The sequence below is a fragment of the Magnolia sinica genome, chromosome 3, assembly GCF_029962835.1.
Source record: "Magnolia sinica isolate HGM2019 chromosome 3, MsV1, whole genome shotgun sequence".
Taxonomy (NCBI): Eukaryota; Viridiplantae; Streptophyta; class Magnoliopsida; order Magnoliales; family Magnoliaceae; genus Magnolia; species Magnolia sinica.
In genome coordinates this window covers 122,335,873-122,407,961 of record NC_080575.1, presented here as the reverse complement: position 1 = coordinate 122,407,961, position 72,089 = coordinate 122,335,873, and the positions used below count along the sequence as shown (strand labels likewise).

At 38.9% G+C, this 72,089-nt stretch overlaps 3 protein-coding genes across 6 annotated transcripts; all 3 read left to right on the top strand.

Moving 5' to 3' along the window:
• The first annotated feature begins 15,822 nt into the window (after window positions 1-15,822).
• LOC131241066 (pyruvate decarboxylase 1) lies at window positions 15,823-24,907 on the top strand. The gene is made up of 7 exons (XM_058239699.1): window positions 15,823-16,506; window positions 17,952-18,111; window positions 22,113-22,674; window positions 23,309-23,397; window positions 23,518-23,635; window positions 24,190-24,378; window positions 24,461-24,907. Exons 1-7 carry the CDS (start codon window positions 16,026-16,028, stop codon window positions 24,629-24,631), a joined length of 1,770 nt encoding a protein of 589 aa, XP_058095682.1. The 5' UTR covers window positions 15,823-16,025; the 3' UTR covers window positions 24,632-24,907.
• A 7,964-nt stretch (window positions 24,908-32,871) lies between these two features.
• Window positions 32,872-42,552, top strand: LOC131241065 (malate dehydrogenase, mitochondrial-like). Its single transcript, XM_058239698.1, has 7 exons — window positions 32,872-33,440; window positions 33,538-33,711; window positions 33,807-33,975; window positions 34,080-34,141; window positions 34,248-34,372; window positions 35,913-36,030; window positions 42,247-42,552. The coding sequence occupies exons 1-7, from the start codon at window positions 33,165-33,167 to the stop codon at window positions 42,385-42,387; spliced, it is 1,065 nt and encodes a 354-aa protein (XP_058095681.1). The 5' UTR covers window positions 32,872-33,164; the 3' UTR covers window positions 42,388-42,552.
• Window positions 42,553-43,694: 1,142 nt separating this feature from the next.
• On the top strand, window positions 43,695-50,764 carry LOC131241064 (protein FAR1-RELATED SEQUENCE 3-like). Of its 4 annotated transcripts, none has more exons than XR_009168933.1 (5): window positions 43,695-44,392; window positions 48,403-48,697; window positions 48,811-48,882; window positions 49,050-49,139; window positions 50,439-50,764. XR_009168933.1 is itself a non-coding variant. In XM_058239697.1 (4 exons), the coding sequence occupies exons 1-3, from the start codon at window positions 48,144-48,146 to the stop codon at window positions 49,102-49,104; spliced, it is 681 nt and encodes a 226-aa protein (XP_058095680.1). In that variant the 5' UTR covers window positions 48,071-48,143; the 3' UTR covers window positions 49,105-49,139; window positions 50,439-50,764. The 4 variants fall into 4 exon arrangements, 2 of the variants coding, with proteins under 2 accessions (XP_058095680.1, XP_058095679.1); XR_009168932.1 differs by having other exon boundaries at window positions 43,696-44,392; window positions 48,332-48,697; XM_058239697.1 differs by lacking the exon at window positions 43,695-44,392 and having other exon boundaries at window positions 48,071-48,697.
• The last annotated feature ends 21,325 nt before the right edge of the window (window positions 50,765-72,089 follow it).

Genomic DNA, 72,089 nt, shown 5'->3' with positions numbered 1-72,089 from the left:
CCATTATCGTTCATGTGGACCTTCTTAAGTTGTAACACCCTTTGTTCCAAAGTATCCCGGATCCAGTGATACCGAATCTCTATGTGCTTGGACTTGGAATGCTGACTTGGATTTTTGTTCAAGTGTATAACATTCTGACTATCGCAATAGGTCACATGCTGCTCCTGCTTCAGGCTAAGTTCCTGTAGGAACCTCTTCATCCAAAGCATCTCTTTACATGCATCTGTGACAGCAATGTACTCTACCTCTGTCGTCGATAATGCTACGACTTTCTATAGCTTACTCTATCAAGAGATCGCTCCTCCTGCAAACATGAACATGAACCCCTATGTAAACTTCCTGGAGTCTATGTCACCTGCCATATTTGCATCTGTGTAGCCTTCTAACACAGGTTTTCCGTCACTATAGCATAGGCTCAACTTGGATGAGCCTCTTAGATACCGCAATATCCATTTCACCGCTACCCAATGTTCTTTGCCAGGATTGGCAAGATACCGGTTGACAACACGAACCGCATATGCTATGTCGGGGCGTTTACACACCATAGCATACATTAAACTTCCTAAAGCTGACGCGTAAGGTATCTCCTGCATCTCTTCCACCTCTGCCTTTGTCTTGGGACACTGTCTGTCGCTCAATCTAAAATGACCATCCAGTGGAGTACTAAGGTATCTTCTGCATCTCTTCCACCTCTACCTTTGTCTTGGGACACTGTCTGTCGCTCAATCTGAAATGACCATCCAGTGGAGTACTATCTGGCTTCGCTGCATTCATATTGAACTACTATAGGACTTTTTCAATATACCGCTCTTATGACAACCAAAGCTTCTTGCTGCTTCTGTCATGGGTTATCTTCATTCTTAGGATCTATTTAGTCGGGCCCAAGTCTTTCATCGCAAACGATTTACCCAACTCCTGTTTCAGCCTGTCGATTTTCTTAATGTCTTTTCCCATTATGAGCATGTCATCAACGTATAACAACAGAACTAAGAAATCACCATCTGAAAACTTACGCGTGAACACACAGTGATCCGACTCCGTTTTGTCATACCCATGTTATAATATGAATGAGTTGAACTTCTTGTACCATTACCGTGAAGCTTTTTTCAGCCGATACAAGCTCTTCCTCAGCCTACACACCATATGCTCTTTGCCTTTGACTTCGAACCCCGTTGGTTGGTGCATGTAGATCTCTTCTTTCAGATCACCATGGAGGAAGGCAGTTTTAACATCTAACTGTTCTATCTCTAGATCCACGCTAGCCCCCAACCCAAGCAACACCCATATGGATGTCATCTTCACCACTGGTGAGAATATCTCCTCGAAGTCTATACCTTTCATCTAACCGAACCCTTTCACCACAAGTCTGACTTTAAATCTCGTCTGTGAATTCTTGTGCTCAACTTTCTTTTTGAATACTCACTTGTTGCTCAAAGCTTTCTTGCCCTTAGGCAGTTTCACCATGTTATAGGTGTGGTGCTTATGTAAGGATTACATCTCCTCTTGCATAGCTTTAAACCACTCCCCTTTATGCTTGTCGGCTAAGGCCTCAGAATAATCTTCTAGATCTCCCCAATCAGTTAGCATAATGTACTCATACGACGAGTACCTCTTGGACGACTGTCTTTCCCTAGATGACCTCCTCACCTGTGGCTCAACAGGTGGATCAAGTGGGGGCTACTCCCCTGATCCATCTTTTGAAGGAACACTCTCATCCTCTACACCTTGCTGTACTCCCCCGTCATCAGGCACCACGGGAGGAATAATCGGATCCATGTCTTCTAGTTCACCTGAATTAAGCTGGTTCTTCTCTGGCTTACCAATATCTTTTATACACTGATCTTCAAAGAATACCACATCTCTGCTCTTGACAAGCTTCTTCTCGGTCGGATCCGGTAACCTGTAATCGAACTTTTCATCACCGTACCCTAAGAACACATATTGTCTGATCTTCATATCGAGTTTGGACCTCTCGTCCTTTGGTACGTGAACGGATGCCCTGCATCCAAACACCCTGAGATGACCGTACGATGGATTCTGTCAAGTCCACACCTTCTTAGGTACTTCTCCATTCAATGGGGCTGATGGAGACTTGTTTATCAAATACACCGCCGTGTGCATTGCTTCTCCCCAGAACGTCTTGGGCAATTTCGCATGGGATAACATGCATTTAATTCTCTCAATAATGGTGCGATTCATTCGCTCTGCTACACCATTATATTGGGGGGTCCTGAAAACCGTCTATTCATGCCGTATACCCAGGGACTTACTCGTGAAAGTCGCCAATGTATTCACCACCATTGTCAGTACGAATACACTTCAATGATCTACTTGTCTCTCTCTCGACTATAGCATGAAACAATTTAAACACACCAAAGACCTCGTCCTTGGATTTTAAAGTATAAACCTAAACCCTCTTAGATGCATCATCTATAAAAGTAACAAAATAAAATGCCCCACCCAAGGTTTTTATCCTCATAGGACCACAAACATTAAAATAAACCAAATCTAATGCATGCACTTTATTAACATGAAAAGCAGATTTAATAAATGAAACTCTATGCTGTTTTTCTGATAAACAATCAAAACAGATTTTGAGAGGTGTACCTGTCACATTTGGAATGAGCCGGTTCCTTGCTAGTAGCTGAAGCCCTTTTTCGCTCATGTGGCTTAGACGCCTGTGCCACATGTCAATAGTTGAATCTTTCGCTGCGTTCAACCCACCCTTACACATACTGGTACTTGCCTTGTAAAGGGTGCAACACTTCTTTCCTCTGGCCATGATCAACGAACCCTTGGTGAGCTTCCATTGCCCACTAGCAAACTGGCTTTCATAGCCATCATCATCCAACCTTCTCGTTGACATCAAGTTGAGGCGAAGGTCTGGGATACGCCTCACATCCCTAAGAACCAATGTGCAGCTCACATTGGTCTTCACACAAATATCACCGACCCCTACAATCTTCGATATGCTAGAATTTTCCATCTTTACGGTCCCATAGTCATCTGATCTATAGCTTGTAAAGAAATCCCTACGTGGAGTCGTATGAAACGAGCCTCCCGAGTCTATCACTCAGTCGATGTCCTAACTCATAGCCGTAAGACATACATCGTGATCTGCTGAAAGAATAATTACAATGTCGTCATCTGAAGCGACCGCAGTGGAATCTGATTCATTTTCCTTCTCTTTTCCTTTTCCTTTCTTGTCGTTCTTCTTACCATAACATTCATGCTTGTAGTGGCCCTTTTTGTCACAATTCGATCAATCAACATCCTTTCTGTTACTCGACTTGCCTCTTGATTTATTTCGGGCCTTCCCGCCCTTCCTATTCTTTCCTCTCCCATATTCCTGAGTCACAAGGGCCTCTTAATGAGTAGACCCCTGAGACTTTTTCCTTGTTTCCTCATTGAAGAGACAGGTAGTTACCTGTTCCATGGATATCGTTCTGTCTGGCGCAGAGTTACTTAGAAACACCACCAATGTCTCCCAACTGTCAGGCAACAAATTAAGTAATAGTAAAGCCTACAATTCATCATCTAGGACCATCTTCATAAAGGAGAGTTGTTTCACTATATTGCTGACCTCATTCATGTGCTCGGCCACAGAACCACCATTTTTGAACTTGAGATTCACAAGTCGCCTCATCAGAAAAATTTTATTACTGGCTGTCTTCCTCTCATACAGCCCTTCTAATTTTAGCCATAGGCTAGCGGTTAAGGTCTCTGTAGATAAATGGTGGAACACAGAATCATCCAGCCATTGTTTAATAAACCCTATCGCCTTTCGGTCCATCTTCTTCCAATCATCATCAGACATATCCTTAGATTTTGCTGATATGCCTAAAATTGGAGAATATAGGTCCTTGCAATAAAGCAAGTCTTCCATCTAAACTTTCCATATGGTCTAGTTAGAACCATTAAGACTGATCATCCTTAATGAGCCACCTCCCATAATTCAAAACCTATCCTACCCGTTTAATAAACTTAGCTCTGATACCACTTTGTTGGGGGCCTTGCACAAAACCTTAGGATCTAGCCCTCTAGAACAAACTAGAATTATGGAATAACAAAGCAATGAAATAAATCAAAGCATCAACCACACACCAAACAAGAGATTTTTACGTGAAAAACCCTCAAAGAGGTAAAAACCACGGGACCTCGGCTAGATCAACGATCCACTATGAAGTAAAACGTTACAACCGATCACAAGCACACCTTGCTATGATCAAACCTTTATCACTCACGTAGGAGTGGATAAACAGTAAGAGAAACAAAAGGAAAAACAGAGAGATCTCACCGATTACAAGGACGTAGAAATGCTGAGATATGGTAGATTACCTCTACGAACATAGTCTCCCTTCCACAAGGTTCCTTTCTCTCTTTCCCTCTCTCTCTCTCTCACCCCTTTGATAGCCCTCTTGTATTTTTTCAGTCACTAGAAAAATCCTAGGAACCCCTATTTAGAGTTTTAGGAAACTCCTTTCCACATCCTAGTTGTGGAAGCACTTGCGAAACGAAATCTGCGCAAAATCGCGGAACGAAAATGCATAACTACGACTGGTCGTGTCGAGTCCACGACCGGTCGAGCACACCCACGACTAGTTGAGCACCTCCTACGACTGGTCGAGCACTCCGGAGAAAAATTACCCAAAGTCGCTGGACTTTGAGTCGTGTCAGGGCTCGACTTCACGACCAGTCGAGCACCACCCACGACCTGTCGTGCAGCGCGGTGAACCACTCCGAATTTTTCACCCGCTCCCCTATCTCTTCTCTGAACTGAGGATGAAAACTCCATCACTTGTTTGATACGAACAATAGCGTATGAAGGCCCAGATGTGAAGTTTATTCAGATCTAATATAACTCATAGTCAAGACATCCACACTTAAACCTCGCGGGGGGATAAAAAGAGAAGCTGATAATTATACTTATATCGTTCATAACCCCTCATGCAACATGCTCATATCCTCATATGCTGATCACCAGCGGGTTTGAATTTCGTTTACAATAACTCAGTATAGTTCTGGGTTGTACACCACCTTTCACAAGATTGATATAAGAGCTCGACTGAGCACTATTTTGGAGTTACCACTAGTCAAAATAGAGGCATTAAAATCCATGGTAAGTTAGAACACACGGAATTGCATTGATATTGGAAAAATTGAAGAACTCTTGACTCGAGTGACTCCTGGTTTGATCTGCGCCATAGATTTTATGTAAGGGCCTCCATTATAGAAAAGGAAGATATTAGACATCCTTTTACCACCGTCTCCACTCTACCAGGCATTTGCTTTTAAAGATGATTTAGATGACTTGCAGTTATTAAGTTCTAGATGTTTAAACTATAATAGATAAGCAAAAAATGAAATGATAACAGTAGAAAAGGGATTTTCTAATATAGCATGAAAAAGAAAAAGAACACAGTTTTTTTTTTTTTTACTCCTTTGAGTGACATATTTTGATATAGAAGATCCTGAAGAGAAGCAAACAACTGTAGAGCATACTTTACATGATGTTAGATCATAGCCTAATACCTCATGTGTTCAAAGCAATGGTGTTGGAATATATAGACTGGAAAAGGATATATCGAGAATAAAACATTAGCTTTGAAATTGAAATAGAAGAGATTGAGAGAATGGAAGAGATTAAGAGAGCAGGAGCCTCTGTCTCAAATTCTCTGAGTGTCCTCCTTCATTTATGTCTCCTTTTCCCCTTTTATAGGCATTTGGAGAGGAACATGTAAGGCTGGATGGTAAGGTTTGGTCACTCCAAGCAAGAGCTTTAGCATCAATGCCAAGGTCGGGCAAACCGAACCGCTGCTGAGACACAATAATCATTTTTATATTTGTTATGGAAAGTAACTTCCAAATTAAAGTCTTTTATAAATTAAGTTGAAACTATCAAGTTTAGTAGATAATAGTCAACTTGTATCTTATGTCAGAAAAATGATATTATGAAAATTTATAATAACTATTTGGTGAAATAATTATTTTTTATCTTTCCAAATAACCCTAGTGGTCTTGTCAAGAAAAAAAATCCCATGAATTCCACATGTCTAAACATGCACAAGCAAATTATAACATTTATACATAAATTCTTATATTTCAACCCATATGTAAAAAGTGTGCATTTCAATATTGGGGTCTTGGGTTGGCTCTTGACTTATAAACATGAGAGACAGTAAGGGTAATTGATGGCACACATTTTAGCACAAGAGTTGGGTACGGGACGACTCGACTCGCCCGACTCGTTTAGACCTGACTTGATTCGAACTGAGTAGGTTTCATCCAATCCGAACTCAAACTGAGTCGAGTTCGTGTCACCCAATAACTTGCGTCGACCCAAAATCCAACTCAGTACTAACTCATCTTGATTCAAAACCCAACTCGTGTGTGTGTGTGTACCCCAAATTTGACGTTTTAGATCTAAGATGCCATGTAGTTGATGGAAAGGTTGCAATTCGAGTATGTGCATGTAGGTTTTGAGTTGTGATTCCGGCCCGTGAATACCTGCTGCACTCGACCCAACTCGGTGCCGACTTATTACTTGTGACTAGGTCGGAGGTAGTTTGGATTAGTCCAGGCTAGACCCGGACTTGGATTGGGTCAGGCATGCCGGACCCGGTAACAAGTCGAGTCGAGTTTGGGGCAGGTTAATTTCAAAACCGAATCGAGTCATGTCATCCCTAACTCGGTTTGGCTCGATGCCCAGCTCTACTTAGCACATTTATGTACTGAATGGCAACACGCATGTCAACTTACCCACATTGATATTAGGGATGTCAACGGCCAGGCTTGGGGATGGTCTTGAGCTAGATTTTGAATTGTTTTGGGCTGGGCCATTGGGCCACCCGTATTCAAATTCTGATTTTGCAAGCCCGAGCCCAGCCCATTGACACCCCTAATTAACATATAATACCTAGTGTAGAAATATTTCTCCCAATACCAAATTTAAAGATTTGCAAATTTACAACACTATTAATCGTATAGCGAATTTTCTTTTGGATGCATTGTTTTGATTTCTTTCATTAAAATTAAAAAAAAAAAAAATACGTTCACGTCTTTAGCTGGCAGCTTCCTGGACTGTTTTTCTCAAAATAGGAGGCTGACCCTTTTAGGAACACATGTCACGAATGCCCCCCAACAATGAATTTGTGCATGTGAGAACATGCTTCAATTATTCAACCCTTTTCTTCTGACGGACCTTGCAGTGGATGCAGGATTCCCAAGACAATTTTTTTTTGCTTTGATATGTTTTAAGAGCCGCGTCAGCGTACCTTGCCATGGGTACCCTGCGCACCTAGAGCCACGTGGCTGGAGCTCTCGTGAGATCCACCCCATCCATCAGGCACACTGCCTCATGTTCACCTTTAAAACCAAAGACCATCACCATCTGGAGCTCATTTTTGGGCCACACTCTAAGAAAAAAGTTGATATGTGATGCTCCCCATTAGTTTTTGCGTAGCACCCACTGTGCTAATTACGTTCCATCTGATTCATCCATCCGAACATCACAGTATTTCAAATTTTAGGTGACTCATATCATGGGATAGAGGTTTTCAAGTCTCTCTCTCACGTAAGGTTTGAATGGGCCTGAGTCTCTTGGACGTGGATTGCGCTCTACCCTGCCCGTATATAGCCCCGAACAGGCAGATCCGTGGGAACCAACCATAATGTATTTGTTTAGCCCTACTCTTTTCTCAAATCATTTTAACGTGTGACCCCAAAAATGAGACAGACCTAACGCTATGCTACACCACATGTTATTCTTGCATTTAATGCTTTGTACATTTAATATTTGGTGTGGTCCACTTGAGCGTTGGCTCTGCCTCATTTTAAAGGGTCGTACCTTTAGCATAATATGAGAAAAGGGATGGACAGCGTGGATAAACAGATACATTAATGAAATAATGACTAGAAGTGTCTATCTTCCCCGTGAATCATTTGTTGAAGAACGGAATCAATGAAATAAAAACTAAAATCTCGAAGTTCCTGATGCTATTTGTACTGTGGACCCACAAGTGTACACAGAATTTAGATCGTTGGATCGAGTTCGATTAACCATTCATGTAATTTGTACTTGTGGTCAATGTGATTACCAGATCAGCCTTAAATTTGTGACATGGCATCAGAACAGCATCAATCGATCCAATCTTTCACATTTGGCGGTCTCCTGTACACTTGCAATCCCCTATTGCTAATTTGCATATACACTTCACGGATGTAGATTAGCAGTGAGGGATTAACCACCACCTGCAGTGGTGCGGTGACACAGTGATATGTGATTGGTGAGCCATTTGATGTTATAGATGATCCAAGTGAAGCCCGTGGTTACATATGATTGAGCCACGTGCCAATGTATGAAATAAGGCGCATGCAAAGGATGTTTGAAAGTGATTTGGTCCAGTGGGTACATGGCCTTTGTCATCGGAACATAATCACGCCCAATTTATGTTTTCATGTAAACGCCTTATCGTGTGGAGTGAGGTCATGTCTCGTCGAATCCACTCCTTACATACTTGGCCCAAATCATTAAAGAGCCTTGGGTCCATCTCTAAAAAAGTATAGCCCTCCTATAATGCTGTATTTTTTATTAAGAAAATAAATTTAATTTAAAATTTTTTAAATTGAATTTTGAGTGAGAGAGATTTGCCGATCTCATCTTATCTTTCTTTATCCAAACTCTCCCTTGTATCCTGTAATCTTTCAATGAATCATTTCCCTTAAAGTGGGAGCACGTGACAACGAGAGTCATATTAAAACTCAAAGAAATAAGGAAAGAAATTTTTAGAAAAAAAAAAAAGAAGAGAGAAAGTGGGAGAAATATTTTTAAAATTCGTATATTCAGGTTAATATAATTATTTTTTTTTATTTTCTTTCTTCAATAGTTTAATTCTGCATAGATCTACACATTGGATGGAATGAATCAATTAAGCATCAATTGTGTACATCTAACTCATTCATGTAGAAAGGTATACTGATACGCATGTCTTTATGGTTGTTATGCATAAGGTGGGATTTTTCCATGATGGATAACGATCGATGTGATCTGTACAGTTCACGGGTTTTCTAAGACTCAATCATGCAATAATTTTAAAAATAAGACCTATTCGACACTTCAATGGACCGTACCGATCATAGATTTATCAAGGTTCTTACTTAATTTAAAAAAATTAATTCTCGTAAGCTACAACTTAGTATAGAGAATTATATGATCTAATCTTAAACGTGTGATTAAATGATTATTGTTCTTCAGATTCTTAAGAACAAAATAAATTAAAATCCTAAATTCCATACTGATCGGACCATTGGATGGGTCGCATCGATATAAAAAAAAGTATACAATGAATCATATGTTAATTTATTATGTGGAACTATTGGATGGTTGAGATCTAACTCAACTTGGACGACTATCAAAATCCGGATATCAAATGATGATGACATATAAATTTAATGATCGATCTAACCATCTAGTAGGCTTTATTGACTAATTAATGTGATCATTAGGAATTGTAATTAATTAAGGTATGAATGGTCAAATCAACATAATCATCGATTGTCCCTTGAAATTGATCAAGTGACTATCAATGCGTGGCCTTGATTCGTCTATCAAATGTGATTTGAACATTAAATTGTTAAAGTAGATAAATCCTCAAAAAATTTCGTGTAAATCATCAAAAAATGTGTAAAAATTTAAAATTTTAAGAATAAATTATAATTTTTCTTATAGTCAGGGGTTTCTGATATAAAATTTAAGAATATGACAGAATACCGCCTGAGCTTTCAGAAAAATCAACTTTTATGACTGTTATTAAAAATAGCCCGAATCTGTAGAAATTCTAGGCGGCTAATTCTAATAGCACCTTAATGTGTGCAATATTATTTTCTAATTTATAAATTCATTTAAATGAGACATCTTATTATTTAAATGGATTTAGATAATCAAATGTGGGCCCCACCATGTGAATTAGTTAAATTTAAAAATAATTTTCATTTATATGATTTAGAAAATTCTAATTCAAATTAAATCATTGGTTTATAGAATCATTTCAACTGCATCAAGGTGAGTGATCTTAATGTATTTTTCCTCCATTACGTTAAAATAGATAGATTGTTTGATATATTATATACTTACCCTGATGTAGTGGCCATGCACTCTTATTTGATTTGGATGAACGTGTGATTTCTATATTAATATATTAATAATTATATGATTTAATTAATGTGTTAGTATAATCAATTATCTGATTTATTGTATTAATGCAACTTATATGTTGAATTACTAATTAAACATAAATTGAATGATATATTAATATTACTGGATAGTATGAGATTGTGTTAATTCAAATATGAAAATCAGAATGATCTATACAGTGCATGATTCACTGCTACTTGATATGCTTGACATCTATCACTTGCATGCACAACACGTGCTGAATTCTTGAAGGACCTCCCTTGATGGTATACATAGTAGAATCATTACCAGAAGTCCACAATACTAGTAGAAGTCTACTCAAGGAATATATGCAGGCCTTATCTATGCCTACTAAATGGTAGAAGTCTGTCAAAGGAAAAATGCGGGTTAACAGGTTTCCAATTCAAGCAAGTGGATGAATTTTCACTCGATTCATTTATGTATTCATGCATTGCATAACATTTGCATTTTCTTTCTGAACTTATATTGTGTATGATTATTGTTATTTTATTCTAATTTGATGTAAAGAATCATGTCGGAACTTCTCATTAAGCCTGACCAGCTTATCTCGTATTGATGTAAAACTGCATAAATGTTATGGGGGGTAAGCTAGTGGCTCAAGAACATAAGTACGTGATTGAGCCAGAAAATGACTTAAGAGACACCTGACCCTATTTGACAGAAGAAAAGGTTATTGTCCTAAATGATTATCATTTTAATTCAATTTGATGTTCTTGGATCATTAATTATTTCTTTTAAGTTGTTTGACAAAATTTATTTTATTGCATAAGACCTCTAATGGGAGGGTCCTTAGCTATATTAATAACTAATGATTGAGATTAATAGTTGATTTCTTCGACATGGCTGAGTATGAATGGAATTTAGATCTATATTAGTACCACTAATTATGTGAATTTGTGTAAATATATCAAATAGTTTAAATACACTTAGCGTACAAGTCATGATATGGATCTCGGGTCCGAAGTATATGCTAAGTATCCGAAATTTAGGTCATGAAATCACCAATCATATCTCGCCTTATCACCACACCGCCATAGAACATAGACGGACCTGTTATCTAATTTGTGTCCACATTGGTCATCTCAGACAAAGAACTAGATTAGTCGATGGCCCAACGCCAAACGGGGCATGACTTCAGTGGATCCCTAACCATGGGGTCCATTGTGATGTATGAGCATTACATCCATGTTGTCCATCCGTTTGGAAAACTCATTTTAAAGCATGATCTAGAAAATGAAGTAGATCCAAATCTCAGGTGGACCACACCACAGAAATAGTGGTGATTGACCATTAAAAACTTTTCGTGGGCCACTAAAGTTTTGCATCAATCTTACATTTGTGTGGTCTCTTCATCAAGGTCTTTGTGACCTTGGCCCCAAGAAATTTTAAATGGTGGGTATTCAATCACCACTATTTCCTGTGGTGTGGTCCACCTAAGATTTAGATCGGCTTCAATTTTGAGGCCATGCCCTAAAGTGAGCTTTCAAAACAGAAGAACGAGGATATAAGGAAAATACATCACCGTGGGTGCCTCAGTCAGGGTTCCACCAAAGCCGGGCCCACCAACATATCCCCAGTGACTTGACTCGATGGGGCCCACTATGATGTATATGTTTAATCCATGATGTTGCTCATTTTCAGGCATAGCCTAAAATTGAAGCATATAAAAAGCTTAAGTGAAATAGAATACATGAAACCATGGGACAGCCATGTTCACAGTTGAAACCTTTTAAGGCACACCCTAATGTTTATTTGACATCCTAACCTATTCATAATGTCACATGGACTTTAAATGAGAAAATATAAATATCAGCTTTAGCAAAATAGCCTACACTTAGCCTTAGCACATAGCTTGAAATGAGCAGTCAAAATAGATTGATGGGGGCGTGGGAATCGGATTTGGCTGGTGTACAACGCACCACTAATGTGGCTGTGTGCTGATGTCACCAAGTTCCATGGGTCCCATCATGAAGTATGTCTTATATCCAAGCCGGCAATTCTTTTGGCTAGCTTGTCGTAATGCTTGAGATGAAAAATAAGACAGACCTAAATATCAAGTGGACTACACTGCAAAACATAATGGGAATTAAACGTCTACCATTGAAATCATTTTGGGGTCACGTTAGTTTTGGAGCAATATGATATTTGTTGTTCCTCTTCATTCAGGCATGTGCGACCTTATGAATATATTAGGTCGAGTGGGCCCTACAAATATTTTAACCTTGAGAATCATGATGATCTCACTGCTATTTGTGGTGCAGTCCTCTTGAGCGTTGGATCTTACTCGTTTTTGGCTCATTAAGGGGGCGTTTGGTGCATGGTATTGGAAGGGATTAGGCTGGTGGAATTGCATTTGGTCCTGTGCCAATTTTACTCTATGTTTGGGAAGAATGGACAAGCTTGGAATAAATTTCACTCCATGTTTGGGAAGAATGGAAAAGCTTGGAATTAGATAAGATAGAATTGCATTGGGTCCTGTGCCAATTTCACTCCATGTTAGCAAGTTGTGTAGCTTCTACTAAGATGTGTGGGCTATATCCACACTCTCCACCCATTTTTTGAGATCATTTTAGAGCATGGGCCAAAAAATAGGTAGATCTAAAGCTCGAGTGGACCCCCACCATAGAAAGCAGCGGGAATTGAATACCTAACAGTGAAAACTTCTTTGGGGCCACATAAGTTTTGAATCTGTCTCATTTTTAAGCCCATGCCATAAAATGAGGTTACAAAACAAATGAATGGTTTAGATATAACACATGTGTTATTCTCAATAATTTCAAATGATGGTGGGTATATCCATTCAATATACCACCACATTATAAATGGGAGATGGAATTAAGCTTATCCCGTGATAACAGGGACAATCCCTACCATGTGTAATAATTATGTTTTTTGAATCCCTTCCCAAATAATCCTTTCCAATGCCATGCGCCAAACACCCCTTAGCTAAAATGATGTCTTTAAATAGATGAATGGGTGGATATGGTAATTACATCATTGTATGGCCATGTAACTTTGATCTTCTTTAAACAGTTGTTGGTGTAACTCGGAGCTCAAGGAGTGTCAGTGCTCGGCTTCCCACGGCACGTACCCCAACCACCACTGTGTGGCATATATTGGTGGTGTGTTTTACACCAGCCATCTGCTTATGTGGATGAAGCACACGTCCAGATGGGCTGGTGTAAGGTACATGATGTTGGATAGGGTTGAAAGTCAGGCGGGTTGATGCTCAACCCTAGCCCAACCCAAGCTTCCTGTACCTTAACCTTAACCTAACCCAATCCAACCTAATCCAACCCAACCTCGGGTTGGAAATTCTCAACCCAAGCCCAACCCAAGCGGGCTCAGTTGGGTTAATCGGGTTGGTCAGGTGGATACATGCTAATATTTTTGTTATTACGTTCGTTTATTATATTTCAATACATACATATTTTTTTGTATATATGATTTTATTAATTATATATGTAGTTATTTATTGTAAAGAATTTTATTTTTTTCTAAACAAACAAGCTAAAATATAAGACAACTACTTTAAAAGACGTGTAGTGTGGCACGCAATCTATATGTACCAATGAAACTTGACGGCACTAGAATTTCTTATGCCTTCAACACTGATGATCCATACTCAATTATAATTTATAAGTAACTTACATATTGATCGAGGTCGGGTTGAGTCGGGCAACCCGTGACCCCAACCCAAGCCTGACCCAAGTTTTATTAGGTTGGTGTTTGTATAGCTTAAGCTTGAGATCGGACTTGATACATCCTGCCCGAGCCCAACCCAATGATGGGTCGGTCACGAGTCGATTGGGTTGAGCCTGCCCGACTTTCATCCCTAATGTTGGAAGACGAGGGCTGACGCTCGTTAAGCTCCTGGTTGTACAAACAGTTCAAAGGAGGTTAAAGTAATATGGCCTCATAATGATGTATTTATTATATATGCACCATTCATCTATTTTTCAAGGTCATTTTAGAGTACTATTCAAAAAATTAAATAATATTTAAAGATTAACCGGACCATACCACAAATAGTAGCTGAGATGATACTTTTCGCTGTCTAGCATAACGTTTGTTTTCCATCCAATCTGTTAATGACGTTATGAAAACGGGATGAATAGGAATAACAAATTTCATATTGATCCAAAACTTAAGTGAACTCCAAAAGTGGTCGACTCGATCGTTAAATCTATTTTATTTTTACGGCGAGCTCGTGAAATGCATGGACGGTTTGGATATAACACAAACCTCGTGATGGGACCCACGGAACTTGCTGACCTCAATGCATCACCTGTGTGTGGTACACCAGCCAATCCGCTTCCCATCATGATGGCGCCACATAATCCGGTCACCAGCGATGTCAGTAGTGCTGGGTCATCACCGTATCTGGTTCCCTCGGACAGACGCGGATTTCCTGCGAAAACCTTTAAGCAGGAAGTTCCTGCTCAAGGATTCCAGTTGGGGCCCACTGTAATGTTTGTTAGAAATCAAACCTGTCCATCCGTTTTTATATTTTATTTTAGAGCATGCAACAAAAAATAAAGTAGATTCAAAAGTCAAATGGGCCACACGAGAGGAAACAGTGGGAATTTAGTAACCACAGTTGCAATATTTACATGGCCACAAAAGTTTTGTATAGGTCTAAGTTTTTTGTGTTTTTCATTTCATCGCAATATAAATGAACTTATAAACGGTTTGGATGGCATGTAAACATCAAGGTGGAGCCTTGGAAGTTTTCAACACTGCTGTTTTATCTTGTATGGTCCAGTTGAGTTTTGGATCCTCTCAGTTTTAGTCACGTGTCCTAGAAAAATGGATGGACGGTTTGGATTTCATCCCACAGCAGAAACTTCCCGTGAAAGGCTATCGCAGGAAATCCGCGTCCCTCGAGGACAACGAAACTAAAATGAGCCCCACATGCCGCGTAAACCAACCAAGAAAAGCAGATGGTGGGCTACAGCCCAAACCATTTCTTTTCCTAACCAAACAGCGGCGAATTGTCCGAATTTCATATGTAGAACGTTCCACGAGCTTGACCGACGCCCCCTCCTTTCGAACGGAAACGGATTGGCTACTTCCCCGGCCACCAGTGCTCTGTGGGCCCCACCATGATTTATGTGTTTCATCCATGCTGTTCATATATATTTATATATCATTTCATGGTATCAAAAAAAAAATGAAGTAGATCCCAATCTCAAGTGGACCACATTATAGGAAACAGTGTTGAATGAACATTAACCTTAAAAAAATTTTGGGGGCCATAAAAGTATTAGATCAAGCTGATCTTTGTTTTTTCCCTTAATCTGGGCCTTTATGACCTAATAAACATATTGGATGTCAAATAAACAGTACAGTGGGCCTTAGGAGGATTTAAATGATGGATATCCAATGACTATTATTTTCCTGTGGTGTGATCTACCTGAGATTTATATCCCTCTAATTTTTGGTATCAAGCCATAAAATGATCTTTAAAAATGGATTAACGGAATGGATGAAATATACACATTATAATGGGGCCCACAGAACACCGACCATCAGCCACAAGGCTCGTGTCAGGGGAGTAGCCAATCCGTTTCCCCAAAATTCAAAGACCTGTTCCACGCTTTAACCAAAAACGATTTTATAATCCAAACACCTCAAAAACCAGCATCCAATCTGATTCTGGTTTTATAATCGTCCTGAATTATCAAATCCAAAACCGCCCATAGCTTCCTATAACCGCCTACTCAACCCCTCCCTATAGCATCATGAATCCCTATTGACCCATCAAAAACCCCAAACACTTCACAAATTCCAACTCAAAAGCTGAAAGGAAATGGAAAACGGTATCGGTGCCGCTCCTCAACCACTCGGCGCGCCCCTGCCGACCCCACTACCGCCTTGCAAATCGGCCGGCACGCTCGGCCGTCACCTGGCCCGTCGCCTCGTCCAGCTCGGCATCCGCGACGTCTTCTCCGTCCCCGGCGATTTTAACCTGACACTCCTCGACCACCTCATCGCCGAGCCGGAGCTCAACCTCGTTGGCTGCTGCAACGAGCTCAACGCCGGGTATGCCGCCGACGGCTATGCTCGTGCCAAGGGTGTTGGCGCCTGTGTCGTTACGTTCACTGTCGGTGGCCTCAGCGTTCTCAATGCCATTGCTGGCGCCAACAGCGAGAATCTACCAGTCATCTGCATCGTCGGTGGGCCCAATTCAAATGATTACGGCACCAATCGGATCCTCCATCATACCATCGGATTGCCGGATTTCTCACAAGAGCTCAGATGCTTCCAGACCGTCACTTGTTATCAGGCAAGTTACTGTTCTACCGTCTTCTCTTCCTGAATTACTGAAAATGCCCTCAGTGAACTGTAGAACAGAATTTTATGAGCCCTGTCAAAGGGGCTCACCCACATGACAACATGGCATGCTTTTGTGAGGTCCAAGACACTCATCAGGTGGGCCGCACCATGTTCATGCACTGTCCTAAAATTCTGGCTGATCCACTCGGGTGGTGGACGATGCGTGTTTGGAAGAAATGAACAGTTAAAACTGGACCAACTGTTCACATTCATTATTAATGTGTGGTCCACAAGATGAGCAGTCTGGCCTGATCCTGTGATCATGGGCATCTAATACACAGAGGGTTATCTTGATGGGTGGTTTGGATTGCACGACGGAGGGAAGGACGTGTTGAGGTTGAGCACCGTCTTCCTCAAGGGATAGTTACTTCGAATCCACAGAGCTTCTCTGGAATCGATAAGAGAGAAAAAATAATTCTAATAAAATTAAAAATAAATTGACCGTGACTTACTATAAATAACCTCATGGTTTTCCGCCAAAAATAGTAAGTGTCCTATTTGGGTCAACCATGCTATTCACCTAATTTTTCTAAGCACTTTTCATGTTGGACAACTCTTAAAGCCCAACGGATGAAGAGTTACAGTCAAACTAAAACTTACTATAAATAGTAAAAAAGAAATTAAAATTGATTTTCGACCGTCAATCTAATGGAATCTTGCAAATTTGGCATGGGCAACCCAGCAGGGTTGGGTGGCTAAAGTAGCTTCTCCTACCCCAAAATCATATATGGCATGTCGGATAACTCGTTCAGTTTGCGAGATATGCCCGTTTTAAGTTTCTGACGGTCCAGATTGCTTCCACCACAGATCGGGCCTTCTCTGGTCCATCTTGGCCATGAAATTATCCGTGACCCACTCTACATCATGGTGGCATCATGGTTGGAAAACCCAAAAACTTGACCCAACCTGATATTCAACCAGGTCGGGTTGAATCTTAGACTCGACCTGAGTGGACTCAATGTTTAGTAATATGAATTTTAAAAAACATTATGGATTATAGTATGTACTTAACATAGTTAATATAGGTAATATGAAATTCACATTATCGTCAAATCATTAAATGGTGTGCTGGTCAGATTCATATTTCCTTTTGTAGAGACTGACCATTTGGCTCAGTTTGGGCTACTACGAGTCCTGTTGAGTTGACTGAATGGTCGAGTCAACTTGACGAGTTGTCTTGAGTTGGGATCGAGTCAGAACCCAGACCAAGTTTTGCAGTGACTTGGTTCATAATCTCACCGAGTCAAATTGACTTGGCCAAGTTTTGAGTTAACCCAGCGAATTTTAGAACCGTGGCTGGCATCTGTCCAGGAGTGCCCGCTTGTGTTGTGTTCATTTATCTCAAATTGTATAAAGGTCGGAGTTGTTTGAATTATGTAATCTGTAACGAAACAGGCAGTGGTGAATAATTTGGAAGATGCGCATGAGCTGATTGACACTGCTATCTCGACGGCACTGAAGGAAAGCAAGCCGGTATATATAAGCATCAGTTGTAACTTGCCAGCAATCCCTCATCCAACTTTCAGTCTGGATCCCATTCCTTTCTTTCTCCCACCAAGGTTGGTTGTCTTCTTTCTTGCTCTCTCTTATTCTTCTCTATTTCATGTAGAAGTCGGTAATATGCTGTTGATAAAGTCAATATTCTGTGGACTTGGATATTTTGTTGCTTGTTTTTCCTGAATTTTGTTACTTTGGAACCATGACTTTATGTATGCCAAGTAGAATTTTTTTGAAAGTTTAATTGGATGAAAGTAGGGAGACCATGTGAGTTGTTTGCTCTGCTATGGCTACTCTCAAGTGTTGGATCTTAATCCTACTCTTTTGCACATGAGCTGTGGCTTACCTGATGACCAGACTAGCCAATTTTTTTCACATACATGGTGGGGCCCACCTGGTGCATTTTCTGGATCTTGGATGCACATACCCACATTGGCACGTTTGGAGAGGTAGGACATGGGATCCTACTGTTAAGAGTGGCTGTCACATATCACAAGTTGCATTTGGTCATGATCATAACATGCATTCAGTAGAAGGAGAATTCTGCAACTGTACATCTTGATTCTACTCAAAGTCAACTAGCATTGTCGTAAGAAGATTCCCTACTTTCTCTCTCTTATCGACTCTGGTGAATTTGTTGATCTGGCAGTTTTTTAGTGATGTAGGACTTGACACCGATACATTCCTAGCATGGTTGGACCAAACGAAGGTAGGCCGTAAATTGATTATAACTTTTGATCCGGGTATCGTTACGGGGCACATAACCTATCAATATTTTTGAAACGGGCCATCCAAGGTGAATTGACCCACAAAGTGGGTCGCGTCTATCCGTTTCGTCCAAAAACGCGCACTTTTAGTTCAAAAACGAAAATTTGAGGAAAAATTACTATTTTTAGTAATTCCGATTTTTAAATTTTTTTATTTTTAGAGTCTTAGATTTTTTTCTTTTTTAGAAATAACTTGTAATCATGCTAGGACTCTTCTAGCAAAAATTTATTTGGAATTTTTATTTTTAGAAATTAGGTTTTAGAAGAGTTTTATTAGAATTGAGATTTTATTAGAGTTAGAATTTTACTATTTTTGGTGATTACGAATTTTGTTTTTTTTTTTTTTTTTTTTTTTTTCTATATTAATGGTGTAACAGGGTCACATTAGACAATTATCAATCAATTTATTACGAATTTCTAAAAATTATTCTATTTTCTTATTTTCTTCGTGGATTCGAGGTATCTCTGTGATGAGTCCAGAGAAGCTCCGTGGATTCGGAGTAGTTATCCCTCTGAGGAAGATGGTGCTCAACCTCAACACGTCTTCCCCTGCATCAATTTAAAAATGTCGTAATATTGATGTTACGCATAAAGGCCGGGATAATGTATTTATACTTATTAAAGACGGTAAAAAGATTATCGCCGTCCCTATGGGAAGGGAAAACCAACCCAAGACTTTTAAAGTGGAGGGACAATCTCTCATAACCGAATAGAATTTTGTTAAACAATCTGAGGAAATGAGAGATGTGGATGCATTAGTTGAAAAAGAAAAAATATATAGAGCCTATGAATATCACAGAGGATTTGAAACTAGTGTTGCAAGAGTTTAAGGCAATTATGCTCGATGAACTCCTTCCATACGAGACATACAAAACCACATTGATGTTGTCTCAGAGGCAAGTCTACCCAATTGGCCACATTATCAGAAAGGATGCGAGATTTTGTAGACACAAGTAAAGGAACTGATCCATACTAGTCAAGTCAAAGAGAGTATGAGTACATGTATTATGTCAGCTCAAGAGCCAATTGCAAAGTACAAGGAAAATGCTAAAAAATATCGGCGCAATAAATTATTTAAATACCATGAGCGAAGTCCCTTGAGTAACTCAACGATGAGTTTTTTCCAAGTGGAGGGGTCTGATGTAGGACATAACACCGATACATGCTCGATGAACTCCCTAATAAAGTGTCTCCCATACGAGGTATACAAAACCACATTGATGTTGTCTCAGAGGCAAGTCTACCTAATTGGCCACATTATCAGAAAGGATGCGAGATTTTGCAGGCACAAGTAAAGGAATTGATCCATACTAGTCAAGTCAAAGAGAGTATGAGTACATGTATTATGTCAACTCAAGAGCCTATTGCAAAGTACAAGGAAATTGCTAAAAAATATCGGCGCAATAAATTATTTAAATACCATGAGCGAAGTCCCTTGAGTAACTCAACGACGAGTTTTTTTCAAGTGAAGGGGTCTGCTGTAGGACGTGGCACCGATACATTCCTAGCATGTTTGGACCAAAAAAAGGTGAACCGTAAATTGGCCATAACTTTTGATCTGGGTATCGTTATGGGGCACACAAGTAAATTGGCCATAACGTTTGATCTGGGTATCATTATGGGGAGCACAATCTATCAGTGACAAAAGATTTTCGAGGTAGGCAATCAAGTTATGATCCATCAACTCAAGGAGAGATTTCCGACTACGACTTACAACAAGTTGAAGAACAAGCAGATTGGACAGGTATTGATCTTTTGAAAGATTAGTGACAACGCTTACGTTGTTGATATTTCAGATGACATGGAGATTTTGCGTACTTTCAACGTCGCAAACCTGACCAAGTATCAAGACCCGAAACATGACGAGAACTCGAGGACGAGTTCTTTTGAAGTGGAAGGGACTAATGTAGAGCGGGTCGTGGACACCTTCATGTCCAAGATGGACCAAAGAAGGCCTGATCGGAGGCAGAGGTGATCCGGACCGTTAGAACCTTACAACAGGCGTATCTCGCAAACAAGAATGAGTTACTTGACGTACAATATATGACTTTGCGGTAGGAGAAGCTACTTTAGCCAACCAACCCGTCTATGCCGTGTTGCCCATGGGTGCGGAGACACACTCGGGGTGGGTGGCCTATGTGAAGCGGAACCCATGTGAAGTGGGGCCCACAAAGGGGGGTTAGCCGAGGTCCTAACCTATGTGATGTGTGGCCTAGGCTATGAGATAAAGGGATTGATTCGCCATGCTCTATCAGTTCGAGCTTTTAGAGCAAGTGGCTAGTTGTCCCGCATCGCATGGTGTGGAGTGGGTGATTCAAGTTACAAAAGGTGCCAAGGTGATTGCAAGGGGAGATATTGAAGATCTGATTTGCAGCACACATGGCAGCATAATACCCGTATGAAATCTGGGTCCTTCATTGGATGAGGCCTACCATGAACATGCTCTAGCCCAAAAAACAGGAAAGTCTGCTAAATAAGGTGGGAGACATGTATTTGAGAAAAATGGCTGTGTAGAAAAAGTTGACCAACATCCCATGTTCAGTGTACATATATGACTAATCTAATGATGGAATGACTTGATTTATGGGACAGGGCATGTTCATGGTGGCTACACCTGACACGTGGCATGGATCTCTGTTGGAACATGTGCGTGCAGTCTCTTTCAGCTTTTTCTTGGCTACATTGCCTCATCAATTCTCCTCAGGGAGAGTACATGGGCACTTTGGAGAATACATGGGCACTTTTGAATTTCTTTTCCAAGGCTGTGGCAAACTTTTGACTTCCAATATTACCCATTTGAGTATGGTGCAATCGGATAACTACCTATGGTTAAATTTGGAAGCTAATCCAATCTGATATATGCCGTTGTGATGGTAAAGGTACATGAGCATTTGGATTGTGTAGTTTTGTCATTGTCTGGAGGGCATGTGCCTTGGTTACTCATTGTGCATGTTAGGTGTCAAATGGAGAAAATACAGGATGCAGGTTTTGAGTTCTTACTGCATCATGTTTGGTTCTTGTAATTTTGCTGCAATGTCTTATAACTTGGTAATAGTGCTGTCATGTTTGCTTTTGCAATTAACCTCATGCTTTGATTTGTTCTGTATCTTGGGTGCCTACTGACTCCTTCCAAGAGATCAGAGCTAGATGTGTTTGGTAACCTGTATTTTTCAGCAAGGCCTAATTCTCCAGTAGATTTCTCTTCATTTTTCATGGAATGGCCATATTGTTGGATTTCTACTAATATAAGGGAGGCATGTGATTTATTGGAATGACCAATCTGCCTTCCTCTACAGGTTGAGCAATCAAATGGGACTAGAAGCTGCAGTGGAGGCAACAGCTGCGTTCCTGAACAAGGCTGTGAAGCCAGTGATTGTCGGTGGCCCTAGGATAAGGGTGGCCAAGGCACAAAAGGCTGTTGTAGAGCTAGCTGATGCATGTGGGTATCCAATAGCTGTTATGCCATCAGCCAAGGGGTTGGTGCCGGAGCACCATCCACACTTCGTTGGAACATACTGGGGTGCTGTCAGCACTAGCTTCTGCGGAGAGATTGTGGAGTCAGCCGATGCATATCTCTTCATTGGTCCCATCTTCAATGACTACAGCTCTGTGGGTTACTCTTTGCTGATCAAAAAGGAGAAGGCATTGATCGTGCAGCCCAACCGTGTGACTATTGGAAATGGGCCTTCTTTGGGTTGGGTTTTCATGACTGACTTCCTGACTGCATTGGCAAAGAGGCTAAAGAAGAATAGCACTGCCATGGAGAACTATCGCCGGATTTATGTACCTCCTGGTACTCCCCTCAAGCGTGAGCCGAATGAACCTTTGAGAGTCAACATCCTCTTCAAGCACATTCAGGCAAGTTGTGAGAAACATTATCTTTGATCTTGTCTATTCTTCATTTTTACGATGTGTAAAACTACAAGAAACCTGTTTTTGAAATTGAGAACTTTGTGGTCTTATTTCTTAGAATGTATAGATCCTGATGCTGTGGAGGTTTGCTTGAATACATCCTGATGTACTGCAAGGTGATACATTTGGACTTTAGCCTTTGGATCAGGATCATCTTTCAATGATCCAAACTGTATCAATGACAATTCTCACTTTGTATGGTGGAAAGACAACAACTAGAAGCTCTCAGCTGGATTATTTCAGCCTTTTGATAATTTGGCGCTTTTGCTTTGAACATGAAAGGACACCATAACCTTTGTAGAGCCCATGAGTTGAAACGTTCAATGTGAGATTTTTTTTTTTTTTGGCATCCCTTACCCAGGGGAAGCCCTATCAAATAAGCATCTCCTATTATCGAAAAAGGACCAAATGCAATGGCTGGAGTCCTGATGTATCTTATTGTCATACATCGGGATGCACACAAGGAAAGCTCGATGCTAGAGTCCCAAAGCATCACACGGACTGATTATTTCATTCTTATTTGTTAGACATATTTCATCTGTTATTCCTTTTTATAATCTAAAACTCATGAATGAAACAGGATCTGTTGAGTGGAGAAACAGCGGTTATTGCAGAGACAGGAGATTCATGGTTCAATTGCCAAAAGCTTCGTTTGCCAGAGAATTGCGGGTAGGCTTTCTCCTGATAATGATTGATGGCCGTGGAGCCATGTCACCTTTATTTATCATATGTTTCATTTTATCTGATAAAAAGAGCAACCCCATTGTAACTTATGATGGCATCATGCAGATATGAATTCCAGATGCAGTATGGATCTATTGGGTGGTCAGTAGGTGCAACTCTTGGATATGCTCAGGCTGCCAAAGATAAACGTGTGATTGCTTGCATAGGTGATGGGAGCTTCCAGGTCAGTTTTATGACTACCTTATTCCTCTTTATGCCATAAGATGGCCCACTTGTCTGGAATCTGCAGAGTAAATCAGATATCTGTCACCAGTTTCGAATCATAGTCATTTCATTCTCCGAAAAATCAACAAACATGTGGCCTTCTTAGTTGTCCCAATAAAATGTGTTTCTCCGTGCATCGAAAAATCACGCCACACAGTCATGGCGCATCAGAATCCATCATAGTGCAAATAGTGGATCCTAGCTATTAGATCCTTGCCATACTTTTGCACTAGGTGCAATATTCAGAACGGATCCTTGCTATACTTCCGCACAAAGTGCAACATTCAGAATAAATCAATAGTCCAACATGAGTCCACCATTGCATTTTGATACTTGTCAATTAGCATGACCACTGTCTACTAGGTTGGTGGACCCAACTGATTAGGTTCAGGTGTTGGTCCACAGATCTGTCTTAACAAGATCAGATGGTTGGTGGATCACATCAAAGTTCAAAGTGGTGAACTCACCCTGAAAATTCATTTTTGTCAGAGCTAATTCTTCATCATTCTTCAGGTAACAGCACAGGACATCTCAACAATGATCCGATGTAACCAAACGAGCATCATATTCCTCATCAACAACGGTGGATACACCATTGAAGTGGAGATCCATGATGGTCCATACAATGTGATCAAGAACTGGAACTACACTGCCTTTGTCGATGCCATTCATAACAGCGAAGGCAAATGTTGGACAGCCAAGGTCAGCATTAACAAATTGTCAAAATGCAATAATCCAAAAGGAGAGTATAGTTTTGATGGATTGAATTTGTATCCAACTGCAGGTTCGTACCGAAGAGGAATTGGTGGAAGCGCTCACTGCAACCACAGGTGCACAGAAAGAATGCTTGTGTTTCATTGAGGTTATAGTGCACAGGGACGACACAAGCAAAGAACTGTTGGAGTGGGGATCGAGAGTTTCTGCTGCCAACAGCCGTCCTCCCAATCCTCAGTAGCATTTCAAGTTTGGAGACTTGGAGTGGGTGAAGAGTCACTGGCCAGAGAGGGTAGATGGGATTCTAGAGCTGCTTTTGTATTGTTGTTGTTGTTGTGGTTGACCTTGTTGTTGTTGTATAGGAGCTAGAAATAAAAGTGGTGACTGAGAGATGGTGAATCTAAATGGAGTTTCTTGTATTTATCAGGCTCATCTAGCAAGGAGATTAACATGATTCTCTGGGAAGAAAATTTGACTAGGCTGTTTGTTTGCTAGAGTGATGTATGTGCCCTATGAACTGGTATATTTGTGTTAGGGGGTATTGCTCTTGCAACGCAGATAGAGAGGAAAGGAAAGATCGGAAAGAAAAGGGTGCGGCCAGAGGTGAAGGGTTTCATTCTATCATGTTTGGCTAACTGGAGAAGTGTTTGCCAGTTGAACAGTTTTCTATATTTGAGTAATGGTAAAATGCTGTTATTAATTAGGAAGTGTTGTTTTGAATTTGAAAGAAAAGAAAAGACCTTTGGACTGTAAAAGCTTCACTGATAAACTGAATATCAGGTCAATTAGCATGCACTGTTTCCTATGGTGTGGTCCACCTGAGATTTAGATCTCTCTCATTTTTGGGCTCATGCTTTAAAATAAGCTGGTAAAATAGATGGATAGAGTGGAAAAGAACACGACATAGTGGGCAAACAGCAGTGGCTAATGGGGAGAACAGGGTCACTACCGAGTCCCTAAAAATAGTCTAATTCTATAATTACGTGGGCCCTACCATACGGAATCGCGTAAAATCACGCCTAAAAAATCTTTAGTCTTGGAATGTCCTACGGAATACATTCATCCAAGTGGACCCTACACACAATCTGGACAATTTTGCTGGTGGGAATTCCCATCGCAACTATTCTACGTGCGTGAGTTTTGAATCGGACGCCGATCTGCTGCTGAGCTCGACAGTAGGGAGTCTGGCTAAGAAGTGACGTCACCACCTTCTGTGGCCCCCACCATGATGTATTCATCGTATCCACACTGTCCATCCATTTGGAGAGATCATTTTAGGGTATGAGACAAAAAATGAGGCAGATCGAAACCTCAAGTAGACCACACCACATAAAACAGTAGGGATTGAACACCTACCATTAAAAACTTCCTTGAGCCACATAAGTTTTCGATCAAGCTGATATTTGTGTTTTCCCCCGTTCCATGTCTTTGTTAACTTATAAACGGGTTGGATCTCAAATAAACATCATAGTGGGCTTAGGAAGATTTCAACAGTGGCCGTCAGTTTTCCCACTGTTTTCTGTGGTGGGGTCCACTTGAACTTTAGATCTTTCTCCTTCCTTGGTTGTTTCCCTAAAGTGATCTCTCCAAATGGATGGATGGTGTGGATACATCACATACATCATGGTGGGGCCCACATAATATAGTGACGTCACTTCAGTAGCAAGACTCGCTACTGGCCGGTTGGGTAGCTAATCCGCGGCCGTTTTGAATCAGCGATTTTTTTGCCTTGGTCCAGAGATAGGGGAGCAGACCTGATGGACAAGGCGTATCTCATGCGCTTGAAGTCCATCCATGTCATTCGAATGGTCACGCCCCCACATATCCGTATGATTAAGGTAGTTTTGTCATTTTTGAAAAAGATAATGGACATGCATGCAAAACTCAAACAATAAAGTCAAATAAAAAAAAAAAATAGCTAACTTGTAAAGGTTATTCTTTTGGATGGTTTTCCTAAGGGCGTGTTTGGGCGGGCGTCTTACGGTGGAGTAGGTGGGACAGGGTTCTCGAATCCACTCCCGTCCGTATGTAGGTCTGTTTGGGCGGCGAAGGATTGAAGACGGATGAGATTTCTTGTTGGATTCGAGAGATTTCCTTTGCGATTGCGAAATCCCGTGGATCCAATGCTGGATTCGTATCCCTTCTCGCTGCCATCCCATGCATGTCCGCAATCCATCGTACGAACTGCGGGATCGGTTTTCAGAGGGTGGTGCTTTGGCGGGAGAGATAGTAGAGGGAGAGTTTATTTTTGGCGCAAAATAGGGTTATAAGAACCACCATCAGGTCGCGATGGCCGTCTTCAGTCGACCGGGCGCTGCCATCGCGAACAGACGGTGTGGTTGGGTTGAGGTAGGTCTTCTTCCTCGCCCATTAAGCATGAAACGCCCTGATTATGTCTTGCATGTTCCAGAAAATGTTGATTTCTGTTGCGTCTAAGAGGGCTACGAAGGATTTGCATGCATCTGATGTGATAACCATTCGTCATCAGTGAAACAGACTCTCTGAGATGGAGTTGGCATGTTTGGTTGGCTGCGACGACTTCGTTTGGAGTTCTGATATATATGTGCAATTGGATTTCTTCTTCATATGTCATATATACTGATTATTTTTTTCCTTCCTATTGCTCTTAGCTTTTCTTACAAAAATTTGATGTATTTCATTGCATCGTTTCATTGTCTTCAAGTTCTGTTAACTCAGATGGTGGTGATGTTATAGGAGTATGGTAGTGTGGGTTTTCTTCTATATCACTTCTCATGTTTAGGCCTTCTGGATTCCGATTATAATAGGCCTTTGCAATATCATGATTGAGGGGGTTTTGGGTTCTCTGAATATATTTGAGGAATTTGATTATTTGGAATTTTTTCAATTTTGTATATCTCGTATGTTATATAATCTACTAATTTCTGTACTATTTGTTATAAATTGTTCTTCTGAGAATTTCTATTTACTTAATTGGAGTGTTACATTGGTATATCTTAGATGGATTTTCTGTTGTTAGTTTTCCTTGGAATCCAGTTATGAATTTTTTAGATTAAACTACGTATATTAATCATTGTTTGATCAATGCTATCTTCATTTATTGATCTCTGTCCATGCATATTTTCTGATAAATCAAATGACATGAAAATTTTTTTCCGTGGAATGTATGCCCATAAATTTTCCTGTTTTTCACGTTCAGTTTAGACTCTGGATTGCATCAGAATATCTTTGTATATTTTGTCATCTGTTATCAAGTATCTTGTTTTCCACATCTATCGTTTTTTTTTTTTTTTTTTGCAGTACTGTTTCTCAGTATGTGGGCATATGGATTCTTACTTTGATATTGTGTGGAATTTCATTTAACATCGAGTTTGACAAATCTAAATATCTTTGAATATTTTGTCATATGGGTTTTCTTTGAATTGCTTAAAGTGGAGATTTGTCTTATATTCTACTAATTTCTTTGAAATTGATGTGGATTGTTTTTCATGCAATACTGTTAATTTCCTTGGAGAGTTACTTTGATCGAATCTCATATGTTGAATAAGTTGGACTTCAAGGTCTACATGTTACCAGAGCCATCTTCATTGGCTGAAAGTTAACCATCCATGGTTTCTATTAAGTAAAATGAGATGAACTCATATGTTAGGTGGAATGTATTCTCAGTAAATTTTCAGATTTTACTTTCCCACCCATCTAGCATATGACATGGAATTATACTGGTATTTTCATCTACTTGCATCTGTTAAGTGGTCTGTTTGTGCAAAGATTCTTATGTATCTTGTTCTTCACATTCAGATTGGATATGGAATCAATTTCTTAGTTCATATACAAGAAGAATTGTTTTCTTTAATGTCAACATATATGAAAATTGTTGTCTTTTGTGGTTTCGATTGTATCCTTTGGATTCAATCCAAATATATGCAGTTGAATTCCTTCTTTTAGTAAGGAATGCATTTTTTTTCTGTTTAACCTAAAGTCAGGTTGTTTTCATGGAATACTGCTGGTTACTCGCTGCATGGTTTTATTGACTTGAAGTTCATTGGTCTCATCTCTGGGATCTATTATACATCTTTGGTATGGTTACTCTCATCTTTGGAGTTGAAGTTCAACTTGTTCTTCTTCTTACCAGCATTCTCGGATGGATTTACTAGTGGTGGTTTCCATGGAGTCCGGTTATGAAATTTCATTTAAACTACCAATGTGACTCTTTGGTTACTAGAGCTATGTTCCTGTTTGCACTTTCCCACCCTTAAATCCTTATGATATGGCATGATATTGTCAAATTTATCTACTTCCATCTGTCAAGTGGTGTGTTTAAAAATAACATAGAAGCTATGTTCCTGTTTGCACTTTCCCACCCATTTCCATTTTTCTTTCCTTGATTTTTTTTTTTCTTTTTTCGTGGGAGGGGATGATCATATTTTTTTTAGGCTCATTTCCTTCTTCCTTTCTTGGTTTTCTTTATAATTGTTTTTTATATATTTTTTTTAATTGGTATAAATGGTTGGAGTTTGTGAAAGGGAATAGGCTATGGAATAGTATGGTAATGGATGACTTTTTATAATGGTAGAATGATGTAATCGATAAACATTATAATATAAGAATGTTATAATGCATGAATTTTATAACGGAAAAATGTTATAATGGATGAATGTGATCAATGTTAGAATAGGTAATTAATGAATTTTTATAATAAAAAAATGTTAAGATGGAAGTATGTTATATGGTGGATCATCGATATTTACTGTGAATCGCCCATATTTACCATGGATCTGTTTTCACTAAGGATCACCGATATTCAATGTAGATAGTCGATATTCACTGTGGACTATTGATATTAAGAGTGGACTGATGGGGTTTTTTGCCCCAGGCACGACCGGTCATGAGCCTCGCTCGACCGGTGGTGGGTCGTGCTCGACCAGTCGTGAGTTGCACGACTCAAAGTCTAGCGACTTTGAGTTAATTTTCTCCGGGGTGCTCAACCGGTCGTTGGGAGGTGCACAACCGGTCATGGGTGTGCTCGACCGGTCGTGGACTCGGCACGACCAGTCGTAGTTACGTAGATTCGTTCCGCGATTTTACGCGGATTTCATTTCGCAAGTCCTTTCGCAATTGAGATGTGGAAAGGAGTTTCCTAAAGCTATAAATAGGGGTTTCTAAGATTTTTTTAGATGTATGAAAAACATAAGAGGGCTATCAAAGGTGTGAGAGAAAGAGAGAAAGAGAGAGAGGATGCTTGTAGAAGGGAGGTTATGCTCGTGGAGGTTATCTACTGTGCAGTTTATATCTCAACACTTCTACGTCCTCGTAATCGGTGAGATCTTTCTGTTTTTCCTTTTATTCTCTCATTGTTTATCCACTCCTGCGTGAGTGAAGAAGGTTGTAACGTTCTACTTCATAGTGGATTATTGATCTGGACGATGTCCCGTGGTTTTTACCTCTTTGAAGTTTTTCCACGTAAAAATCTCTTGTGTGGTGTGTGGTTAATGCTTTGATTTATTTCATTGCTTTATTATTCCATAATTCTGGTTTGTTCTGGAGGGCTAGATCCTAAGGTTTTGTGCAAGGCCCCCAACATGGACCACCAATATTCACTATGAACTGTATATATTAATAGCAAACCAATAATATTTACTATCGATCGCTAATATTTTCACTGTGATCATAAATATTCACTATGGGGTACACGTCCGATGAAAATGGTTATAACTCTCTCATTACATGTTCGATTTAGATGATCTTGCATTCATTAGAAAGGTAATTTGATGAACTTTGAAATGGATTTAGAATTAGATCATTTGAATACCATTTGATTGTCCAAAAGTAAGCCTAAAGTTCATCAAGATTATTATGGTCTATTAATCTGATGAAAACAGTCATATATAACTCCCTCATTACATGTCCGACTTGGATGATATTGTGCTCGTTGGAAAGATAATTTGATGAAATTTCAAATGACTTTAGAATAATTTTTATTTTTATTTTTAAATATCATTTAAGCTTAAAAGTGGGCCTAAAGTTTATTATTCATTGTGAATATTTGATATCACCGAGGCCAATATTTGGGCTCACTTTTAAGTTTTAAGTAATCAAAGAATGTAAAAATGAGACGATTCTACAGCCATTTGATATTTCATCAAATTACCTTTCTAACGAGAATATGATCAACCAAATTAGATTTGTAACGGGGGAAAGTTATGGTCGTTTTCGTTATATCGACGATGCATAATGATCTTGATGAACTTTGGACCCACTTTCGGGCAATCAAATATTGTCTAAAAGAGCTGATTCCAAATCCATTTGAAAGTTTATTAAATTACCTTCCTAACGAGTACGAGATCACTTAAATCAAATATATAACAAGGGAGTTATGACCATTTTCATCAAACTGTAGCCCATAGTGAATATCTATGATCACAGTGAAATATTAGTTGTCAATAGTGAATATCAGCGGTCTGCTATTAATATTTGTGGTCCACAGTGAATATTAATGACCCACTCTTAATATCAGGGGTCCACACTAAATATTGGCAATTCATAGTGAAAATATTAGCGATCGACAATGAATATGGATAGTTCACAGTAAATATTGATGATCTACCATATAACATTCATTTATTACAACATGCTTTCATCTTATCATTATTTCATTACAAAAATTCATCCATTATAGCAATCATTTATTCTAACGATAATCACATCAATCCATTATAATATTATTCCGTTACAAAATTCATTCATTACAATATTCTTCTATTACAAAATTTATCCATTATAACATCTTTCCATTATAAAATGTCATTCATTACAGAATTCTTCCACACCTTATTCCCTTTCATAAACTCCCACCGTTCATACCAAATTGAAAAAAAAAAAAATCTCTAAAAAATAACTATAAAGAAACTAAATAAGGAAAAATGAAGGAGGAAAGAAGAAGCAATAAGGAAAAAAGAAGGGAGCAAAAAACTACAATCCTCCCCACTCCTGAAAAAAAAACCATGGAATGAAGAAAAAATGGTCAAATAGTCATCGTGCAGAAGGGCCTTACATTTTGAACCTATCTACATCTTAAGTGGGACAAACTGGGTTGTCTAAAAGTAAATTCATCATATCCATATGTATGGGGTTTTAATTTCATTTCATTAGCCCAAGTTTGAGAGAAAACTCATCATAAATGGACCACAAAGGAAAAAATAATTGAAAATTAATGCAAATTATTAATGTAGTTGTAGGACACAAATAGCTTAAAACATATAATTGAAAAGACCCTTCCGTGGGTTCATGACTATCCAATTAAAATGAACGGATCAAATCTACTAAATGAATATATCAAAATTCAATTTTAGGTAGGTCCTATGTTCCCTTTTAAAAGGATCATTCACTTGCCTAAGCGAAAGCCTGCGGTATGAGGGTTAGTTGTGGTAAAGAAGCGTTTTTGTCATATATAAAAAGTCAAAAAGTGGACTTAGGGTTGGAATTCCTTATTCTTATTTGTGCAGACTCTTGCTACAACCACCTCACCTTACAGGGCCATATGGACCAAAACACACATTTTGTAAAGAATAGGAGAGTAAAGCTCACTTGGAAAGCATGCTATTTAACCCCGTGTCATTCACCCTCAAGTATGTCCTAATGGGTTGACACTAAGGACCTGCTGGTTTCATGAATTAAAAGGTAACATAATGGGTTATTTGATTTTTCATTTTCATTATAAATACTAGGTAAATAGCTCATTAATATTCTTTAGGCATGTTTAAAAGTATTTTGGAATTTTGCCTTGAAAATTAGTTCAAAAAATTTGCCTTAAATTTGTAGCCCCATCATTACGTATGTAATATATCCACACCATCCATCCATAATTTGTTGGAACATTTTATGGCATGAGCCAAAAAATGAAAGAGATCTAAAGCTTAAGCAGCCCACACCTTATGCAACAGGTAAAACTTCGGTCATTGGAAAGCTTTTTCTTCGTTGGGCTCAAAAGGGATTTTTCTTTTATCATTTTACCTTAACATTGATAAAGAAAAAATACAAATATCAACTTGACTCAAAACGTTTAGACTACGATTAGTTTTTACATAAAGGCATTTAGTTCTGAGCTTTGGATCAGCTTTCATTTTAGCTGATGCATTAAAATAGTGTGCAAAAAAAGTCCGCATGGGAAGTAATGTTGGAATTATATTAATAAATTACTATTACTTATTTACACAATAACAATGGTTAACTTCTCCGTTTAACTTATTTACAATCAAATTATAATGATAATATTTTTATATTAATTTTACATTAAATCATCATCGAAATACATTTATAATGATTTTTAGCCTGCATCGAACTCGTCTGGATGATCCAAACCTACAAAATCTTTCACCACACATTAATCCATGTGTGCCCATCTACATCTTTAAGAACAATGCCAACAAGGATCACAATCTTAACCTTTTAATCAATGGCTCACGCTAATGGACGACCGTTAAATAAAAAGAAACATGATTCCCATTCAACGGGTGAAGGTATTGATCGAGGGTTCACGAAGTCAATTAACATGAACAGTGAGTTCGGACAGCTGCGTTGCCCCGCGCGAGCATTCGATAATTACAAGAGTAGGACCCTCGTTCAAGGGCAGTTGAAGGGAAATATAAAAATGTCGGAGATTTCCATGCATCCACTGCTTTTATTAAATATCTTCCCCTTTCCCTTGCCTTCGCTCTCGCTTCTACTGCTTTCAACCTTCTTTCCTTCTCCCCTGCAAAAATCCCTAAAACCGAAATCCTCCCTTCCTTCCTACCAAAATGAGATCTTCTATGATCAGATCCATCCAAACAGCCCTCAAAACAAGGACTAGTCCTTCCTCATCTCCATCTCTTTCACACTTCTCTCGCCGTTCCTACTCTTCCGACTCGACACCGGACCGCAAGGTCGCAGTCCTGGGCGCAGCCGGCGGCATTGGCCAGCCCCTCGCCCTCCTCATGAAGCTCAACCCCCTCGTCTCCAGCCTCGCGCTCTACGATATCGCTGGCACCCCTGGCGTTGCCGCCGATGTCAGCCACATCAATACCGGATCCGAGGTAAAAAATACCCCTCCCAATTCTCTTTAGTTGCTTCCTTATTTTATTCCTTATTATTAATTTTTTTTTTCTGAATTTTCCTTCCTTCTCTTTTTAGGTTGCCGGCTACATGGGCGAAGATCAGTTAGGGAAAGCTCTCGAGGGATCAGATGTCGTCATTATTCCTGCCGGGGTCCCACGCAAGCCGGGAATGACCCGTGATGATCTCTTCAACATCAATGCTGGGATAGTTAAATCCCTATGCACTGCGATCGCCAAATACTGCCCTAATGTAATACTCAACTGCTGCTGTTGCTTCTATCTTTCTCTTGTCTTTGTTTTATCCTTTTCCTTTGGGGGGATTTTGATTTCTGTGGGGCTTTGTAGGCTATTGTTAATATGATAAGCAACCCGGTGAATTCGACGGTGCCAATTGCTGCTGAAGTTTTCAAGAAGGCAGGGACATACAATGAGAAGAAGCTGTTCGGTGTGACGATGCTCGATGTTGTTAGGGCAAAGACATTCTATGCTGGAAAGGCAAAGGTTCCTGTCACTGGTATGCTTCTTCTCTTATTTAACTCTCTCTCTCTCTCTTTTTTTTTTTGGAAATTCGAATTGCATTGAGTGTGAATTTTTTATTTTATTTTATTTTTAATGTAGAGGTTGATGTCCCTGTGGTTGGAGGGCATGCTGGCATCACTATTCTTCCTCTGTTCTCTCAGGTAGTTGATTTCTATATTTGTATCTGTAGCAGAAAATTTTCAATTTCTAGTTTAGTACTATCGTTGTCATTGATCTTGTATTTCAATTTGGTTTTTGTTTTAATAGGCGACGCCGAAATCTAATGATTTGTCGGATGAGGAGATCAAGGCACTTACAAAGAGAACACAAGAAGGAGGGACGGAGGTCGTGGAAGCCAAGGCTGGCAAAGGCTCAGCGACGTTATCAATGGCGTAAGTTTGCCAACAAACTGCAAGAATAGTATCAACTGAAGATCTCATTATTTCTCTGCAGATTCATCTATATCTTGTTTTTTTTTTTTTTTTTTTCTTCTTTTTCTTTTGAAATGATTATTGCTGTTCTATAGTAGCTTATGTAGTTTTAACCCAAGGAGTTCTTTCAATATATGGCTTTAAATTTGCCAGGCTCTGTGCTGAATTCTGAAACGATCATTTGAAATTTGAATCCTAAGTTGGGATGTTGTAGTTTCACTACCTTGGCTCTTTTCATGCATCTTGAAGTGATTATCTTTGTAATCCTCTTAGTTGAGTGATTGGAATTAATTGTAAACACCTGCAATGGTGAACATCTCTCCTCTGGTTTGGATTATTACAACTACTTTCCCTCTTAAAGACGTTAGGGGAATCTGTACCAGATGACAAAAATAACCTCACATGTGGAGTTTGTTTTGCTAGTGTGTTGGGCCCACTATTATGTATAAATGGTATCTAACCTGTTCATCAGGGTTCCCCCACCATAAATATTGAACGCGCAAAAAGTTAGGCTAATCCAATCATTGGGTGGGCCACACCATAGAAATCAATGGACAACCGCCCAAAAATCTCCAATTCACATGGTGGGCCACCTGATGATTGGATCAGGCTGATTTTTTGGGTTGTCCCATTTTCATGGTGGAGTGACCAAGCGGAATGGATTGGATAACATACGCTACACAGCCCATGCATCTACAACTGGTTGCATATGAGATCGGAGTAAAATGGTCAATTGGTCTAAGATATGGTGTTAATAGGCAGTGTGGTGGAATCTGCAATGGATCTGTAACACAGAGGGCAGGTACTTGCAATAACCAAACCAGAGGGACGGTGTTTACAATTGTCATAAAGCAGAGAAGGCGGTGTTTGCAATTATCCAATATCATTTTGTACCACTAGAATGCTGTTGCAGTTTGATTTTAATTTTAGCATTTATAATTTTAGTGGTGTATGCAGGGCTGTCTGCTTCTAGATCTTTAGATGTGTTAACAGAAGGATTGGGTATGGGATGAGAAAGTTTTTATTTTACTAAGTAGTGTCATAGTTTGAAGCACTTTCTCCTGATAGACAATCAGAGTTCCATTCTTCTCTGTTTTCACCTTTACTTGGACTGTTTAAAAAATAAGATAATATGATAAGTAAACCAAAAAAGAGTCATAATACTGAATGATCCATTGTGAAGTTCTTTGCACGGGAATCTGGGTTCAACTTTGATGCTTAAGGACAATTGTAAAGGGATGGGAGCATGGTATTCCGTAACGGTAAAGGTGACTGTAATGGCCGCCCACTACCGTTACTGTCACGATGCGGCCATTACGGATTCTTCTTCTTCTTCTTCTTCTTGAAACTATGGTGATATCTAATATTGCCAAGAAATAGCACTTCTTCTTCTTCTTGAAACTATGGTGATATCTAATATTGCCAAAAAATAGCAGTAACTGGAGTCATCTCATTTCCATTTAAATTGTCATCTGAGACTAACCTTTCTGATTTCATGCAGATATGCTGGAGCTGTCTTTGCTGATGCTTGCTTGAAGGGTCTTAATGGAGTTCTGGATATTGTGGAGTGTTCCTTTGTACAATCAAGCGTCACAGAACTGCCTTTCTTTGCTTCTAAGGTGATTCGATTGAACCCATTCGTTTGATCTTTTATGCCCCTAGCGACTGTCTAGTTTTATGCAAATTGCAACATCAACTACTAGGAAGACATTTTTGTTGCATGTGAAGTCATTTCTTATACTCCATGTGATGTGATAATTTGATACATTGTATAGTGTTTGATGATTGATCCATTGCCTTCATGTGCAGTGTTTCCCTTATTTTCTTTTCATAAAATTATTTTTGTCAACCAAAAAAAAAAAGAAGAGAGGATATTTTGATTTATTGGCATAGTTATGTCCTTAAATCTATTTGTTTGCATCCATCTCCTTTGCGGTTTACTATGAATTTAATCGGTTGAACTCACAAGTCACAAGTCAGTGACAGGCTTACAATATAATCACTACCATTTCCTGTACATGCACACCAAGGATATCAGGGATAGTAATCATACCTGAATTACTCATTTATTGAGCCTATAAGTTATTTCTTTCGCAGCTCCACTCATTAAACTGGCCAGTATGCTGAGGTTTTTACATAATGCATGCAGTGAAGTCTCCAGGACTGGTTAACAGTACCAAAAACATGAGGGAAATTAAAGTAGCAAGGCGAACATTTGTAAATTAAAAAATTGCTCCAAGTTTTCAGTTCTCCTGTTTTTTCTAGGCTGGCTGATCTGTGCAACAGATGTGATTCATAATCGAATGTTCAGACTAAGCCGAGCAATACTGCTACTATGTATGCCACACGGACATACTTATTTCTGTTATCACATCCGCACTTCTATGACTTGGCACGATACTTTGTTCAGCAGCTCCCTTTTTGCTGAATTATAATTGTTGAGGCTTGTATTGTGGATGATACAATTGAAACTTACCAATTTATTTTTATCTAACAATAGGTCTTTTTTTTTTAAAAAAAAAAATTATAAAATATTACTCTTTTCTCATATGCTATTATCGTTATGTCCATACTTAAGAATGATGGGCTTGTTGGTTGCCTGAGGTGGATGCTCTCCTTAACAGTATCTGATGGAGCAATCAAAGGTTTGATTGCCATGTTTTAGAGTATGTGGATGGAAGCCACAAATAAAAATAGCGGTTGTTCTATCAATGTGGTCGGCTGGTCAAACTTCACTTGTAGATACTACCACCTCTATGTTCTCCCTTTCTTGGTAGTTTCTTGTGTTAACAAATTATACCATTTATTTGGTGCTCGCTGGATGTGAGGGGAGTGTTTGGTAATCAACCGTTTAATAATCTTGAAAAATTGTGCCAAAGATGGATTTCTGATGAAAAAGATCTTATATGCATGGAAAGAGCTTTGCCATCTCTCTCTCTCTCTCTCTCTCTCTCTCTCTCTCCTGTTTAAATTGATTACATCTTTCTTCCAATTCTTGTTTGGTGGCTAGGGATGAATGAAAATGAATTAAGAGGAGTATACTCACCCTCTCAGATGATAGAATAGGAGAACAAGGCTGCACTTAGGACATGGCTTGGTAATCAACCGTTTGATAATCTTGAACAATTGTGCCAAGGATGGATTTCTGATGAAAAGATCTCATATGTATGGAAAGAGCTTTGCCATCTCTCTCTCTCTCTCTCTCTCTCTCTCTCTCTCTCTCTCTCTCTCTCTCTCCTGTTTAAATTGATTACATCTTTCTTCCAATTAAGAGGAGTATACTCACCCTCTCAGATGATATAATAGTAGAACAAGGCTGCACTTAGGACATGCCTTCCATTAATTTTTGGAGTATGTATATTTTGTTAGGATCAATTTTAAAAAATAATGATAGAGCTTTGTCTGCTCACTTCAGATGTGTTTTCATTGGACATTTAGACAGTTGAATATATTCTGTGAGAGAGACTAATCAAGGTATTCAATAACAGGCATAACGGCCAGCCTTGTGGCTGATACAGTATGGGCCAAAACGGCTGTTAAGTCCCCTATAACCCATAGCAGCTTTATGGCCCAGTAATGGTAATTTTTTAAGGAAGAAAATGTATCGGCCCCATATTGGGCTGTTACAGGTCTGTTATGGGCCATTTTTTTTATTTATTTTTTTCGGAATGGGCATTACAGATCTGTTCTGCATAATGGGTCCTACCATTACTTTTGTGTAAGCATTTTTAAATACCATCAGGCTAATGCTGCCACTCTAGGTGGAAGCACATGGACTTATTTGTGTCAGAATGCATTTGTCTAAGATAGTGACAACATGGCCTTTGTGACTCGTAACAACTAGTAAATTGATACACCATTCAATTTTCTCATTACTCATATATAAAGTCACATGTCTAGTTTTCAAAGTAGGCATCGACGGCATTGATCTTTACAATTGGATCATTGACCTGATTAGTATGCCTCCATACTTTTATCATGACAAGAACTAGAGGAGGTGAGGCTATTAGCTGAAGCTCTGGTCCTTCAACTGCCTGAGCATTCTCGCCACTGTTTCTGGCTTCCTTACAAGGGCTTCAAAAAGCTTCTTGAAACTTGGGGTGGAGTGTAGCTGTTGTAGACTTGTTTGTGACCAAGGCATGGCTTGGAAAACATAATCTCCACCTTTGGCTTTCTCCCTCTTCTGATTTGTTGAATCACAGCTTGACGGAAACCATGGTTGATTTCTGCAGCTACCTTGAGTACTTGACAGATTCTTATTACCAGATTTTGATGGATCATAGAATGATGTTGTCAAATAGCAAATAAGAGTTTATGAATGCTGAAATGAGTGCATCATAGTTCTTGATACAACCTAGGGGTTGCACACCACAAGTGCATGGTTGCGAAGTAGTAATAACTCAGTAAGACTGAGGTTGATCCACAGGGAATGTGAGAACGTAACTAAAGCTAGTCTAAGATTTAGAACTCCAACGGATTGAGGTAGGGTAAAAACAATAATTAAAAAGCACTAAGGATCCGGGGATCCACTTCTAACAATCACAATGTATAGTTCATCGATTCATCTTCTATAACTCAACTAGAACCGAATTCCAATCGGTTATAATCGGAAGATCAAACAGTTAAATTAATCACAAACATCCAACAATATATGATTTCAATCGAACAATTCTCTCATGAAGCACTTGGACAACAATCGCAGGGAATTCAAAGCATCTATTGTGCCTAGAGTCTACAATAGATAAATGGATTTTACAGAGTGATTCCTTCTCTAATCAAGCTAAGCAATTGCACTTCAAAACATCCGATGTACTTGGAGTTCATAACGGATCTAGAAATAAACAACCCAAAAGCTTTAAATTAAATTCAAATATAATTCAATTAAATAATCATCATGAAATTCAAAATATGAATCAATAAACTAGAACATTGCAATAAACTAGAAAGCTTCACCCCTTAGCCTTAGCTAAGAGATTAGCTAGACATAGCTAACTCTAAATAAAAATAAAACATAAAATCAAACTAGGAAGAAGAAGAAGAAACTCGAAATGAACTCCACTGAGCTCTCTCTCTCTCTCTCTCTCTCTCTCTCTCTCTCTCTACCCTTGCTTAGACTCTCTAAAAATGAGTCTAGAACCGCCCTTAAATAGCCTTTAGAACCCACTTTGCACTGCCTTAGATGAGTCCCAATCGAAATTAGAAACAAGTTCCGCACTTTCGTAATTTGCTACAAAATCTTCGATCCAAACACTCAATCGATCGAGAGGCATTGAGGAATCCTCAATCGATCGGACTAAGTTAGTCGATCGATCGAATATGCACAAAAACGTCCAACAAGCAATCTGTGAAATTCAGGGGATTCTCGATCGATCGAGCGAGCCCTGGTTGTCGATCGATCGAAGGTCACAAAAGATGTCTAGTGAAATTGTGGGGTCATTTCTTGAATTTTCTCGATTTTGATTTTCTGGCCCCGCATTTCTGGACTTTGAGTTTTTGGCCTAAAATTTCGGCCTCCTTTTATGATCTTTGTTTCTTTACTTCTCTTCAAACATGGTTCATTAATCTTCCTCTTAATTCCTCCATGTGATCGGTCATCATCTCTTGGGCTTTAATTCTTTAATCTTTAGTTCCAATTCTTCAATTTTTCAGCTGATCGTCTTTCGGGCTTTAAACCGTCACTTTTAAGCACAGAATTATCTTAGACTCTGAAATTCTCCTGCATGTTGAAAACATATCTAATTAAATCAATTTAGCATTTGAATTCATGGAAAAACAATGCATAAATAGGGGACAAATATGCAATATTTAGGCGTTATCAGCTCTGTTCTCATATTTGACAATTTTGGTAAAATCTGTTTTCACTAAGAGGAAATTATGCGATGCTTGACCTGCATCTTTACACAGTGTGCATGGATTATCATTTCTGACAGGCGCCCGTGGTTTGGTAGTTCAGACCATTAACCTGTTGTGTTACACTTTGGATGGACTATTTCTCAAAATCTCCCTGATGGGACAATTTGTGGCCTGTATAGATGGCTGAGAACAGAAGAGAACAATGGTTCACATTCTTCTGAAAAGGTCTTGATATTGTTTGCTGGAATCTTCCAATCTGGGGAGGTCTTTGGGCATTATCCATCCACAGTGGGACTCAGCAGACCCATGGTCTGGATTACTGTAATATGGGTTCCAGACTTCCAGTTGTCAGAAATAGAAGTCCACCTATACTTTATAATTCCTCTTTTACTAACAGGTCTTGTCATATTTGCAAATGTTGTATGAAGAGAGATAAATTGGTTGGCTTCTACAACCATCTTTTGTAGTATATTGGGGTGTATCATGTGTGGCATCATCCTAAAGGGGGAAACAATGTTCTTTGAGAATGTAAGTGCGTGCCTGGTATACTATATATTCTTGATTGGGAGTTACGTTTTGTTTAACATTATTTGTACTGTATTACATATTTACATTTGAATGTCTAACATGATTTGTACTGTATTACATATTTACATTTGAGTGTCATACATCGAGGGAGTTACCATGTCCTGCTCATAAGCAAAGGTACAGTTAGCTGGATGCAAAGAATTCTGCATAATGCGCCCTCTGGTTCATTAATGCAAACCTTTCGTCTGATGGCCCTCATTGTGAATGATGTCTCAGAAACCTCCCAGTTTGAGGGGTCCCGAGCCATGATGACTTTGCTAATGAGTGGGAGACTGTAATTCCTTAATGCACTCATGTGTGCATATTTAAACATAGGACCCTTTAAAAGATCATGTATGGGTCCCTTCTCAAGTTAGAGGATTCATGAAGTTGGATATATCTGGATATTATATTCACAATAAACCATAACTATGTTAAAGGAAACCGTCGTATGTGATATGTAGGTATGATGATATGATATATACATCCAAAATATAGTATTGCCTTTGGATATTTAATGTATGGTATGCTCCATGATGTCTATAATATACCTAACGTTTTTCATGTTAAATGTTACAAGGTTTTTTTTTTTTTTTTTTGGGGGGGGGGGGGGCGGGCGCGGGTTTTAGCTTGTTGATACACCCCACTGTCAAATGTCACAAGGTTGATCTGCATTTTCCCCAGAATTTTCTTTTTTAATTTCCTTTTTCATTTTAGAGAACTGAAAACCCATAGGCAATGGTTACTAATGGTACCGAGCTATCTTTCCTGCCAACATGCCACCTGTGTAGGAAAACCTGTACCATGCAAACAATTGACTCCAACATGAAGATCACCATTCTTGAAAATCAAGCTGTTTTGCTTAACAGGGGGGCCACACCTCTATGTTGAGTCAGACTGTTGGGTGTCCATTGACTCCAATAGTTTGGCCCACCTAATGAGTGGATCAGCCTGAATTTTGTGCCAGGCGATCTTCATTGTAGGTCTTACCATTTCCATGGTGAGGTCCAACACAAGTTGCATGTTGGTAGGAAAGATGGTATGGTACAACAAGTTGTGGTAGCTTGCCTGTAGGCAATTGCTTGTCATTATTTATAGTGAAGGGCCTTGGTGAAGAGAGGGATATCATCCATGGGAGGGGTGAAGTTTTCATTTTGAGTGTATTTTTTTGTCAGTCGTGACGAGGGGAGTGGGAGGAAGCATGTGCCTTGCAGTGACAATTTGTCAGTGTAGAAAGGCTATCCTTAATATGGTGTATGCATGGTCTGTTTGAATGTGGTATTTACATTAACACAATGCGTGTTTGAGTATGGCCATGAACACTTTCCTCTGACCCAAGTTCAGAAGTTAAAAAAACTTCGCCTAATTGTTGTGATTTTTGATGATTGGGTCTCACAATCTGCTAATGGTTGCAGGTGAAGCTGGGGAAGAACGGAGTGGAGGAAGTACTTGGTTTGGGTCCACTTTCTGACTATGAGAAACAAGGTTTGGAGAATCTCAAGGCAGAGCTCAAGTCATCCATTGAGAAGGGGATCAAGTTCGCCAACTCAAATTAATTGAGTTTTTAGGGTTCTAGACACTCCAGTTTTGCATGTGTACTCCTGATTTTATTTTATTTTGGTTGCATTCACTAGAGTTGAGATAATTTGGCTGTTGGAACTTTTTGCCCAATAAGCCCTAACGGAGAGGCACTACACTAAACAATAATAATGTTTTCTTAAGCACTGTGTTTTATGTTGTTGCTTTTCAGTATTTTCTTCCAACATGAGTATTCTCAGGTGGAGTAAATAATATATAGCTTCTTCTGAGGGTGAAAGCCTGGTTGACTTTTGATGGGCTGGAGGGATGGACTATGCCCTGAAAATTTCATCGATCCATTGGTGGACTGCAATTAGTCTTGATTAACTAGGGAATTAGTACGTGTGTACGTTCAAACTGGAAAAAAGGCCAAAGATGGGATGACTAGAATCATCCGGTCGGGGGAGCCCCCTTATCGATGGTCTGGATGGATTCTGCTTGCACTCAATGAAATCCAAGGACGAATCATATACTGGTTCTTTGTATTACATTATCTTACCCGTAAATGAGGAATTACACTTTTAGGCTTGAAGAAAGATTACATTCTCTGCCCGCAAGTGTCTTAGTCGACACTCCGCACTCCAATTACTCACGAGAGTGGCCCACCTGTAAGAAGTAGGGCTGAAAGTTGGACAGGTTCAACCCGACCGACCTGTGACCGACCTGACAATGGGTTGGGCTTGGGCAGGATGTCTAGGGTTTGGTCTCGGGCTTGGGCCATACAAATGCCAAGCCGATAAAACTTGGGTTGGGCTCGGGTTGAGGCCTCAAGTTGCCTGACCCAACCTGAACCTGATCTGTATATAAGTTCCTTATAAATTAATTATAATTGAGTGCTGACCGTCTATGTTGAAGGCACAAAAAATTCCAATGCTATTTGGTTTCATTGGTCCACGTCATTTCTGATGACTCAAGTTAACAAGATACACTAGATTTCTCTCTTCCAAATAGATTGCTTGGTACACAATATGACTTTTAAAAGAGTAGTTGTCCTGTATTTTAGCTTATTTGTTTAGAAAAAATGTTTTTTATGATAAATAATTATATATATAAAACTTGTATTGAATATATAATAGACTAATGTAATAATGAAAATATTAGCATCTATCTACCTGACCAAACCCGGTCAACCCGACCAAACCCGCTTGGGTTGGGCTTGGGTTGAGAATTTCTAACTCGAGCTTGGGTTGGGTTGGGTTAGGGTTGAGGTATAGGAACCTAGGGTTGGGCTAGGGTTGGGCACCAACCCTCCCGAACCCGCCGGACTTTCAGCCCTAGTAAGAAGATTGCCCTATCCTATCAATGCGATTATTTGTCTACAGATGTATTCTTAAACTACGTTCCGTATTCCATAGGGAGAAACTTTTGTCCTCCTACAGTCCACTTTGGAGCCTATAAATGAACGGTGTGGATGTCTGGAAGGAGGACGCACCTGTAGGGATTGCAGTTGGAAACTGTTCCCATCATTGCTTCAGATCCTCATGGCACGTGCACCTGCTCTGCCTAGGATTGATTGGCACGAGTGATATGACTGGATGGATGAGTATGACCATCCATCCTCATGCACACTGCTTGTGTAGTAGGGAATAAAATAGCACGATCTAAGCCATCAGAATCATGCGATCCATCGTGAAGATTGACAGTCGAGAAAATTTCACTGAGAAGATGACTTAACTGCCTACCAGGTGCCTGCAAAAATGAACGGATGAAATGACAAATCAACGCTTCAAATTCAACAGGCAATTGTCCATTAATCAGATCTCAAGATCATCCAAGCAATCTGATATCTGGTTATACCCAGTCTGGGTTAATGTATGCCACGTTTTGTGTGCATGTGTATGATTGCTGATAACTTACCAGAGCCCCACTTATTTATTTATATTTTTCTCAAGGCAGAGACAGAGAGGCAACACAGCAGAAGGAGAAGAAAAAGGAGTGAACCAAAGAGAGGAAGAGAGAAAATGTAGAAAATACTGATTGAAGGTAAGCAACTCTCAGCTTCGATATCTTCGTTGTTTTTGCTGTCTTCATCTCTCTCTTTAAATTATAATTTTTGGGTTTTCGATATCTCTGCGATTTTTTTATTTTAATCTCTCTGTTTGTCTCGCGGTAGATATGGAAAATTCTTCGTGTGAATTCGTTTGTTTTTAATTTCGGATCTATGTTTAAGGTTAAGGGTGCGTTTGTTTGCACCAAATATGATGATATTTCATGATTAATCAGTCTAATTTCGCGCAAAATATCATGACATTTCATGATATTTAAACGCACCCAAAGCATTAGAATTTTAGAAATTGATATATTTAGGTTTTAGGGTTCGTATGAGCATTGGTTTCACCTTGCTTTCTTTCTATCTTTTTTTTTTTTTTTTTTCCTTTTGTCGCAGTATTTCCTTTGTTGGATTCTTTTCCCGTTCTTTCTTCGTATATGGAAATTCACCTCTCTCTCTCTCTCTTTTTTTTTCCCGGTTGTTTCTGATTTATTTTAAATTTGTAGCTGTGTTTTATGGAGAATGATCTTACTTGACTCGTTTGCGTTGGTACGCCCCCCATTATATTAGAGATGAATTGTATTGGATATCTAGAGAGTCTGAGATGTTGTTCTGGACTATTCATAAGGCCCCCATACTATAGTGGAGATGAATTGTATTGGATATATAGAGTCGAAGACATCCTGGACTACTAATAAGGCTCCCGTCATCACACTGATAAGATGATACTAAACATCTGAATGGTGTACTCTTTTGTTATAACCATCTCTTTCCGAGTCACTGATTGGATGATTATGATTTTCATAATAAGTGATTCTTGAGATCCATAAGCAATCCACGACATGGTTTACTACATGGACAGTCAACTTTGATTGGAGCTTGGGTTCATTTCTCCCTATTGGAGCCTGCTGCAATTCTTGTGGGGCCCATGCACTAGTGGTTGCACAAGGTAGTGTTGTCTCCTGGAAAACCAATATGATCCCTAATCCATTGTGAATGTGATAGGCATGATCTCAACCGTACATCATGATGACCATGTGTCCTTGATGGACAATATGTTATGCTTTAATTAGTATATGGTATTACTTTTAACATATATGAATACGGATTAAGAAGATGAATGACTCATTTGGTCATCCTTAGGAACTTGAGATTGGGTACGTTGGTTGTTAATTGGGAAGGGTCGTGGTCATGGTTCTTAATACCTTGTCATACTATGATCATCATAGGTTCTAGGACAGACCTGCGGTCATCATATGGTGAGATGTATGGTTGTCTTGTACGAGGGGATTGACTTGGGTCAGGATGAACATTCTTCACATGAGAGTGTAAGTGTGCCATGGACAAAGGATCTTGTTGGACCTTTGGATACTTGCATTGGTGGATCAAGATCAAGTCACTAGGCAAGGGGCTTATTAGACTGGACTATGATAAGACTTGGTCTTGCATAGAAAGATGATTAATCCTCAGACCCGAGGACATGTAAGGGTCATGATCCTGATTGGATGAATTTTACTCTCTTTATGATGTTATTGTGTGGCTATTAAAAGTGGGTGCATCCATTAGGGTCTGCTGATTCTTACACAGGCTGATAAAGAATTCACTAAGTTTACCTAAAGACGTGTTTATGACTAGATCTATTAGATCATGGACTCATCAAGTGGTTTTATCACTAGGCCTAACAAAGGAAAGTTTTCAACCGTTGAAGTTTTGTTTTAACCGTTAAAACTTTTTTAATTGTACTTGATGATGATCTGATGACCCAGATATGATGATCCATTATTTGATTAGGATGGGATCTAGATCTTTGATGTATGGCTGTGGCAATGAAAGGTTTGGATCATGAGTACATGTATGGATAAGAGGTTAATTGGTTTCCTTCACAGTATTGTATACCCAAAAAGTTTATAGAGTGGTGAAGCATTATATGTAGTGCATCCCTAAAACACCTAGCTTCCTCATTATGTATAGATCCTATCTCAAAGAGAGAGAACACTAGCTTCCTCATTATATATAGATCCTAACTCAGAGGGAGGGAGGGAGAGAGGATCATTCTCTCCTCTTCATCTTCTTCTTGTTGTTCTTGTTCTCTTATCCACATGTGCGTATGGAGTTCACTTTGTGGACGACATTGGTCAGCCCTCGGCCCCTACTAGAGGACTTGATGGTAGCTCTCTACTCTCCTACATCTAAGATGGATTGGCGAAAGACTTCCCAAGTTGAAGGATTTGCATCGACAAATGGGGAAACTTCACATCGCGGTCTCACTGTGTTAAGGTATGATCTAGACAGTTCATTGTAGGTTTAGATATTTGCAAATCTAAGATTATTGCAGTAGGAGGTCCTAGGCTTTATCTAATTGGATTTTTGGAAAACTCATAAAATTCGACTACTTCTGCAGTTAAAAATCCAATGGGTGGGCCCCATGGTGGCCCATGTCCAATAACTTGAAAGCTATGTGATTGCGATTTGGAACCTAGTTCTTTGAATATGAATGGTAATGTAACTAAAATTTTTCCGCTTTGTTACATTAACTACTGCAATTAAACTTGATAGCGCATCCAAACACACCCTTCAATTGTTCCACTAATCTCTTGAAGATTAATGACAATCACTCAAAGCATTGATAGCACCAATTTCTACCACTTGTCACCAAAAGTGTGGTATCTTTCTTTCCATTTTTCCTCTGATAAAAGCTCCAAAATCAGATGGTAATGCCGTAAATTACACAGATGAGCAGATGTTCAAGCACCAATTAGCTTGTTAACTTCCATGTGGAGGATAATATCCTTTCTGGCTGGTTTGCTACCCTTCCTTTGGTTATGCCATATTGAACTTGTGAATACCATTATTTGTTGGGTTATGCATCTACTTGGGTAAGTGTTCTTCTCTTCAGGAAAATTCGCAGGCTACAGGAACAATACATTGTCATGGGAAGAGCTAATCGGAGTATAATGCGTCGATGGAAACTTGTATTGATCCTTCTGCTGGTAAGACTAATGAATTGGCGGGAGGTCCTGTTGGGAATGAGTTAATTTCATCAGAAGAAGCAATGAATTCAGAACCGTACATGGGAATGCTAGTTGAATCCGATGAGGCTGCAAAGAGATGGTATAATGATTATGCCTGGCATGTGGGTTTTAGCATCCGTGTTGGCCGTCACGAACGTTCGCAGCGTACTAGAGAGATTATTTCTAGGCAATATCTATGCTCTAGAGAGGGTTCATGTGATAAGAGATGCGTACATAGAAAAGACAGGATTAGGCTAGCACGACCCAGCATAAGGGTAGGGTGCAAGGCAATGATCATGGTAAAGAAAAGAGATACTAAGAAATGGGTTGTTACAAGGTTGGAGAAAACACATAATCATGAACTAGTGGGTCCAGATAAAGTGATGCTCCTTCGATCACATAGGCGTGGATCTAGTACTCTAGAAAGCTATGTGAGTGCGTCTGATAGAAAACAGAAACTGTATGATAAGGATGCAGACTTTGAAAGGAGTTGCAGCAGACCGATTGTGAAGACCCAATCACCTATGGAGGAACAGGTAGCTGAAATATACACAAGGTCAATGTTTCTAAAATTCCAGGAGGAATTGTGTGCGAGCCTTTGTCACATTGCAATTAAAATTGAGGATGGGAACTGAGCATGAATAAGGTGACAACTGACAAAATATGGAGAAGAGAATAGCTCATACACCGTGACTTGAATGTATCCAAAACGAGAGTAAGCTGCACATGCCGTATGTTTGAATTTGTACGCATTCTTTGTAGACATGCCTTGATAGTCTTCAGACTGGCAAATATTTTGGTTCTTCCATCTCATTATATTGTGGAACGATACAAAAGAAATGGGAAGAGTGGGCCTGTGTGCGATGAAAACGACTTCACAACACATGATGATTCTCGTGAATCTCTAATGTTGCGTTTCAGTTATTTATGCCATCAAGCCGTTAGGTACGCAGAGGAAGGCTCAACATCTGTAGATGTTTATGATGTGGCAGTTCGCACTCTACAAAGGTCTTTGGAAGAGGTTCTGGCTGCAAAAAGAAATGCTGCAATGGATGCACAGTTTCCCAATCCACTGAGTGGCAGTATTCTGGATGACAATCTAGATGGAGGGAATCAAACTGATCATTCTACTAATCAAATAACCTTGCTTAATCAATGCACAAGCTCAAGAGAATGCCCTGCTAGTTGTAGAATGCCACACATTTTGGAGAAACACCCAAACGGGAGAAGAATGGGTACCATTTATGGGGTGAATGGTCATGATGACTCTGGTTGCTCCACATTGAGGTGTGTATGGTAATATCCAAAAACTCATCTTGATGCTTCTTTCTTTCTTCTTTGATGGGGATTCCTGAATTTTTCTTTTGGGAATTGATTCTTATGCTTGGCATGTTTTGCAGGATTAGCTCTGACACTGAAATTCTGAGTGCTCGCTTTGATATGCATGATCCTCCTCCTGCCTTAGAGTTTTGGTACTTCCATTTCTATACAAATATCTGTCATCATTTATGTTCTCTTTTTATTGATTCTGTTATTAACCCTCAAAAAAAAAAAAAAAAAAAACTGAAGTCGCAAGCGTTTGCTGTTTTTATAGTTTCTCATTTTTTGTTGATCTTTCCTTCCAATATTTGTTTTGTAGGAATATGCGATGGCCTGAGAATAGCAGCCATCCAAACATTCATAGATTGACATAGTTGGGGATATGATTTGATAAAACTGTCTTTTATAGGTATGCCATCTCTAACCATGATTTAAGATGTGGTCAATGGTTTGCAAAACCTTCTGTTGTAACAATGTCTACTCCCCCTTCTACGAATTTTTTTTTTCTCTGCAGATGTGGCATATGTTAATGAGATTTTTTTATTTTTATTTATTATTATTATTATTATTATTTTTTAATATAAAGCTTTATTCAAGAGAAACTAAGGTGAACAATCCTTCGGGCGGGCCCCAACAAAAAGATCCGGGGCACGCCTATCATGTGGAAACCATAGCCAAAGCTATACAAGAGGAAGCTGGAAAATTTACAAGGAGAGGGAGCTGGGGGGCAGATGACATAAAAGGGGTAGCAGACGAGCAAAACACTGGCGCAAAAGGAGCATCCCGCAGCCAAGACCAGTGGAAGACACTAGCGAGAGGGACGGCCAGGGCAGAGGCCCAAGATATGGGGGATTAGCCCACGCCTTTCTTGATTTTGCAGAGGCGGATCTGCCCTACTCCTGCTCTATCTAAAACCAAAGATCCTTTGATGTGCCTAGGGAGATCGGGACGATTGAGGAAGACTCTATCCGGGGCGCCACCGCTAGCAATGTTGGCGAGACCATCTGCTACTGAATTGCCTTCCCGAAAGGTGTGGCTGAATTTGAGGTTGAGAAGAGGCTTGAGTTGATGGATGGCTTCAAGGATATACCAAAGTTTCCATCCACAAGAAGTAGATTGGTTTGAAACTGCTTCAAAAAGAACTCGGGAGTCTGTTTCCACAATGATCGAAGAGAGACTCAAGTTCCTGCATAAAAAGAGGCCATCAATCATCGCACGGGCTTCAGCTAGCATATTCAAGATCTGACCATAGGAGTGGTGATAAGCAAAAATTAGATTGTCCAAACAATGTGGTGATAAGCACATTGAGATTAACACTGCATTCAGTTGGTCCGGTAGTATAAGGGCCATAGAGCAAAGACCACATTGTTTGGACAATCTAGCCCCTCCCCCCCCATTATCAATGAAAAGATGATGGTAGGCAACACTCACATTCAATGATGAAAAGTTCATTCATTAGATGGTTCGGAATTTGGATGAGTTCAATGAAGTCAAGTTTTGGTTGGTGGCCAGTTTCAGAGGCTGTTGGATGCATGGTTCGGATTATTATATTGACATTCCCTTGCTGTGCTTTGCACGGTCCTTTTCTTATTTTTGTAGTGTTTAATTGTGGGGCCTTGTTTTCATACAGTTCATGCAAAAAACGGTTGGAGAGGTTCTTTTCTTAATTTTCTAGCGATTAACTGAGGGACCTTGTTTATACATACAGTTCATGCAAAGAGAGAGAGCCTTGGGACTACATGCAGAGGGAGAAGAGAAGGTGCGGGCTACACGCAGGAAAGTGGTAGAAAGGGTGTGTAGTACTCACATGAAAAAAAGGCAGGAATGCCTTCCCTACCGCTCATTGATGGGGAGTGGGTAAAATCTGATCCATTTATTCATAAGCAGGTAGACTTTTAAAACCACCCCTAATGATTGTGGGAAGTCTCTTCTAATGTTCTATTAAATCTCAAAGTTTACAACGTCCCTAGGCAAAATTATCTATTTGCTACTGGGGTTATGTATAGTAGAGATTTCTTCCAAATGTAAGTTCATCTTGTCTGGGTGGTAGACTTCCAGGAGTTTCAACTCCTGGTCAAGGGTTCGAGTACCCATAGGTGGTGAAATTCCACCAGCGTGAGTGTGTGGGGTGAGTGTGCGTGTGTAAAAAAAAGTTCATCTTGTCCTTTTAATGGTAAAAAGGTTGCAAAAAAGGGTGGTGAAATTCTTTGTAATACCTAAATTGAAGGGAAAAAGATTTAATTTTGTCGCCCATCTCCAACTACAATTTGAGAAGATACTCGGCCGAACAGAAATCTTTTTTGGGATTGAACCTCCATCTCAGGGCCTCGTCTCAGGGCCTCGTTACATAAATTTTAGGGTGTGTTTGGATGCACTGTCTAACTGGATTGCAATTATTTACCTAGTAAAAGTTAGAAACATTCACCCTGAGAAATGGGATCCAATTTGCAATTTTTGTTACTTTACATGAAGTGTATGTACAGCAGCTCCCATTTGAGGGCGTAGATTGTGAATCAAAACCTTGATACTGTTATGGTTCACATGCATGCATGTGGCAGTCTGGATAGTAGTAGGTGGATCATAAACCAATGACTGGTGCCCTAGTTGCCACTGATCAAATGGTCAGGGTCCTGGTCAAAGTAATTTTTGTGAGGTTCCGGCAAATAAGGATGGCCTGCATTTGTGGACAGTCCACAGCACTGATCAGACCTTGTTCTAGTAAAATCAATTTGAATTATCCATTTTCATTGCCATTGACCCAATGGTTAGGATCATCCAATCAAAGTGATATCTGTAAGTCATGGGCAGTCAAACGACTGTCCATATCATACATCTGACTTTGCTACCGTAATCATTTTGCACTGTCCATTTTTGTAGCTTGTTGTTGATTGGCCGGGAATCGAGATCATCCAATAAAAGTATTTTTGAGAGCAGCAGGCAATAAATATAGTGTGGGTGGGCGTATATGATGTATCATGTATGCATTAGATCAATGATCAGACTTTTTCAACTATAATTGTTATGAACTGTCCATTTTCCTAGCCATTGATCAATTTGATTTTTAAGAGAATTGGGAAATCAAATGTTAGTTGCATGATGAACGGTCTAAATGAATGATCAGATCTTTTCCAATGGGATCAATTTGGACGGTTTGTTTGTTTGTGTTTTTTTTTTTTTTTTTTTTTTTTTTTTTGCCATTAATCAATGGGCATGTTGTCCAAACAAAGTAAATGTTGAGGAGTGTACCGGAAAATTAAAGCTGGGTCCAGCAAAATGGTGGACCTTTTATAATATAACCAATATGGATGGTTCATCTTCCTATCTATTGATCAGATTGTTAAGATAATTCAGATCAAAGTGATTTTTGAGAGGGATGGGCGATCAAAGGTTGGACACTGGATGGATGGTCTTGATCAAATGATTAGATCTTTTGTAATATGATTAACTGGGATTTGGTTCATTTCTTTTGCCATCGATTATCGATTGAGCCATCCAATCGAATCAATTAAGGGTGGGGCGAAAAAAACAGAAAAAAAGAAGAAGATTTGATGATCATCATGGGACAAGAAAGTGTAATCAACATGATTATATACTTGTTTTAAATAACAGTGTAAACCTGTCCTCGCCCCACCTACTTACAGAAAATACAAATTGGAATGCCTCTAACCCAAGACCTGTCCCCACATGTCCACCGCTACTGACGGTTGTGATTATTCTTTAACGAGGCCGAGTTGTTTGTAAACAACATGGCACTTCTGCATTATCCACCAAGTTTGCACCGGCTATTGATCAGACCGCACACATTGTAAGTGGCAATGCCCTTGAAATCTCTCAAATTGGAAGAACCTGGCCATCGAATCTTTGGTCTTTCCTCCATTGAACGCCCACAATTAAAAATTTTCTGGGCCCCATCGTAATGTTTATTTGCCATCCAACCTGCTGATAAGGTGACGCGTACCTGGATGAAGGGAATAACAAAAATATCAGCTTCCTGTGGTGGGGGCCACTTGAGATTTGTATCTGCTTCATTTTTGTGGCTCATAAGAACTTTTTAGTGGTCAATGGCCATTATTTCCTGTGGTGTGGTCCACTTGAGATTTGGATCTGCTTCATTTTTTGGAACATGCCCTAATATGAGCTGGAAAAACTGAGGGAGTGGATATATATATATATATATATATATATATATATATATATATATATATATATATATATATATATATATATATATATATAGCATGTACTTCAAGGTGGGCCCAATTGTCAGCTACTGAACTCTTACCCGATCTCACCTAATCCCCATCTTTGGCCATCTCTCCTCTCTTAATTTTCTAAGGAGAGGTTTGACCTTTCGTCTTACAATAAATTTATTTTATTTTCTTTCCATAAATCCTTTCTTGCTAGCATTTCCAAGCTTATAGAACCTTCTAGTTTTTTTGAGGCTCATTGGCGTGATGCTACGGCTACTCAGATCAATGCCCTTGAGCAAAACGATACTTGGATGCTCACTTTGTTGCCACTAAGAAAACACTTCATTGACTGTAATTAAGTTTACAAACTCAAGTTCCATTCTGATTATGTTCTCAAACGATATAAAACCCTTCTCATTGCAAAAGGTTATACTTTGCCGGAACGCCTTGACTATCATGAGATATTTGCTTGCAACCTTTAGACAATGACTGCCTCTCTACCAATTAGATGTCGATAATGCATTCTTACAAGATGACTTGGATAAGGAAGTTTATGTCCCACTTTTAGGTTTTTCCTGACAAGGAGTCTCGTGTTTATTGCACTCACAGGCCACTTTATCAATTCAAACAAGCTTCTTAACAATTATTTGCAAAATTTTCTGTGACTTTACTTTGTGCAGTATACACTTAATTTAAAGCTGATGATTCCCTCTTCACTCGGCATTATGGTTCCAATTTTACTGTAGTATTGTTCGTTGATGATATCATTGTTGCTAACAACAACAGTTCAACAATTGTTGTCTTCAAAGATTTCTTGAACAAACAATTTCATACCAAAGACTTTGGACCACTCATATTTTTGAGAATTAAAGTCACTTGCTGACATCAAGGTTTTTACCTCAACAAGCGAAGTACACCCTCAACATTTTATCTGATATTGATATATTTGGGTATGTCATATTGTCTTTTTATTTTTATTTTTTTAAATTATTAATTTTTAAAATTTGTTTATACACGCACTCACACCCCCCACACACTCACTCCACAGTGGGATTCACCACAATGGGTACTCAAACCCATATAGGGTGTAGGTTAGGTGTAAGTTAGGTAATAGGCTAGACTGGGCACCTAGGGAATGATAAAACCTAGAGTGGGCATTGCTACCTAAGGAAACGTGCACACTCCTAAAGTGGGTCCTACATCAAATCAAAGGCTCAAATATTACAAATGGTACATCTTTTGATCTACCCATCAGATTGCAGCACGAGATGCGGCGTTGGAACCGCGACGACGATGCGGTCGCAATGACACAAGTTTCGGGTCGGATCGGATCGGATCGGGTTTAGAGGACGGAACTTAAAGATGATTGTAAATACAATCTACAGGTTGTGGGTCGCGTGTTAAAACTCTTATGAGTCTACCACAAGGCATGATTAAGAACCCTCCTACTGTCTTACCTGTGGATTAGAATTTCGACAATGAAGATATTTTTTCTAATACCACAGTATACTAGGTTGGTTGGCATCTCATTTATCTCACTGTTTTGGGCTGGATATATTATACTATATTCACTGAGCAAACTACAATGACCACATCAACTTGCAGTCCCTGTGTTCTTCATTTTAAAAAGAAAAAACAGTACCGAGTACAGGAATGCTTTTATCTTCATCTAGTTCTTTATTCGAGGGTTACTATGATTCAAATTGGGCAAGCTGTCCCATGGCACACCGTTCTTTTGTGTTATTGTACCTTATTTGGCAAACCCCACCAACAGTGCTCTCTGATTCACTCCTGTTTGACTTTGATTAGGTCGGATGCTGGATTGACCGGATACTAGGTCACCAAGTATATACCTAATGACCCGACTTTGTGGGGGCTACTATGATGGATGCGTTTTATATGCTGTCTATCTATTTTGCTAGCTCATTTTAAGACATGAGCCCGTAAATAAGATAGATTCAAAAGCTCAAGTAAACCACACCACACTAAACTATGGAGTTAATAACAACCATTTATGAAATCTTTCTAATTTCCACTGTAATGTTTATTTGACATTAAATCTGTTTATAAGGTCAGATGTAAAGGAAAACACAAATATTAGCTTGATTCAAAAGGTGTCTCCTATGAAGTTCTCAACGGAAGATTTTCATCTACTTCAGTTGATATTTGTGTCTTAGATAGCAAAGAAACATCATGGTTGACTTTACGAAAATTTCAACGTTGGATGTCATTATCTCCGCTATTTTTTATGTTGTGATACACTTGAACTTTTGATCTACCTTATTTTTGAGGTCATGCGCTAATATCATCGGGAGAAATGGATGGATGGTGTGGATAAAACACATACATCATGATCGGTCCACGGAACTTTGACGCATCAACAAGGTAGGTTGTGTTATACTCTACTCAATCCCGAGTCCGGTGTTGCGTGTAGCTCACGGTCAGCTAATGCGTAGGCGCTCCAAACATTAGATTAGACGTCCACACCCAGGCTTAAGAAATGATGAGTGCACGGATGCGGATTAGGTACTGGCAACGTCAGTAGCCAATTTGCTGAGGGTGCGTTTGCTCATGGTATTAGATGGGATTAAGTGGGATGGAATTGCATTTGGTCGGTGACAATTCCAAAATGAAAAAGGTTGGAATTAGATTAGATGGAATTGCATTGGGTCGTGTCCCAATTCCACTCAATGTTTGTAAGTTGTGTAGGTCCTATCATGATGTGTGAGCTATATTCACACTATCCACCCATTTTTCGAGATCATTTTAGAGTATGGGCTAAAAAATCAGATAGATCTAAACCTCAAGTGGACCCCACTATAGAAAGCAGAGGGATTGATTACCTACTGCTGAAAACTTTTTTGGGGCCACATAAGTTTTGGATTTGCCTCATTTTACAAAACAAATGAATGGATATAACACGTGTTATTCTCAAATAGTTTCAAATGATGGTGGGTATATCCATCCAATGTACCACCATATTACAAACATAGCATGAAAATAAGATTCCTACCATATCTAATATTTATATTTTTTGAATCCATCCAACCTAATCCTTCGATTGCGTTGTACCCCCTCCGGGACGGTAATCTGTCTGGGCAGGGTTCTGTGGAGCCACCTTGATGTAAGTATTTTATCTATACCGTTAATCAATTTTCTCAAATCATTTTAACTCATGAGCCAAAAAATGAGGTAGTTACAGGGCTTAATTGGACCACAAATTTGGGGTTAAACGTCCACCATTAAAAACTTCTTAGGAATGGGAGAAGTTTTGGATCAAGATGATATTTGTTTTTTCACTTCATCCACGTCTACATGACCTTATGAATATGTTGGATGGTAAACAAACATAACGGTGGCCCTTAGAAAGGTTTCAACAGCGGGTGTCATTATCGCTGCAGTTTCCTTTGGTGTGGTCCATGGAGCTGTGGACCTTCTCCATTTATAAGATTATGATTGAAAATGACATTATAAAAACGAATAATGGGGTGGATAAAACATTTACATCACGGTGGGCCCCACAGATCCGGGCGGGGGTAGGACGCGGGATTGCGTCCTCCCAAACACCCCAGAAGTGACATCACCAATCTCCGTGGACCCACCATGACGTATGTGTTGTATCCATACCGTCCATCCCTTTCCATTCGGTGAGATCGTTTAATGGCATGAACAAAATAAAGAGGTAGATCTAAAGTTCAAGTGGACCCCGCCACAGAAAACAGTGGGGCAGTGACACTCACCGTTGAAAAATTTCTAGGGCCCGAGGTGATGTATTTTTGAGATCCAAGCTATTCATAAGTTAACATAGAGGTAGATGAAGTGAAAAAACAAATATCAGCTTGATCGGAAACTTCTGTTGCCCCTAAGAAGTTTTGAACGGTGGATGTCACTGTCCCTACTGTTTTCTATGGTGGGATCCACTTAAGCTTTGGATCTGCCTCATTCTTTGGCTCGTTCCCTAAAATGATCTCTTCAAATAGATGGACGGTGTAGATATCACGCATACATCATGTTAGGGCCCACAGAGCTTGGTGACGTCACTTCAGTGGCGATTTGGCTACTGACATTGTCAGTATCTAGTCCGCCTGCTGAGTGCACACGCATTCCGCATGGTATAATGGAAAGGAGTGCGAGATCCAAGCCGTTCATCAGGCGATCCCCCCAGTGTGGATGCCGCTTCCAGAGAGATGTGTCCACCTAATAATCAGGCGGGCGACATGCGTGCATATGAAAACCAATGGTTAACAGAATCTGACAAGAAGAAGAAAATCGTCAGGTGGGACCTAATCATCGGATGACCGCCTCAGCCTGATTTTTAGACATTGGATCAACAGGCAAAGGTTAACTTATGAATGGCTACACTACGCGCAAGTTTTTTTTTTTTTTCTTCTTCTTTTTTTTACACATGTGCTGTGTATTCGTTTTTCAACGAGCACTCCTTGTCTAAAAAGAAAACGAAAAAATCAGACTGATGGGTAGTGCAATGCCTCTTCCACGCGGGCGCGACTTCGGTGGATCCGGAGTGGGTGGGATTTCCGTCTTTGAGCCCATCCATATGTATGTTCCTTAAATCCACACCGTCCAGCTGTTTTGAAAAATAATTTTAAGGTACTTTTTCAGAAAAAAGAAGTAGATCCAAATCTTAGGTGAACCAGGGAACCAGAAACAATGGTAACAGAGCCACCATTATAAACTTCTTGTGGGCCACAAAAGTTTTGGATCAAGTTTGCTGCGTGGTTTTGTTTTCGACTTTACATTTGCCGGCGTGCTAGCATAGAAATTGCATATCAATTCAAGCCGCACAACTATGACCTAAGCACCATGATAGTTAGACATGTAGTGTATGATTGAGATTTGATGAGATTGGTGGCTTATTTAACCACTCACTCAAAGTGTAAACATAATCATGTGATATTCAGAGGGTGGGGTTCGTTCTTTGATGATAGGTCGCACCTTTTGCCTTCCGTACGATAGGACCTTTCGATACAGATAAAGTGAAATGAAAAAAGAATTCTTACCATCCATCGTGAAAAACAATTGCAAAACACCTTTTCGAGTGAAGAATCGAATCTAGCGTGCGAGCGTAAACTCAAATTATAGCTAAAAATTACCAGCCACTTGATTAACCCTACGGATTAAACTACAGAATGTAAACAACATGCTGAAAGTAAAAAAATTACACTAAGAAATATAATTTGCTTGACAAGAAAAGTAAAGGATTAACTATGGAATGAAAATTGACTGATAGTTGAAAGATAGATTTAGTTTGTTTGGGTTGGTATGAGATGGATTTTCTTGCTGAATTCCTCTACTATTTATAATATTGATATGACATTCTAGATCCTTCTCACGTTCTGACGATTGTTATAACCGTTCACCATTACTTGACTTCTTTTGTTTCTTCCTTTGCCATCTGTCCTATAATCATTTCTTCACGATTGCTTTTTCATTGGCTGCTTAGACATTGACATGACATTGTTTGATACGTTCCAACTGTTGTTTACCAAGAAATTTTTTCAAATCTCACTTTTGTATAAAGCACTCATAATATACTCTAATTGGCTCTTAAGAGGAATGACGATAACGGGTATGAACAAAGTTGATATTTACGTGGTCTCTTCATTCAGATCTTTTTGACCTTATCAATGGGTTGGATGGCAAATAAACTTTTGGGTGGCCCACATGAACTTTTTAATGGTGGGGATTTAATAACAAATGTTTCCTATGGTGTAGTCATATAAGATTTGGATTAACTTTATTTTTGGAATTATGCCCCAAAATAACTTTCGAAATGGATAAGCATTGTGGATTTAAGACACATATCACATTGAGCCTCACATTTGGGGATCTACTAAAATCCCACCCCCTTCTCTCGGAAGGGGAAATTAATTTAAGGAATACTTAATTATGATGTAACAAAGGTTTTAACCTTAGTATTTGAAGCTATTATTTATTTAGTTCTTTGGATACTTTTTGAATTTTTGAGGAGGAAAAGCTCCTCTGCCACCTATCCCTTTATACGGCAGTAGTTTTTCATAAAAGTCAAGAGGGCCTTTTGAGAATGACAGTATGTACCTACTAAATTAATAATTGGGGTCACCCCTTGACCGATTTGATCTGTTCACATTAATCGAATAGCCGTGAATCACAATAAAATCATTAATTTTTTTTTTTTTTTGGAGATGTCTGTGGCCCACAATTGTATTAATATTGTGAGTTAATTCTAAATTATTTCCTCCAATGTGGTCTATCTGTGATGAGTTTTGCCTTTAAACTTAGACAAATGGCATGAAACTAAAACCCCTTTCATGTGGATGACTTGTATCTGTTATAAGATGATCCAATAGTCTCCATATAAGATGTGAGATGGGTTATGGGTCCCTTGCATTGGAAGCTAATTTAGCCCTTTTTTTTCTCTTTCTTTTTCATTTTTTTTTTTCACGAGAGGGGACCAGTTGGCCGTTAAGACTATTGCAACATATGTGGGACCCACTTTAGAACCTTCCGACATCATTCCCTCCATTATGGCAAGCTTCTAAGTGTTTTTTATTAAAGATTTCTAGCCGCACTATCTGACATATCAGCTATGACAACTAAAGGTAGGCTTAGGTTAAGATAACAATAGCTTTTATATGTTGTATGTATATATATATATATATATATATATATATACACACACACACACACACACACACACACACACACACACACACACACACATATATTTTGTTGGTATGTATCAATGATTGGAGTTTGTGAAAGGGAGGAGGGTATGGTGGTTACTTTTTTTAATTATTATTATTATTATTTTTTTATAGGTATGAATGGTTTGAGTTTGTAAAAGGGATAAAATGGAAGAATGTTGTAATTGATGAATTTTGAAATGAAAGAATGTTATAATGAATGAATCTGATATATGTTGAAATGGATGAAAACGATCATAACTTGCTCGTTACATGTCCGATTTGGATGATCTTATACTCATTGGAAATGTAATTTGATGAAAATTTAAATGAATTTGAAATCACCTCATTTAGATACCATTTGATTGCCCAAAAGTGGGTCTAAAGTTACTATAGATCTCCAATACTTATTGTAAATCGCCGGTCTTACAAAAACGGTCATAGCTCCATCGTTACATGTTCGATATGGGTGATCCTGTACTTGTTGGAAACGTAATTTGATAAGTTTTCAAATGAATTTGAAATTACCTTATTTGGATACCATTTGATTGCCCAAAAGTGAGCCGAAGATTATTATGGATCACCGATACTCACAATGAATCGCTAAAATTCACTATGGGTTGTCAGTCCCACGAAAATGGTCATAACTCTCTCGTTACATGTCTGATTTGAATGATATTGTACTTGTTGGAAAGATAATTTAATGAGATTTCAAATGAATTACCTTATTTGGGCACTGTTTGATTATCCAAAAGTAAGCCCAAAGTTATAGTAGATTTGTCATGCACAAAAAGTTTTTAATGGTCATTCACCACCTTTTTAATTGGTGTAGTCCACTGGAGATTTTAATTTACTTACATTTTGGGGTAAAGTTCTAAAATGATTTGAAAAACAGCCCCGTGCACTACTTGCACAGGCAATCCACTCCCCTTTATATGGGGGAAAGATTATGCATTTGTTAGTGTTACATGCCATTTTATTGGTCGCGGATTGGGTGAGCTAGAGGCGAGACCCCAGATTCATGTAAGATTGTGCGACCCTTACCGTGGGGCCTACCTTAGATGTATGAATTTTGTATTCATGCTATCCATCACTTTAGGGCATTTTTCTGAATCATTTTAAGGCAATTTTCCAAATATTCATTTTTCTATATTATTTCAGGGCATTATTTAAAAAATGAAGTAGATCCAATTATCAAGTGGACTATACCATAGGAAATAGTGGTGATTGACCATTAATATGCCATAAAAGTTTATGATCAAGTTGATATTTATTTATTTTTCCCTATCTAGGCTCATGTGACCTTATCAACAAATTGGATGGCAAATAAACACTACAAAAATATTAAGGTGTGCCCTAATAATTTTTTAATGCCCGCCAAATAAACACTACAGAAACATTAAGGTGTGCCCTAATAATTTTTTAATGGTAGGGCATTCAATCACCATTGTTTCCTGTGGTATGGTCTATATGATAATTGGATCTGTTTCATTTTTTAGATAATACCCTAAAATGATTAAGAAATACAGATGGATGATATAAATACAAATACATACATCAAGGTGGGCCCCACAATAAGGGGGGCACCATCTTAGGTGAGGATAGGGTCTCACCTAATCCGCTTCCCATTCTATTTAATTTGGAGAGTTGATCAATTGTGGCCATGGGCCTACTTGGATGATGTGTTGTATATTCATGCTTTCCATCCATTTTTTCAACCCATTTTAGAATGTGGTCCAAAAAATTAAATCCAGATCTCATATGGACAACACCACAAAAACAGTGGTGATTGAACACTACCATTAAAAATATTGGTGATTGAACGCTACCATTAAAAACGTCCCAATGCCTGTTGTAATGTTTTCTTAATGTTTATTTGCCATCCGACCTGTTGATAAGGTCAAGACGACCTGAATGAATGATGGGATAAGACGAAAATCAGCTTGATCCAGAACTTTTATGGCCCACAAAAAGCTTTTAATGGTTAAACATCACTTTTGTGGTACACTTGAGATTTGGATTTGCTTAAATAAATTTTCATGTCGAAGTTTTAAATTGTAACACCCCGAATTTTTGCCAACTTGGAGTTAGGCGTTCTTAGGCAATGGGTCGATCTTGACACTTTATTAACTTTTCAGAACTCAATCCTAAAGTCTCAAATCCCCTTTTTAACCCATTTCCTTCAAAATCTCACCTTTCAAGACCCTATTCTTTAAAATTTTCTAAGTACTTTCATATTAGACACTAATTTTAAAGTTTAAATAATAAAGAACAATAATGAAATTAAATTTATTATAAATAGTGAATAAATAAATAAAATGGGTTTTTGACCATTAACCTTTTGGAATCTCATGAAATAACTAGGCTATTTGGATAGATCAGCTTCTCCGACCCCAAAATCATATGTTGCATGTCAAATAACTCATTTCGGTTTGCAAAATACATACGTTCCAAATATCGGGTGGCGAAACCACCACCAGATAGGATAGCGAGTCAGCGATGGTATCGCCGTGACGGCGAGGCCTTGCCATCCAGCGGGCCGAGCGGGCCACAGCGGGCTGGGCGGTCCGTTTCCTGCTGTTTTCTGTAGTTTTTTCGTCCGACTTCAAAAAGTCATATCTCCCTCGTTATAACTCTGATTTAGGTGATTCAAATGTCAGATTGAAAGTTAATAAGTCTAGTTTTATATAAAAATAAGTAAAAAATATAATAAATTTTTTTTTATAGTTAAATATAGGTCATTGTGACAACTATCCGAAAATCATTAGTTTGGACAGCTGCTGCTTTTAGAATTTTTAGAATTTTTCTATGATACAAAATCTAATGAAATTTGGTAGAGATGAACTAGACTTGATGACTAACTACTAAAAAAATAATTAAAATAATATACTAATTAAAAGTTCCAAAAAGGGTTATAGAACTACCTTAGGACCATATTCTGTTGTAATTAGGGCATAATTTAGTTAAGTACTAAACTGAATACTCAGTAGAATTAGCTTGAACTACTTTAAATACGAACTACAATATCCAAAATGAATAGAACCGCTAATGCTACGTTACCTAGAAACCTAAGATCAATCTCTAAACCCAGTTGCTCTCGGGAGCACATTGAAACTCCGTATCGGATTTGAACCGCGCGTCAAAAGTCCGATGACGGCGAAATTATACGGTTATGATCGCCTTGCTGGGCTTGACAACTATCTCAAAAATCGAGTAATTATATTATCCAGAAATGCACAACTTGAGCTCGGAGCGAAGTGTGTGAGAAATGCGAATACCTTTAGAAAGTGAACTGGAACTTAAGTAAATTGAGTCATTCACTTGCGGGCCAAATCTAAGGATTCAGACTGTCAGATTTTGACCCAATTACACCCTCAGATCAGAAAAAATTTTCAACACATGTTAGGATACTTGTGGCCCTGATCGAGTGACAATGACCATTGAACTAAAACTGGCCCTCCGCGGTCGATTTGTAAATCTGATCAGACTGAAAACTTAACCTGGTATAGATCCATCATCAGGAGACTTACTCCTGACCGTATGCAGAAAAAGAGCTTCCATATGTGCTTCGTTAGACTGAAACGGCCACCGTTTGGCTATAACCTAAGTATATTATGGCCCTAGGGCCATTACCATCAGTTCTGGGCTTATATAAGGGCCTTAAACCCATATCTCTCTCTCCCATACGAATTTCTCCAAACCCTATGTGGGAGAAGAGACAAAAGGAGAGGAAAAAGTGGAGATTGAAGGGAAATCCTTGGAGTTTGCTGCTGTCCTTCTGTTCTGCTGCTCCACGCCTCGATTCACCCTTCCACGTCACTACACCATCGATTTCAGCTATATTTTTGGGTAAGAAATCCTAACCTTAAACTGATATAGATATCCAAATAGAGTAGTGATAGGCGAAATAACTAACTTATTTCAAGAATCAGGTAGCCGTTGTGTCGTAGACAGTGACGTAGTGATCGAATCGCGTCCAAATCAGGTATACCGAAGAAAGGTGCAGACTATAAACGTTTATGTTATGATTTTTAAGGCTTTCAATATTAGTTAATGATTTATAATTGACTTCATTGCTATCACATATGCTTAGATGCAATGTTTTCCACATATTACATATATATATATATATATATATATATATATATATATATATATATATATATATATATATGAACTATGTTGAAATTAATGCATTCCATGTGTTTGTTGAAATGTTCGAATGAAAGTGAAACCTTGGTTTATGCTTACCATGACTATTAACCTATAATACATGATTGTTGTGTGTACGACAACTCCTTCGTGAAAGGATTTGCCGTAATATATACTATAACTAATTTAGTTTATGTATAATACAAAATACATTCCATGTGTTTGTTGAAATGTTTGAATGAACATGGAATTATGATTTGTGCTTGCCATGATTTTTTAGTTGAGAATACATGATCGTTGTACGCATGACAACTCCCTTATGAAAGGATTTGCTATAATATACGTTATAACTGATATATTATATGAATGTTGGTATGTGTAGTCTAAGTGTTTGATAAAATGCCTGAATGAGAAAATGCTTGTTGAACTGTATTTAATGAGGGTGTTGAGATAGGATTTTCAATCCCCTTATCTATAGTTATAGCTTTCTTTATGTAACCTATCCTACTACTGTGTGATTTAGGGATGAAATGCCTGTGTATTATAGCATGTGTACTATTTGTTTGTCGAAATGCTCAATTGAGATTTATATTTTAGATTGGTTGTCACATGCCGTCTTTGACTATCATATGTAAATACTATTGTTTGGAGTGTGATTGGGGCTACGATATAGTCCAGGCAATCGGTAATGGTTTACAATTGGTGGCCGAACTGTTTTAGCCACGACAGATACGTTCGATGAATCCGAGTCGTATGGTGATTATCGACAATTGTTAGGCCACGAGGAGTGCATATGCGCTCCATATCGATTAATTCAACGTATGCTCGTACCAGTTGAGCTTGTCAAGTAACCCGATTGGCCCAATGTATGTTCACCATGTATGAACACTACTGCTTGAATCTAAGGTACCAAACTTACCAGTGAAAAAGCCCGTTTAACCTTGGTAGCTTGATCCGCTACGACTCATGAGCCGGGTATGGTGGTATGGGATACCGTGTTCGAGCTGTCGGCCTACGCTAGGGCGACGAGCCTCCCCATAGTGACCAGTGAGTAACCCAAACTCATGAGCCGAATACGGCAGTATCAGACACTGTATTCGAGTTGTCGGCCTACGATCAGGCGACGAGCCCGTAGTGACCTCGAGTATACTCTAGGACTACGATCAGGAGACGAGCCTTTGCATAGTTACTTCGAGTATAAAAGAGGCCCGCCCCGGCACAGCCTGGCTGTGGTCCCTAGTCGGGTTGGTGACGAGCCTTCGAAAATAGACTGCCAGTTGGTAGGGCATTAGTAGTATGACCTCGAGTATGAAGTAAGTCTACGCTGACTGAATTGATAACATGTTAACCTTTGCGTTATAGTTCCACTGAATTAGCTACTCATTCCCACCTGAGACGGTGTTTTTAAAACATCACCTAGACTCTGGTTTAAATGCAGGTAATGGTGGAGTCTATGCAGCTATAATGGACTTCATGGATGAGGAGGAAGAATTCTCCTACGTTCAGCTCTCAGGTGGGTCTACGTAGACCTCGTGCTGATTTGACAGGATTACAGGGCTTTACGGATTAGTTGGACATTTATATTTTGGTATTTTGTATAATTTAACATAAAACATGTATATATTCAGCCCTGTTACATATTCATACTCGGGGGATTTAAAACCACTTATATACTTTATATACCTATCACAGTCTTCCGCTTGCTTAATTTAGTTATCCCTGGAGTATGATATGCTGTTTTAGTATAATCCCACCCTTGTTTGAATGCACTCATAACAATCATCATAATCTATGTTGCATAAGTGATGCGTTGGAACTCGGGAGTTGAGCTTTGCTCGACCTTCGATTTTCAGGGCGTTACAAAAATAATATGGAAAAATGGATGGGTGGCTTGAAAATACAACGCATTCATCAAGGTAGGCGCCACATGGTCAACGTAACAGCTAAGCTTCTTTTTACAGGAAATGCCAAAGGTACCTTTCAAACACGTGAGAGTGGGTATTACCCTTACCATGGGGCTCACCTTGAAGATGTGTTATATATCCAGGCCATCCATCCATCTTTCAAGCCCATTTTAGAAGGTGGTCCCAAAAATTAAGCAGATCCAAATCTAAGGTGAACCATACCACAGGAAACAATGGTGATTAAATGCCAGCCATTAAAAACTACCTAAGGCCTATTGTAAGCAGCTCATAATTTTATTTTCCTTCCAACTTCTTGAAAAGATCATCCGGACCTAAAAATAAAAATATCAGTTTGATCCAAAACTTGTGTGGCTTAAAAGATTTTTTTAATAATTTTTTATTATTAAATTTTCAATAGTGAGGTCCACAGGATATCTAGATTTACATAAGTTTTAAGATAACGTCTCGTAGAAAAGAACGAGCAGCATAGACATACAATGTATTCTTCGGGTGTTCCTTGGGTAACACCTACCTGGGTAACACCTAATCCACTCCCAAACATACTTACATTGGTTTCAATTTTAACAGAGACGTGCTGGCCAATCAAATCTGGCCTATGTAAGGTAACTATAGTTTCTACCTGCCTTCAATTTAATTTTGTGAGGACAAGGGAAAGGTGAATTTACTAATGTCAGTACACGAATGGCCCGCCGGCCTAAGTTGGTTGGGCCACATGTCATTTTTAGATGTAGCCATGTAAACCTTGTTGGGCAGTATTCGGATAAACCTGTTACATGTGGACTAGACCAATCAAATCTTGCCAACGATAAACCACCGATTTCAGTCTCTCATTCACCTTGCCACAGGTGTTCCCTTCATCTCTTGTTGATAAAATAAATAGTAAGTTATTTAAAATAATTAAGTTATTTATGCTTCTAATAACTTATCTTAATTTTTACTTATTAAATTAAAATAATTAAATAATTTTAAGTAAAAAAATTACTTATAATTTATCATAAATTTAACTTATTTATTTTAAATAAGTTACTTATCTACTATTGTAAGTAGTAAAAATAATTCATTTGATAGTATCCAAACAAGCCCTAAATTTATCCATCATTTGAGCCAGTCCAGTCTAAGAGGTGTGCCAAAAAGTATTACCGATTCAAAACTCAAAGTGGGCCACACCATAGGCAACAGTGGGAATAAAGAAATCCATTGTTGAAATCGTCATGGCCCACGTGATGTTTAAATGACATCTAACCCATTTATCCAAAAGCTTCGTGGGTTAAATGAAGGTTTGAAGGCAGGCGGCAGTATGGTCTACTTAAGCTGAATTTTAGGGGTCAAGTAAACATGATTTGTCTTAAACGTTGTAGAGAGTGGATTTCACACAAACCTTCCTATGGACCCACATGAATTTACGTTGCGAACATGTCCGACATTACTCCGTCGCTGCTATTGCACATTAGATTTCATTTTGCCTCTGTCGCTGCTCAAGATCGAGTGTGTGTGGTTGTTCACTGGGGCTTATATGCTAAGTAGTCCAATGATCCGAACTATTAACGTTGTGGAACCTATCCTATAAGGGCCACAGTAAGAAAGTAACACTGGGGAGATGATTTTGATTTAGTTCTCTATAGATGGATTTAAATCATGAAAAGAAATATCCATGTAATGCATTCAACTCCAAAGACGAAAGGTTATGATTATCAATTTGTTCATCCTCATTATCATCATTCCTTGTAATAACTATTTAAAGGTAGTTATGCGTGATATGTACAGATTCGCATGGTGTATTTGAAGATTTGCAGATACGTACAGAGTAGATTTTTCGATAAATGTAGCTGGAGCATAGTAGATGATGTCACGCCCCGAAATTCAAGTACAGATTATACACCCTTAGACTCGAGTTTCGAGTCATAACTCGTACACAAAGTGTACTAACTTTATTCCATTATACGATTATTCATCTACCTACTATCTCTACTGTAGATCTAAGTTCCATCCATACTCAGCAATATCTCATAAATATGAAATGATCATCCATTCCAATAATCAATTATGAGCATAGTTAAGGATCCTTCCATTCGGAATCTTATGAATGAAATAAATATGTCCAATAACTTAAAATAATTAATTAACAATTTAAGAAAATTAAATATAATTAAAGTAAAAATATCATAACTAGTTTAAGGCAGCAACTTCTTCCTCTGTCAAGTAAGGCCACATGTCCATTAAGTCTTTTTCCGACTCGATTATGTATTCCTGTTTTTGAGCCACCGGCTCACCCTCATTCACATCTGTATAGTTTTTCCATCAATAAAAAGGGTAAGCTCGGCAGGCCTAGTGAGAATTCCCGACATGGTTCTTTACATCAAATTATAATATAATGTTAATAATCATATATAATAAAATTAAAAAAATGTAAATGCAATACATCAATGCATCAAGTGGGAATCCGTTCACTTGCTTGAGTTGGAAACTCGTCAAGCCGTATCTGCCCTTTGGCAGGCTTCTACCATCTAGTAGGCATAAGCAAGACTCACATCTACTCCTTGAGTAGGCTTCCACTAGTATAGTAGGATTCTGGTAACAATTCTATCAGGATACCATCCAGGGAGGTTCTCCAGAAATTTCACATGTGTTGTGGATGTAATTGATAGATACACCAAGTAATCATGAATTATGTATTGTATAAATTATGTCGATTATCACATTTGAATCAACGTAGTCTAATACATTAATTAAATCATGTCATTATTATTACGTTTCAGAAATCACACAACCATTTAAATCAACTAAGAGTATATGACAATTAAATCAGGGTAATAATATAACATATTAAACAATCCATCAATTTTAACTTAATGGATGAGAAACACATCGGGATCACTCACCTTGATGCGGTGGAAATGATTCCATGAATCAACGGTCTGAATTGAATTAGGACTTTCTAAAATCATATAAATAAGAATTATATTTAATCTAACAATTACACATAATGAATAAAATATATGATTCATTATCTATCATTTCTTCAGATTGATGTTATCCATCTAATAGTTCGATCGGTATAGAATATAAGATTTTAATTTATTTTAAATCTTAAGGAACTAATGAATAATGATGATTTAATCACACATATCAGATTATGTCATATAATTCTCTGTGCCAAGTTCTATCTTGCGCAGAGAATTACTCTTCTTTTGTTTATTCAATTTCGTTAGATTAAGGAAGAAAACTGGTATATTTATGATCAGTATAGTCCATTAAGGTGTTGAATTGGTCTAATTCTTAAAAATATTACATAATTAAGTCTTATAATACCCATGAACAATACAGATCATACTGATCGTTGTCTATCATGAAAAAATCTCACATTTTACACATTAGCCTTAAAGTCAAGCGCATACCTTAAAATCTCACATTATATACATTAGCGTTAAAGCTATGCGCATACATTTTCACATGAATGAATTAAATCTACACAATGGATATTTGAGATTGATCCAATCCATCCAATGTGTAGATCATGTCAAATTAACTATTGCATAAATAAAATAAAGAAAAAAAATACTAACCTGAATAAGTAAATTCCCAAATCTCCTTTCCCACTTTTTCTTTCGTATTTTTTTAACGAGTTTTTCTTTGGTTCTTTTAGTTTTGATAGAACTATCGCTCTCTTCTGTTTGGTTCTTTTACTTTTGATAGAACTATTGCTCTCTTACGTTCTCCTTTTAAGAAAGAAGGTTCATTGGAAAACTATGAGATACGAGAAAAAATTTATATAATGAGAGATAAAAGGAAGGATAATGAGATCGGTGGATCTCTTTTCCACCCAAAATTTAAAACTTAAAATTTTAAAATTAAATTTTTATTAATAAAAATTGAGAGCGTTACAGATGATGCCGTGTATTGCTTAAGTGGCTAATGAGAAACAATCGTGTGCGAACGGTTATAGGACATGTGGCGATATGAGAAGTGTAATGCCCCGTCTAAAAAGGAACAGTGTCCTTACGTGCTCATGTGCGAGCCGACGCAGGACCGAATGATTCGGTTGCACGTGTAAGCCTATTACTGATAAATTAAATTCAAATTTAGCTGTTGATACGATTAAATCTAATCGTGTCCAGGACAAGCACAGGCCGTAGAGCCAGATGACTAAATTACACTTGGCGACTACCCATACGGGCCGTGTATCACCGGAGGAAGGACAAAAAAAATTCTAAAATTTTAGTAAGCCAAGGGTCTTGCTGGGCTGTTGGTCCCATGCAGATGTTAGGCTCAGACGATGCCCCGGGATGGACGAATTGCATCGTCCAGCTGTCACTTGAAAGCTGCGAGTTGCCAGGCCTAAAGAAGAAAATTCTGAAATTTGAATCAATTGGCCCCGTTTCTTGAGACAACAAATTCAGGCATTTCAGCTGTCGGATCTCTTTTAAATTCACATTGAAGGTTAGAAATAATTCTCTGCCCTTTCCCACAAAACCTAATTATTGATCGTGGAACGGTGACCATTGATCGCATATCGGGCCATTGTAGAAAAACTCAACATCTGTTGGCGATCAAACTTTGCCCAACCCTTCATCGGGCCATGGGGCATGTGATCCATGAATTGGATGGGCCAGGGGTCGAGCAGCCCCAATAACCTAAAAAGGGCCCCACAGGGCCATTGGGGGAATTACATAAAACGTTAGGGTCAGTTGCAATAAATCTGGATATATAAAAGTCCAGCCTTCTCTCTCTTAATCCCATTACTTCAGCAGCTGAGAGAGAGAAAGAGAGAGGGAGAGAGAGAGAATATGTACTGGCCATTACCTTTAGGTGACCGATTATCGCGCTTAGAGTAGGTTTAATTAATATGATTGGTGAATCGTTAGTGCATGTGGCTGGATAATCATTTGGACTACATAAATAGGATAATGCACTATAAATTGTTAAAATTATGGGAAGAGGCTTGGCCCTAATACCCCAAATACGTGACTTATGCATTTGCATGCTCACGTAGGTTACAAGTATTTAATTTTCCCCAAATTGCTGCTGGTTGGTTGTGAATTCCTGTTTAGGTGTTAATCATGCTTAGAATGAAGTTATGGAATGCTCAAAATTGCTGATTGGTTGTTGCTTCCTCGATTTATGATTAATTATGTTTGGGTAAAGGCATGAAATGTTGTGGAATGGTTGACTAGTTGTGTTACTTGCCCTGATTACCGATTTATGGATGAATTGCGTGATTCATGGTGGCCCATGAAAGATTAATTACGGTGTATTACTATATTATTATCCATGAGATTGTATAGGCTGGAATATGACATGCATGAACTATAAATTTAGGTGGAAATTAATATATTGCTGTCCATGCAATGATTATACTAAAAATGGTGTCTGTCATGTGTGAATTGTGTCCGATGATGACCCTACTTGTAGTGGGTTGACACTTATTCTACTATGGATCGGCCAACTACCTAGAATTACTTGGGCGGTCTTTGTTGGACCTGTCCGTAAGAGAATCTAGCCCGAGTAGATAAACTGTATGTCGTTGGCCATAGTTGGACTACATGAGACAGTGTTCTTAGGCCAATTAAATATGGTTCAGTCTGTTGGGGCATATTAATCTTAAAGTCGGCCATCCTTATATGTTAACCATATTTGATCATGTATATATGAACCCAAAATACCCTGAGGCTATTGCGCCCACTATTAATTGTAATTTACAGCCCACAAGACTCATGAGCCAGGGATGGTGGTGTGAGACACTATGCCTATGCTATCAGCCTACGTTGGGGTGACGAGCCTCCCCGTAGTGTCCAGTGAGCATTTAGACTAGTGAGCCGGGGACGGTGGTATGGGACACTGTGCCCGTGTTGTCGGCCTGTGCTGGGGTGACGACCTCCCCATAGTGACAGCAAGCAGGACATTAAAGTCCCAATCGTTTTCGTTTGAGATCATGTTTTCTAGAATTGACGACCCCATACAGGGCTAAGGATCGCGAGAGTCCTATGACCATGGCCCTTGAGCCACGCGATCAGGTTAGGGCAGTAACTCCACCAAGGGTATTCTGGTTTTCCCAATCTGTTGGGTGAATAAACCTAATTAACCAACCAGGCTAACATATTTCACGACATTGCATTATTATTGTGGCGATTAGGCTGTCGAGGTCGCAATTGAGGGAGTGTTGGTCATTGCGAACGTCAGATGTCGTCGCTTGAGAGAGCGTCAGTGGTGAGGGGCATGCATCATATCATTGAACCATGCATTTGCATTAAAACTAGTATTAAGGTTTTATGCTATATGTTATTCATTAAATATATCCTATGCATGATAATTTGTGTGGCTTATTGCTAATGGTACCACTGAGTTAGCTACTCACTCCCACTCTAGGATGGTGTTCTAAAACACCAACCAGAATCCGACATATATGCAGGTA

Excerpts from the sequence above, each read along its gene's own strand:
- LOC131241065 (XM_058239698.1), top strand. The coding sequence starts at position 33,165 with ATGAGATCTTCTATGATCAGATCCATCCAAACAGCCCTCAAAACAAGG. Across the intron at positions 33,976-34,079 it reads GGCAAAGGTTCCTGTCACTG|AGGTTGATGTCCCTGTGGTT; the intron begins GTATGCTTCTTC and ends TTTTTAATGTAG. Across the intron at positions 36,031-42,246 it reads TGCCTTTCTTTGCTTCTAAG|GTGAAGCTGGGGAAGAACGG; the intron begins GTGATTCGATTG and ends TAATGGTTGCAG.
- LOC131241066 (XM_058239699.1), top strand. The coding sequence starts at position 16,026 with ATGGAAAACGGTATCGGTGCCGCTCCTCAACCACTCGGCGCGCCCCTG. Across the intron at positions 23,398-23,517 it reads CGTTTGCCAGAGAATTGCGG|ATATGAATTCCAGATGCAGT; the intron begins GTAGGCTTTCTC and ends GGCATCATGCAG. Across the intron at positions 23,636-24,189 it reads TAGGTGATGGGAGCTTCCAG|GTAACAGCACAGGACATCTC; the intron begins GTCAGTTTTATG and ends ATCATTCTTCAG.
- LOC131241064 (XM_058239696.1), top strand. The coding sequence starts at position 48,144 with ATGTTTGAATTTGTACGCATTCTTTGTAGACATGCCTTGATAGTCTTC. Across the intron at positions 48,707-48,810 it reads TCCACATTGAGGTGTGTATG|GATTAGCTCTGACACTGAAA; the intron begins GTAATATCCAAA and ends CATGTTTTGCAG. Across the intron at positions 48,883-49,049 it reads CCTCCTGCCTTAGAGTTTTG|GAATATGCGATGGCCTGAGA; the intron begins GTACTTCCATTT and ends TTTGTTTTGTAG.